The sequence below is a fragment of the Nelumbo nucifera genome, chromosome 1 (genome assembly GCF_055504915.1).
Source record: "Nelumbo nucifera cultivar China Antique chromosome 1, China Antique-T2T, whole genome shotgun sequence".
Lineage (NCBI taxonomy): Eukaryota > Viridiplantae > Streptophyta > Magnoliopsida > Proteales > Nelumbonaceae > Nelumbo > Nelumbo nucifera.
This window is the reverse complement of record NC_142649.1, coordinates 110,630,171-110,702,259: the sequence shown is the minus strand read 5'-3', so window position 1 is coordinate 110,702,259 and position 72,089 is coordinate 110,630,171. Positions and strand designations below refer to the sequence as shown.

The 72,089-nt window shown below is 38.6% G+C and overlaps 2 protein-coding genes and 2 pseudogenes across 3 annotated transcripts; 1 reads left to right on the top strand and 3 right to left on the bottom strand.

The window, feature by feature from the left end:
• The first annotated feature begins 25,274 nt into the window (after positions 1-25,274).
• On the top strand, positions 25,275-32,907 carry LOC148803696 (7-deoxyloganetin glucosyltransferase pseudogene; annotated as a pseudogene).
• Positions 32,908-37,984: 5,077 nt separating this feature from the next.
• On the bottom strand, positions 37,985-39,828 carry LOC104591033 (7-deoxyloganetin glucosyltransferase-like). The gene is made up of 2 exons (XM_088896569.1): positions 39,261-39,828; positions 37,985-39,144 (listed from the first exon to the last, which is right to left on the bottom strand). The coding sequence occupies exons 1-2, from the start codon at positions 39,763-39,765 to the stop codon at positions 38,240-38,242; spliced, it is 1,410 nt and encodes a 469-aa protein (XP_088752695.1). The 5' UTR covers positions 39,766-39,828; the 3' UTR covers positions 37,985-38,239.
• Positions 39,829-50,984: 11,156 nt separating this feature from the next.
• LOC104591032 (uncharacterized) lies at positions 50,985-51,551 on the bottom strand. Its single transcript, XM_010249831.1, has one exon. The coding sequence runs from the start codon at positions 51,549-51,551 to the stop codon at positions 50,985-50,987; it is 567 nt and encodes a 188-aa protein (XP_010248133.1).
• Positions 51,552-52,298: 747 nt separating this feature from the next.
• LOC148803695 (D-glycerate 3-kinase, chloroplastic-like) lies at positions 52,299-68,757 on the bottom strand (annotated as a pseudogene). Its single transcript, XR_016082118.1, has 8 exons — positions 68,461-68,757; positions 68,276-68,355; positions 68,125-68,176; positions 66,121-68,044; positions 65,873-66,031; positions 65,438-65,506; positions 64,477-64,840; positions 52,299-52,843 (listed from the first exon to the last, which is right to left on the bottom strand). The product of XR_016082118.1 is annotated as a D-glycerate 3-kinase, chloroplastic-like (transcript).
• Between the last annotated feature and the right edge of the window lie 3,332 nt (positions 68,758-72,089).

Below are 72,089 nucleotides of genomic sequence, written 5' to 3'. Positions count from 1 at the left end.
GTTGGACCAATAAAACTAGCGAGGAATGGAATCGACGATCTACTCTCTTCAGCGGATGGGGGCTGGAAAGCATGATTATGACTGGTATGCGTTCTGTCCATAATTTGCTCCCTGATGTAATTTGTATGGTTGTTAGTTTTCAGATCACTTTTTGTCATTTACTTGCTTGCTAGCTTTAATAGTCTCCTTCCTATATTGAATAAAATTCTCTCCATCTCTCTGGCTAGCCATGGTGGTCTTCTTTTCGCTAATTGCATTTTCTATTTAGCTAAGTTTTAACCAGTAAGAGACAATGGGAATTCAATTCCTCTTGAAGTCTAGATCCTTAACATGGTAAAATTTGTTAGTGTGAGGTCCGACAATGCTAGGATCTTCTTGCTTGAGAATGTTGTTCGGTGTTTCTCATCATATTATTTGGTCTAGAGAGGCTACCCAGCAATTGTTGATAGCACTATGAGGTTGTCTTATTGCTGCTACCTGGGAATTCATTTGCTTTTATCATTCTAATGGCTTTTTCATTCAGTAAATGATTCTTCAGTAATAAGGAAATTAACTTGTAAAGGAAGATTTGCTGGCCATTTCTACAGCTAATGAAATTAAGATAGGAAAAGTGAACCAATTAGGATACAGTTTACTAAAGTAGGCCTATTGTGGTCAGAATATGAAACATATTTTGAACCATAAGAAAAAGCCTCTTGAAGTTCATAGATCAATAACAGGTAGCATCTCCAAAACAATTCAAGAAATCATGAAAGAGAGCTATAGGTCACTTTGACATTATTGCCATGATCTTAATGATGTTATAGAATGTTTGACCATAGTAAAGTTTACATGGTCTGTTAAGTAAACGCAACATGGAATGAAGATAGGAAATAGCGTGGCTTAGGTAGCTTTTATTTTTCATTTACTTTTCAGTTCACAGTTGGCAAGAAGTTGATAGATATGATTTTAACAGATGTATTAATTTAAAAAAAAAAATCCTTAGATGGAAGAATTTAGTTTTTATTTTCATGAAAAGGTGATTTATATGTCATCAGACTACTATAGACTACCATATATATAGTAGTCTATCCAGTTTTTAGCAGCTATCCGAATCATATGATTGTTACTTTTTCTCTAATGGCATGCTTGTAATTTTCTCATCATTCATTTTTTGAAATGCCTTGTATCTTTTCTTTTTCAACTCTATGAAGCCCCTTATTTCTAGTCAAGTGAGCAAAATTGTTCCACGTAGTGCCTATATAATTATCCCTGCGACTATTAGCATTTCTAGACTAGACCTCAAAATGCCACTATACCTATCAAGATTTGCAAATAAATAATTATCTGATGCAAACCCAAGGAGAAGTAATTTCTAAATTAGAATCCAAATCATGGATGACAGATTATCCTTCCTAAGATTCAAAATATAGTACTGACTTGTAGGTGCCAAGTGCCAACCCACATAAAGTTGCACTGCTACAGTGGTTAAATTTGTAATGTTAAAAGCATATATTCACAAACTTTTCAATCTTATGATCAAGTTATTGCTCCTAGCCCAACAAGCCTGAGTCAATTCTCAACCAAAATGAGTTTGTTCTGCAAGTTCCTTTTGTACTCATCTAGTTGTGGAATCACATTTCTATGAAAGAATCTTCTGTTTTCACAATGGCATAGTATGGAAATGAAACAAACTTATTTTGTTTCTAATTCTTTGAGTTTGAGAATATAATCTTACCACTGACAAGTATGGTTGTGTATATGTTTTTCTTTCCCTTAATAAATAGGTGTAAGTATATTCTTAGATAGATGATGTATAATTAGAAAATTTAACTCAAACTAGCATTTGACGGCTAATGTTTGTTTCCTTCAATTTCCATGAATAGGCTTCTTACCCCTCTTGAGACACCTCTTTTGTCTTCATTAGATACAAGTGAGCCCCCTCCAACCTTATTGGCTCCAAGAAGTAGTTCCTTGGTCAGATCAGTTTCTACAACTAAGACTACAAGGGTACATTTTCCAATTTCTTCTTGTTCATCACCTTCATAACTGTTTCTCCTCCCTCTTGAATGTTTGTGTTGCCTAGGGAAGAACATGAATGCAATTTGGTCATAATCTTTATGTCTGATGGTTATGCACTGCCAATTTGATAAACTAGTGAAGCTTCTTATATGATTTATTGAGTGATGGGACCCCTTAGAGGTCTTCTATATATGGAGGGGAGTGTGACACGTCTGATTGGTTCTAACTGGAGTATTTCCCTCCTAAAATTTTCCACTTAAACTAAACTGTCTTTTGATTCCCTTGTTGATAAGCAAGGTTTTAAGTTGAGGTCTTCAATTAGGCAACTCAACTCGAAGATAGGCCTTCCATTGGATCAGATCTAGTTTAAGTTGTGTTGTTCGAAGATCCCATACTAATACCCATAGAACCAAATGGCAAAATCTTATAATCTTTTCTCCAAACAACCTTTATCACAATCTAATAAAACAAATGAAGATATTCATTTATTGTCAAATGATATTACTTGTTTGCAATGGCTTTTGCATGCCTTTATATTTAAAATTGTCATTTTAAGTCCAATTTGATAAATTTTTACCAAGTTAGTTGATGCTTCCTAGGTCGACACATTTGGCCATAATTGTCATATCTGCCAAAGGCCATTAAGATTTTTTTTGAAGAATAATATAAAAGCCATTGGGAAAAAGAATACATTCACTACCGAAAAATTCATCTATAGAGGTGGCCATAATTGCCTCTAAAAGAGTAAAAAATGCCTCTAAAGGTTATAAGAGGCAATTAGGTAAATGCTTCTAAATGCCTTGTCGCTAAATGTTTTAAAGGCACTTGGTTGAGCATTAGAAAATCTGCCTCTAAATTGGACTTTTAGAGGCACATGCGACTGCCTCGATTGCACTAACGTTAAAGTCATGTATAGAGGCAATTAAAAGTGCCTCTAAAAGTTCAAACAACCTTTGTCATAGTCCCAAAAACAAACCAAGGTATTCCTTTATTGTCAAATGATATTGCTTTTTTTCTATGGCTTTTGCATGCCTTTATATTTAAAATTGTTATTTTAATTCCATCCTAGTAAGTTTTACCAAGTTAGATGATGCTTACCAGGTTGGCACATTTGGCCCTGTCTCTACCAATAGGCCATTAAGATATATTTTTTTTGAAAAATAAAACAAAATTCATTTGAGAAAAGAATACCTTAAGAAGGTGATAAAACATCACCCAAAGAGGAAATGAACCCAAGAGCCCCACAATCATCCCACTGGTCCCATACTAATACCCCTAGAACCGAATGGCAAAATCTGACAATCTTTTCTCCAAACAACCTCTATCAGAGTCTGATAATACAAACCAAGGTATTATTTTATTGTCAAAAGATATTGTTTGTTTCCAAAGGCTTTCGGATGTCTTTATATTAAAAATTGTCATTTTAACTCCATCTTGGTAAATTTTTACCAAGTTAGGTGATGGTTACCAGGTTGGTACATTTGGCACCTTATTTTTCAAGGGGTCATTAAGATTTTTTTTTTTTTGTTGAAGAATAAGATAAAATTCAGTAGGAAAAATAATACATTAGGATGGTGATAATCCATAAAGAATTCCAAAAGCCCAACTTTGATCTCATAGATCCCATACTAATACCCGTAGAACCGAATGGCAAAATCTTATCATCTTTTCTCTAAACAACCTCTATCACAATCCAAAAAACAAACCAAAATATTTCTTTATTGTCACAAGATATTGCTTCTTTTCTATGGCTTTTGCATGCCTTTATATTTAAAATTGTTATTTTAATTCCATCCTGGTAAAGTATTACCAATTTAGATGATGCTTACCAGGTTGGCACATTTGGCCCCGTCTCTGCCAATGGGCCATTAACATATGTTTTTTTTTTAAATAAAACAAAATTCATTTGAAAAAAGAATACCTTAGGAATGTGATAAAGCATCACCCAAAGAGGAAATAAACCCAAGAGCCCCACAATCATCCCACTGGTCCCATACTAATACCCCTAGAACCGAATGGCAAAATCTGATAATATTTTCTCCAAACAACCTCCATCAGAGTTCGATAATACAAACCAAGGTATTATTTTATTGTCAAAAGATATTGTATGTTTCCAATGGCTTTCGGATGTCTTTATATTAAAAATTGTCATTTTAACTCCATCATGGTAAATTTTTACCAAGTTAGGTGATGGTTAACAGGTTGGAACATTTGGCACCTTATTTGCCAAGGGGCCATTAAGATTTGTTTTTTTTTTTGTTGAAGAATAAGATAAAATTCATTAAGATGGTGATAATCCATAAAGAATTCCAAAAGCCCAACTTTGATCTCACAGATCCCATACTAATACCTGTAGAACCGAATGACAATCTTATCATCTTTTCTCTAAACAACCTCTATCACAGTCCAAAAAACAAACCAAAATATTCCTTTATTGTCACAAGATATTGCTTCTTATCTATGGCTTTTGCATGCCTTTATATTTCAAATTGTCATTTTAATTATATCTTAGTAAAGTTTTACCAAGTTAGATGATGGTTACCAGGTTGGCACATTTGGCCCCGTCTCTGCCAATGGGCCATTAAGATATCTTTTTTTTTTGAAAAATAAGATAAAATTCATTTTAAAAAATAATATCTTAGGAAGGTGATAAAGCATCACCCAAAGAGGAAATAAACCTAAGAGCCCCACAATCATCCCACTGGTCCCATACTAATTCCCCTAGAATCAAATGGCAAAATCTAACAATCTTTTCTCCAAACAACCTCTATCACAGTCCGATAACATAAACTAAGGTATTATTTTAATGTCAAATGATATTGGTTGTTTGCAATGGCTTTCAAATGTCTTTATATTAAAAATTGTCATTTTAACTACATCTTGGTAGACTTTTACCAAGTTGTTGATCTGCTAAGTTTGGTTCAATACCAAACAACTTACCTTTCATCTTATGGACTAGTTTCAGATACAATCCATCTACAAACTATCTAGTATCATCTCAAGGATTTTTTTAACATAAGGGTACCATGGTATAGAAGGTGATGGTTAAGTATGAATATGAGTATGATTTTGTAAGCATCTTAGGTGGGATTTGCATAGGCATATTATAGATATGTGATGGTTGAGTATGAGTTTGTAACAACCGAGTATTAGGTTATGAAAGTTAATTTGATATGCTAATGGATATCATTCAATGCAATTCATATACATGCTTGTTTTACTTTATTTTGTGCCATGCTGAATTATGTACTAATTCATTTCTCTGTATTAGTTGTAAAGAAAGATTGGGAACTAATTTCAGTTGCTCATATATTGATGCTAATCAATTTTTATTGGTCACAGGTGGTGGTGCTCTTTGGAATGTATCAAGTGATTTGGAAAGGGAGCTTCAATCTACTTACAAAACTTTGTTCTTCCCGATGGAGGTGTTTTTGGCGTGATTGTTAATTCCACATCAGACTATGATTCAATATTGGCTTGATGGGCTAAAATGCACAGCTCTTGGAATATATTTATATAGATGGATGTGAAGTGTTTAATGGAAAAGTAAGACATGAGACCATGCTCACCCCCTCCTAAATGAACATTTATCAAATAAGGAGGTTATGTAGGTGGATGTGAAGGCTTGATGGGTTGAAATGTCCAAATTCATTCACGTAATGGTCATACATGCCTTAACAACCACCACCTTTGTAAAGATTTATCAAGATGGAATTGGAGGTGTTGGTTAAGTTTATCTAAGAGAACATATTATCTGCAATTGGAACATCTGTTTTGTATGAATTAGCTAATAACAAATGGTGAAATAGTGTCAATTATTATGTGTTTAACCTTTCCTTAATGGCCATTTTCCAAGGATTCCATATTATTGAAATTTACCAGGTTGGCTCATATGACCACAAGTTGCCAAATAGCCATCTAGCAACAGATGTTGATCATTGCATCAACTACCCCCACCCCCCAGTGGCCACAAAGAAGAGTAATTAAATAATTTTGCTAGTAGTGCCCCATCCTGGGACAGTTATCCTAATCCCATTCAATGAAAAGAAAGCTTTGCTAGATGTTGGGGAGGAAGCGGTTGAATTCACCATAGTGGAAACAAAGGAAGGCACTATGGTGATCGAAAACTGGCTCTTAGGGTGCAACTGTTTGACTATATTCCACTTTATTGACCTCTACTGCAATAAGAGTTTGTCATTCGGTTGAACATCTTAGTTTGTTTTATTGGATAGTGATAGAGGTTTTCTGGAGAAAAGATGATAAGAGTTTGTCATTCGGTTCTAGGGGTATTAATATGAGACCAGTGGGATCATTAATGGGCTCTTGGGTTTATTTCCACTTGGTTAATGCCTTATCACCTTCCTAATGAATTTTATCTTATTCTTCAACAAAAAAAAAATCTTAATGGCCCCTTGGTAAATAAGGTGCCAAATGTGCCAACCTAGTAACCATCAACTAACTTGGTAATAAATTACCAAGATGGAGTTAAAATGACAATTTTTAATATAAAGACATCCGAAAGCCATTGGAAACAAACAATATCAGTTGACAATAAAATAATACATTGGTTTGTATTATCGGACTGTGATGGAGGTTGTTTGGAGGAAAGACTATCAGATTTTGTCATTCGGTTCTAGGGGTATTAGTATGAGACCAATGGGATGATTGTGGGGCTCTTGGGTTTATTTCCTCTTTGGGTGATGGTTCTAAAAGTAGCTTGAATTTTAAGGGATCAACCTCTATTTACTAGCATGAACCCTTAAAATTCTTTGTGTCTTCCAGGTTTGTTTTGTTCTCCAGGTTGGGGGAAAAAAACAGTTTTGGAGGAAAACAGTTTTAGCCCATCAATCCAATATTGAATCGTAGTCTGATGTGGAATTAACAATCATGCCATTGTCGAAAATATTACAAGTGAGTAATAACTCTATCGTACAAAAATATTTAACCAACACCATAATAGTCCTTATGACAATTTTTTTGGTATTTATAGTAATTACTATACATATGAATTTAGCAAAATAAATTCAACAAATCATCCCTAGTAGATATGATATGCCTGTCCAAAAAACACTGAAAGTGATCTTTGTTCGCCATTAAGAGAGATCAAAATAAATGCTACATCTGAAAGTATGATATTGCTTTTGCATCCACCTCCATCGGGAAGAACAAAGTTTTGTAGGTAGATTGGAGGTCCCTTTCCAAATCACTTGATACGTTCCAAAGACACCACCTATGACCAATAAAAATTGATTAGCATCAATATATGAGCAGCTAAAACTAGTTCCCAATCTTTCTTTACAACTAATATAGAGAAATGAATTAATACATACTTCAACATGGCACAAAATAAAGTACAACAAGCATGTATATGAAATGCATTGAATGATATCCATTAGCATATCAAATTCCATCTCCATTGCCATTGAGACCTTACACGAAGCAAGTTTTGCACCACCTCTATTCAAGAATTGATTGGTATCGATAGAAAAGCAAATGACAAAAGTTCCAAACCATATTGTTGTAACTCATATACCACAAGTAATACATCATAGATAATTAATATAATTAATACACCATTCCGTTGTAACACACACAACTGTATAGATGGGGTGGATGACCTGAATGAGCTAGTGATGGTTTACTCTAGCTAGACAAGTTAAGTGATGAAATAAACTTCACCAAATGGATGATACTATTTCTAGTATATACTTGCATCTTGCGTTGTAAATATCTACAGAAAATAATCAAGGTCAGTTGGAACAAGTATATATACATAAGGAAATAATGCAGAATTCATAGTGCCAAGTATATCAGCTTGAGATAAAACTAATTGTATAAAATTTCCCCTTTTGTCTGATTAAAACTCAAATAAATTGGCACACCATTCAACAAGAGGAAAAAAATGAATAACAATTACTATGCAACCAAACAACCTCATGTCAATTTCGGTGATACACACCTTCTTAAGCACAACGGTGATGGAGGAAATCAATTTAATTCATTAAAAGCATGCTTAGATATGATGAAACATGATAAGTAAAACACTATTACATTATTGGTAAGATAGGCAATAGGAAGGGATTAAAATAGATATTGGTCACCCAAAGGAAGGAATTGAATTAAGTGACATAACTCAAATATTGATGCTAGGACATTAATTCCAAATGCGGATGATTATATCCACATCTATAAACTTAAGGAAATTGTAAAAGTTTATCAGTTTGGCATTTAAGAAAATTGTGATAACATGATGGAAGTGTATTTGACACTAATATGTGTAGTAGTCCACATTTAATTCATTACCTAACAATATTAAATCAAATTACAAAAGGTAGGGGGGAAGAGATGTACATCTCAATAAATGATTTGTCAACAAGACAAATCATATAAAGATTAGATCAACCTGCAAAAGAAATCAAAATATTTCAATGAATTAAATTGTTTTGAACTTAGATAGGGTAATGTTGGGGGGGGGGAGAAGATGGGACCAGCAACTCTGGTGAGCTTGTTGTTTTAAAGTTGAGAGTGAATACCCATGAGGGATTACAAATGTTGAAAGGGGGGTGGGGGGAGGAGGTGACGGGGGGAAGGACATGTCTCTAAAGGCGATACACTTGAGAGAGATTGTGATAATAAAGAAAAAGGAGAAGCAAGTGATGAAGAAAGTGGAATGAATCTATAAGTACTAATATGGGACTAGTGGGATGATTGTGGGGCTCTTGGGTTTATTTCCTCTTTGGGTGATGCTTTATCACCTTCTTAAGGTAATCTTTTTTCAAATGAATTTTGTTTTATTTTTCAAAAAAAACGTATCTTAATGGCCCATTGGCAGAGACGGGGTCAAATGTGCCAACCTGATAAGCATCATCTAACTTGGTAAAACTTTACCAGGATAGAATTAAAATGACAATTTGAAATATAAAGACATGCAAAAGCCATAGAAAAGAAACAATATCATGTGATAATAAAAGAATATTTTGGTTTGTTTTCTGGACTGTGATAGAGGTTGTTTAGAGAAAAGATGATAAGATTTTGCCTTTCGGTTCTACGGGTATTAGTATGGGATCTGTGAGATCAATGTTGGGCTTTTGGAATTCTCTATGGATTATCACCATCCTAATGTATTCTTTTTCCTAATGAATTTTATCTTATTCTTCAACAAAAAAAAAATCAGATCTTAATGGCCCCTTGGCAAATAAGGTAACAAATGTGCCAACCTGTTAACCATCACCTAACTTGGTAAAAATTTACCAAGATGGAGTTAAAATGACAATTTTTAATATAAAGACATCCGAAAGCCATTGAAAACAACCAATATCATTTGACATTAAAATAATACCTTGGTTTGTGTTATCGGACTGTGATCGAGGTTGTTTGGATAAAAGATTATCAGATTTTGCCATTCGGTTCTAGGGATATTAGTATGGACTAGTGGGATGATTGTGGGCCTCTTGGGTTTATTTTCTCTTTGGGTGATGCTTTATCACCTTCCTAAGGTATTATTTTTTTAAATGAATTTTATCTTATTTTTCAAAAAAAAAAAGATATCTTAATGGCCCATTGGTAGAGACGGGGCCAAATGTGCCAAAATGGTAAGCATCATCTAACTTGGTAAACTTTTCTAGGATAGAATTAAAATGACAATTTGAAATATAAAGGCATGCAAAAGCCATAGAAAAGAAGCAATATCTTGTGACAATAAATGAATATTTTGGTTTGTTTTTTGGACTGTGATAGAGGTTGTTTAGAGAAAAGATGATAAGATTTTGTCATTCGGTTTTACCGGTATTAGTATGGGATCTGTGAGATCAAAGTTGGGCTTTTAGAATTCTTTATGGATTATCACAATCCTAATGAATTTTATCTTTTGCTTCAACAAAAAAGAAAAACAAATCTTAATGGCCCTTTGGCAAATAAGGTGCCAAATGTGCCAACCTGTTAACCTTCACCTAACTTGGTAAAAATTTATGAAGATGGGGTTAAAATGATAATTTTTAATATAAAGACATCCGAAAGCTTTTGGAAACATAGAATATCTTTTGACAATAAAATAATACATTGGTTTGTATTATCGGACTGTGATGGAGGTTGTTTGGAGAAAAGATAATCAGATTTTGCCATTCGGTTCTAGGGGTATTAGTATGGGACCAATGGGATGATTGTGGGGCTCTTAGGTTTATTTCCTCTTTGGGTGATGCTTTATCACTTTCATACGGTATTCTTTTTTCAAATGAATTTTGTTTTATTTTTCAGAAAAAAACATATGTTAATGGCCCATTGGCAGAAATGGGGCCAAATGTGCCAACCTAGTAAGCATCATCTAACTTGATAAAACTTTACCAGGATAGAATTAAAATAAAAATTTGAAATACAAAGGCATGCAAAAGCCATAGAAAAGAAGCAATATCTTGTGACAATAAAGAAATATTTCGGTTTGTTTTTTGGACTGTGATAGAGGTTGTTTAGAGAAAAGATGATAAGATTTTGTCATTCGGTTGTACGGGTATTAGTATTGGATCTGTGAGATCAAAGTTGGGCTTTTGGAATTCTTTATGGATTATCACCATCCTAATGTATTATTTTTCTTAATGAATTTATCTTATTCTTCAACAAAAAAAAAAATCTTAATGGTCCCTTGGCAAATAAGGTGCCAAATGTGCCAACCTGGTAACCATCACCTAACTTGGTAAAAATTTACCAAGATGGAGTTAAAATGACAATTTTTAATATAAAGACATCTGAAAACCTTTGGAAACAAACAATATCTTTTGATAATAAAATAATACCTTTATTTGTATTATCGGACTGTGATGGAGGTTGTTTGGAGAAAAGATTATCAGATTTTTCCATTTGGTTCTAGGGGTATTAGTATGGGACCAGTGGGATGATTGTGGGGCTCTTGGGTTTATTTCCTCTTTGGGTGATGCTTTATCACCTTCCTAAGGTATTCTTTTTTCAAATGAATTTTGTTTTATTTTTCAAAAAAAAAACATATCTTAATGGCCCATTGGCAAAGACGGGGCCAAATGTGCCAACTTGGTAAGCATCATCTAACTTGGTAAAACTTTACCAGGATAGAATTAAAATGACAATTTGAAATACAAAGGCATGTAAAAGCCATAGAAAAAAAGCAATATCATTTGACAATAAAGGAATATCTTGGTTTGTTTTTTGGACTGTGATAGGTGTTGTTTGGAGAAGAGATACGACTTTATTAACTCCAAAATTTGTATTAGCTATAGATAATCATTGTTTTGCATGGTCCTATTTATCTAATCCCATATGAGTCTAAGCACAACGAGGAATTTTTGCAAGCATATAATTGATGCTTACTAGATTTTGGTGGATGATTCATTTTGGTTGACCACCAATTTGAGAAGATTTTGTGTAATTCTAGGTTTGTTGTGTCCTCCAGGTTGATGGTTCTAAAAGTTGCTTGACTTTTAAGGGATCAACCTCCATTTACTAGCATGAACCCTTAAAATTCTTTGTGTCTTCCAGGTTTGTTGTGTCCTCCAGATTGGGGGAAAAAACAGTTTTGGAGGAAAACAAAACCGATCAAGTGACCAGTTCCCGGTTTTTCCAGTCCGACTGTCCGATTCGGTTTGGTTTTGAAAACAGTTGTTCAAAATGAATCATTCTTGTAGTTGGTTAATTTGATCAATTGGATTGATTTTTTGTGTAAATTAAAATTCTTCAATGTATAGAATTATATATTATAAACTGAACACTTTTGGATCAGTGTAAATAGAACCATGGATGATGCTTTACCATCTAAAGGTTTCAAAAATAGTTGAACTAGGACAAAATACAAGGAACATAGTTCAATAAGTAAATAGAAGGAATTATCCTAACCTTCTTATGGAACAAATTAACATCACAACCACTGTAAATGGAGCTCAATTCTACAATTGCAGATATGATTTCTGCTCTAACCTCAATTGGGTGAATTCATGAATATAAATAAATTTCTCAACGATCTCTTTACCGATGATTCAGTTCTCTATTAAACAAATAATCAAGTTAAAAGCTATCTGTGGTTATAAATATTGAGGAACCAAATACCTCAGCTTCAGGAGACATAGTAGTTTTGTCTTGGGCGTAATCGACGATTGCCAAAGACCCTTTTTTCATTCCCTGACCATCCGAAAGATTGGCATGTTGTGGAGGTGGAACCTGCTGCAACGGTGAGGGTGGAAGTGATGTTTGGGGCTGCTGCGGCGTCCATGCTGCAGTCCTATCGCTTTGGGGGATCGAATTATCATTGGGAAGGGAAGCTTCATACTAAGGAGTAGCAGCGGCTTCAGGGGCAGATGCAGAAACAACCGTGTCTTCTTTGTTTTCTACATCTTCTCCTTCTTCTTCTTCGTCGAGATCCTCCATGTCCTCATCTTCGTCATTGTACATGGACAATAGAGCGATACCTTTGGACGCCTTCTTCTTGGAAGCCATGGAAACTAGGGTTTTGTTCCTCAAAAACTTAATTTAATGGAGAAAGAAGGAAACTTTGGAGTTGTCCTCTGCTAATGCTTGTCTGAGAAGACGAAGGTTAAAGATGGAAAGGAGTGCCGCTGGGGAGACTGAGGGGGAGCGGGGGAGGAGAAAATGAGGGTGAGAAAGAGGTGCGACGTTGGGGAGGAGAACTTGTAGTTGTAGTTGCAGAAACAGTCGAAGAGAAGAGAGTTGAAAGTGTGAGAGAACGAAAGTTGCAGTTGGAGAAGCAGTTGAAGAGAAGAGAGTTGAGAGTGTGAGAGTGTGAGAGAACGAAAGAGAGAATAGGGAGGGCGGGAGAAAACAATGGTCGTGGGCCCTAATAGGGTCATTTTAGTCTTTGCAATCTAAGGGTAAATTTCAAAATAAAATTTTAAATAAATGTTATTGTGACATGTAATCCGAGTTGGATTGCCACCTCACAAGAAAAGCATAGGTAGAAGTGTGATGCTTACATGGCGTGGGAATCGGTCTTATAATTTCAAAAATTGAATTTGAGAGCCATTGTAAATTCTGTATGAGCTGGCCTGGTGTTCAGATTTCTGCAATGGGCCTGCTCGTACTTTTCCCTTGATATATTGGTGGGTCATCAATATAATATATATTGGATGATACGGCCTGATACATTGCAAAATTTTAATTCTAAACAATTTAAAAAATGGCATTTGGACAGTAATCAAACCTAGAAGATCCGAAGGAATTCCAAAGTTTTCTCTCTCTTCCCTTTTGCTTTGAACTAAAAAAGCCTGTTTGGATCAAAGGATCAGGGTGTCATCCAACGGCAAATCAAATATTATTAAATTTTTGAAAGCATGACATCATCATTTTCGATTAAATTTTCAACATAAACCGGGGAAGTTAAAGCAAATGTTAGAAAAGATAGTGGAGATTAAAGCAATTTGCTCAAAAAATAAAAAATAAGGGCTTGGGGACTTTCTCTTTAAAAAGGTTAACAACGTAATATCTTCTTGTGCGATAAAACTATTTCTCTTTTTCAAAAAAAAAAAAATTATTGACTAGTCCTCCCAAATTTTAAACCATTTTAAGTCGTCCATGTCCTTTCTTTAATTTTACTATATTGGCCAAAGTATTGCTGCCTCTCCATGCCCAAACCAAAGCTTATATTGTATAGCGTCCTTTAATCCATGCATCACTAACGTCCATGCAATAGCCTTTCTTGGTAAGGATGACTAACAATGGGTCCACATAGATGAGATGCGTGGCGGATATTGTCCGGGTTTACTAGTGGAAGATGGTCATAACAATCTATGAAGATGACACCTATGGCAGCGATTCAGAGATGGTCGTTCTTCTCTCCAATGCCCTCCAAGCAGTAGGCTCGGAGATTGAATATCGAATGGCTCTCCCACGTTACCAGTGTCCTTGATTCCGTTAACTCTTCTGCCATCTTCTCCAGGTAAGGAGTTTTGGGAATCAAGACCCATTTCTCAGACAGTAGCCCGTCGTTCAAAGAATTTTACAGTGAATTCAAAAAAAAATTTCCGTTAACTCTCCGAGCACACGATACCATCTCTACAGCAACACAGGCAATGATGGAGAAATCAACTTGTAATAGTTGTACTTCAAGAGTGTTATTAGAGAAAATCCTATCAACCGATTTCAATGGTTTAAGTGGAGAAATTCGATTCACAGATGGAGAATTATCAATCTTGCCAAATTTTCAAATAGTAAATGTGTTTGGAAAGAGTTACAAAGAGCTCGACTTCTGGTTGTCTGACATTGGTTTCTTTGAGAACCTCGGAGAGAAAAGTGGTGGTGGTCGTACTCTTAGAACCATGGAAGGCTTGATTTGTCCCGTAAATTGGCCAGGAGGACTACAACGAGCTCCACTAGGTTGGGGATTTCCTTCTAACGGTGAACTGATGAGAATCACTATGATGAACTTGTTGAACAGGTTTATTACCAGGTGATGAATCCATCTCTGAAAATAATGTTATATGAGTTTGTGCATTGATATCTTCCTATTGCAAGAGGAAGAAGATGAACAGTATTTTTATCCTTAATTGATATTACTTTTAAAAAGTTGTCATTATGAGATATAATCATTTTTTTTTCTTTTTATTTTTATGTGCCTTACGAGGACTATACAATGGGATAACCCATCCCCCTATAAGTCATAATCCCCTTTTTCCAATCTAGGTGGATGGATCCCAAATCTTCACCACAACCATACCTTATCAACTCATTCATCAGTTGACACCTTCAATCAAATAAAGCGTTGTCTACTATTCAAATAAATATCTTTTACAATTTCCTTTGGACATTTAGTACAAGTTCATCCCACATTCAGCTTTTCTTTCTTTTCAAAGAGATGTGGCCTTATCATTCACAATGAAAAAGTAGTACCTAATTCATAAAAGGAGTGAAAGATTTTATTTATATAATTTTTATTTTTTGATGGCCAGCAAAAAAGGGTGTTTGACTATGATGTTAAGACAAGAAAAACCATGATAGTGGAAAAACCAATAGCCAATCAACCAATATCATAAAAGTGGTGCCAATAAATCTTTATCAAAACTCACAGGGTTCTGATATGTTAAAATTAAGGATGATCATTGGTCGGGCCAGGCCGGGACTGATTCCAAGCCTAAGTCTCTTATATAAAATTTTGGGCTAATTTTTTAAATCATTTCTACTGTTTAGCTAATTGATAAAGTATATCCACCTCTATTGTTTCTGACAATTGATTAGTCTTACCCCTGTTATTAGCATCTTTAATATTTTGTCAAAATTTGTACAAATGTGACACCACGTGATTGTTTACATTTTTTTAAAACTCAATATTACCCTCGTCCCCTTTGTCTTGACACAATGGCAAAACACCAAAACCCATTCGTCCTTTGACCTCTTTCTCTCTCTATCTCTTCCATCTATATTTCTCTTTCTTCCTCCTCATTCTTCTTCCACCTTCGGTGAATAAGGTGAAGAGAACTTTGATGGCCTCCATTAAGTAGTGAAGAGAACTTTCTAGTGAGAAATAGTTAGAATACATTTACTCGGCATAGTTTAACGTCTTCTTCGTTTTCTACGGCCGTTAGGCGTGTCCTGTCTTCTTCATCGAACATCAGTTCTCCTCCGGTACTTTCAGAGATGAGAGAACACATTCTAAGACATTAACGAGAAATTTCAATTGAATGATTTTGAAATGAATACACAAATAAATAGACAAAAAACTAAAAACATATTGATCTTTGCTTGCCTAAAAATACCTTAAGGACAACGTTCAGGGGCTTTCTTCTTTGATTGATGATTTTGTACATTTTTGAAGGGGAGGAGAGATCCATCCTATGGACGCCCAAAGATTGCGGAATAAGGGGCGAATTTCAAAAAATTTTCTCTCCCTTCAACTGGGAATCGTATTCCCTATTTAGAAAATCGTATTTTCAAGGATCAATCTTGAACCATAAACTGAACCAGATCTGAACCAAAAATAATGGGAGAGGATTATACCTGATACAGAGAAGTAATATCTCCCAATGGAGGTGTTCACGCCCAAGGAAGGATCCAAAGACTGCTCCCACTGAAGATGGCGTAGTGCAGGGTGGAGCAGAATCAGCAACGTTCTTCAAAAGAACTTGACCCTTCATAAGGATCAACTGGACGACTTGAGTACAGCTCCAACCAATCTTTTCACAAAAGATTGAACTCAAGATTCAATCTTGATTGCTCCCTAGAACTGGAGATCGAACTGAAGGAATGGCAATAGCAGGAATGTGGCGGCAGGAGAGAATTCGCAGTATATAGAAATCTCTCAATCTCTCTTTCTTCAAAGAGAAGAATGCTGTTGATCTTGTTGTATTTATTAGGCTGCCGCCCCCTTCCCCTTTTATAATCTTAAAGGGATCAGCTCCTAATCAGATTAGGAGCTGCTAATCCAAATCATATTTGGGTTAGAAGTCCCTAAGGGATAACCCTTATCTTATCTGCAGATCAGATCAGCTGTCTCCTAATCTAATTAGGAGGTTTCCAGATCTAAATCTCATTTAGATCTTGGACTCTCTGAGTGGATAGGGTCTAAGCCCAATCCTTTCAGCTGACCCTCTTAAGAATTCGCCCCCTTTAAATGACTGATCAAATCAGCCAGTTCGAAATGGGCTTAAGGCCCATTTAAGGTTATGTACTCAAAAGGCTTCCAAATTGCTGCCCAGTTGGGCTTCCTTGTATGGCGTGGGACCCAAGCATTGATCTACACATCAGCCACATGAGTTCGGCCCAGCCTTTGTTACAAGGCCTGGCCGAATACACTATTAATGACAGTGCGCCCCCTGAAACCCATCAAATGGGCTCTATGGGCCCAACACTTACACTAAGTGGTCCCTGGGCCAAGCCACCTTGTAACACCCAGGGACTGTGGGCAGATGCAAGATTAGCCCATCAGGTATTATCCTCAATGGTCTTACACTTAACCTCTCAGCCCAGAATGATCATACACTGCCCGATAAGAGAGGACCTCTCCCTCGGCTGCAAGGAACAGTGTTGCACTCTCCACTTATATGGATCCCGGGAATTAAAACCTTCTTGCAAACAATTTAGAAACCATACATATATACTTTTATATCTTATATAAAATATATTTTGCAAAACAAATCTTAACGGTTGAAATCGGCTGCCGGCAGTCTTGGTTTCCATCAGGGAGAGTGCATCCCCGATCATTACCTTTGTCCGACAAAGGGGTTGATCCTCTCACTATGATCACCCACTCAGATGAATTCTCGAACTGTCCCAACATACCCAGGTTTTGAGCCCCGCTAAGGATCTCACTGATTGGTACATCAAAGACAGCCCAATCCGACACCTAGTGCAGTATCATAATCGAGTCTACGGGTCGGGTGTAACTTTCCAGTTTTGCCCATCAATCTCCAAGGTCCAGGGCAATACTGGAAATCTGGTCCAGTTCATAGATTCAATGAATCCTACACTATATGTGCCTAGGGTCTCACCCTGGCAGCTGAGACAAGCCACCCCAACCGACGTGGTGGCACTACAGTGTCAGCCTTGTCAGGATAGGTCTCCCCAGGCCGATCCACTGGCTGTGAACATTCTAAACTAACACGAGTCTCATTAAGTGTCCAGTTTAAGGGTATTACACAGAAACATACCAAGGGAACATGAATCAAATATGTATCTTTATTCATTTACAATAAACTCATAAAGTACATCATTCTGATTGAAGCTAAGGGCATACAAAACTGTCTAACAGCTCCCACTTGCACTTAGGTCCAATCAGATACTAGCTGGAGTCCCATGCTTTCCACGTGTTTCTCAAACACTTTCTGTGATAGTGGCTTTGTCAATGGGCCTGCTACATTTTCCGCTGACGCTACCTTCTGAATCAGGACGTCCCCTCTACCAACAATCTCCCGCAGTACGTGGTACTTCCTCTCGATGTGCTTCGACTTCGAGTGGGCTCGTGGCTCCTTAGCCTGAGCAATGGCTCCATTGTTGTCACACAACAATGGGATGGGTGATGTGCTGGACGGAACAACTCCCAACTCGTGAACGAACTTCTTCATCCACACAGCTTCTTTGGCAGCCTCACTTGCGGCAATGTATTCGGCCTCGGTCGTGGAGTCTGCAGTGGACCCCTGTTTGCTGCTTTTCCAGCAAACAGCACACGATCCTATCGTGAAAACATATCCAGATGTAGACTTTCTATCATCTGGGTCTGACTGGAAATCGGCATCTGTAAACCCCTGGATCTGTAGTGAGCTACCGTCGAACACCAGACAAAACTCTTTTGTCCTTCGAAGGTACTTAAGTATGTTTTTCACAGCAGTCCAATGCTCCTGCCCTGGGTTGGCCTGAAATCTGCTTACTACACTCACTGCCTGAGCTATGTCAGGACGAGTGCACAGCATGGCATACATGATGCTCCCTACGGCTGAGGCATAAGGAACGTCTTTCATGCCATCAATCTCCTCAGAAGTCTTGGGAGACATCTTCTTGGAGAGAGTGACTCCGTGCCTGAAAAGAACATTTCCTTTCTTGGAGTTTTCCATGCTGTATCTTTTGACTATTTTGTCAATGTAAGCAGATTGGGATAATCCTATTATCCGCTTCGATCTATCTCTATAGAGTCGAAGACCCAGTATATAGGAGGCTTTTCCAAGATCTTTCATGGAGAATTGCTGCGAAAGCCATACTTTCCCCGTAGTTAACATTCCCACATCATTCCCAATGAGTAGAATGTCATCTACATACAGAACCAAGAAGGTAACCTTATCCCCACTATACTTCCTGTAGACACAGGGTTCATCCGGATTCTGCTCGAAGTCTAACGATTTGACAGCAGAGTTAAAACGGATGTTCCAACTTCTAGAAGCTTGCTTAAGCCCATAAATGGATCTGTTAAGTTTACATACCATGTTTTCCTGACCTGCAGCAATGAAGCCTTGCGGCTGCTGCATATAGATATCTTCAGTAAGATCTCCATTCAGGAATGCAGTTTTGACATCCATCTGCCAAATCTCATAATCATGGTATGCTGCTACAGCTAGCAGGATCCTAATGGATTTAAGCATGGCCACAGGCAAAAAGGTTTCCTCATAATCGATGCCCTCTTTCTGAGTGTACCCTTTCGCCACCAGACGAGCCTTGAAGGTCTCAACTTTACCATCAGGGCCCTTCTTCCTCTTGTAAATCCATTTGCAACCGATTGCCTTTACCCCGGAGGGCGGATCTACTAGAGTCCAGACTCCATTGGTCTCCATTGAGTCCATCTCCGCTCTCATGGCCTCCACCCACTTCTAGGATTCTATGTCCAACATAGCTTCCGCGTAAGTCACGGGATCCTCCTCACTAGTCAAAGTTTCCACCAGGTAACTATCCTGGTCATAACCATAACGGACTGGTGGCCTGGATGCCCGAGTGGATCTTCTAAGTTGGTCACTACCTGGAACTTGTGGGACATCTCCCACTGCTCCTGAGCTCTCCTCATCAAGAACAACTTCCTGACGATGGGTGTCCATGATATAGTCGGTTTCCAAGAATTGCGCATTTCGACTGCAGAACACTTTCTGCTCACTTGGGTCATAGAAAAGGTAACCTACAGAGCCTTTTGGGTAGCCTACAAATAGGCAACGGCTGGTCTTAGATTCCAACTTGTCTGCACTCGTTCTTTTGACGTGTGCTGGACAACCCCAAATCTTCAAGTGTCTGACACTTGGTTTCTTTCCGGTCCAAAGTTCATATGGAGTATTCGGAACCGATTTGGTTGGAACCCGATTCAGCACGTAAATCGTAGTCTCTAATGCGTAACCCCAAAAGGATGTGGGTAACTCTGAGTGTATGAGAAGCGACCGGACCATATCTAATAAGGTCCTATTCCTCCTCTCTGAAACACCGTTAAGTTGTGGTGTAGTAGGAGGAGCTAATTGTGATACTATTCCATTGTCCTTTAAGTAGTCCCTGAATTCGTCAAAGAGATATTTGCCACCTCGATCGGATCGAAGGGCTTTAATTTCTCTCCCTAACTGTTTCTCGACCTCTTGTCTAAACTCTTTGAACTTTTGAAAGGATTCAAACTTGTGTCTCATTAGGTACACGTAACCATATCGTGAAAAATCATCTGTGAAGGTGATGAAATACACGTGTTGATTTCGTGTCCTAACACTCAGGGGACCACATACATCAGTATGTATTAGGTCAAGTGTGCCTGCACATCTTTCAGGCTTACCGTCAAATGGCCGTTTCGTCATCTTGCCTTGTAGGCAAGGCTCACAGGTGGGAAGATCTTCTATAGCTAGAAAATCCAAAGGACCATCCTTTACCAACCTTGTGATTCGGTCAACACCGATGTGGCCAAGTCGGTAATGCCACAGACACGTGTGATTAACTGTATCACGGGCTCTCTTCTTGGGGTTTTCAACCGACGTAGTTTCGGTTATGTTAGTTTCTAGAGAAGGATGTAGAACATAGAGACCGTTCTCCAGTTCCCCGTATGCGATGAATCTGTTGTTTCTTTTAATAGCAATCGTATTACTAAAGAAGACAGAATAACCATCTGCACACAGTTTTGAGACAGAAATCAAATTTCTTCTTAAATTTTGTATATAAAGACAATCTTTTAGTACAATTTTTCCTTCTCTAAAATATAATTCCACGGTTCCTATGGCCGCGGCTGCAATAGTTGCAGTAGTCCCCAAGTAGAGTGTGACTTCTCCTTCACTCAGCCTTCTGCTTACCTTGAACCCTTGCAGTGAGTTACACGCATGAGTTGAAGCCCCGGAGTCAATACACCAGGATGCAGAAGCTACCAATAAATTGGTTTCTATAACACAAGTTTCGAAGTTACCTTTCTTGGATTCCAGGTAGGCAGGACAATTCCTTTTCCAGTGGCCGGTCTTCTTGCAGAAGTGACAGGCATCCGATGCTTTGTCTTTCTTCTGCTTCTTTCTTTTAGTGGCTTTCTTCCGAGGCTTCTTTGCCTTCCTCTTTCTCTTGCCTGTCTTGCCAGCTTCAACAAGCATGGCTACAGGCTCATCCTTTTTAATCAGTTCTTCAGCTCTTTGCAACATATTGCTGAGCTCTTGTAAGCTGACATTCAGCTTGTTCATGTTATAGTTTATGATGAACGGATTAAAGGAAGGAGGCAAAGAGTTAAGGATAGCATCTATCTGGGTTGCAAGGTCCAGCCCGGATCCAAGAGCCTCCAGTTCATTGATGTATCCCATCATCCGAAGACAATGGTCGTGAACTTGTTGGCCCTTGGACATTTGTGTGGTCATGAACTGTTTCAAGACCTTTTGTCGAGTAGAACGATTCTGCTCTTCATACATCGTCCTAAGACTGTCCAATATGTCCTTGGCAAGTTCGATCTGATCGAACTGCCTCTGTATCGGATTGTCCAGCGAGGCAATGATGTAACACCGGGCAAGGGAGTTTTTCTCCTCCCATTCTTGATAGTCTCTCCTTCGGGCCTCAGAAGCCCTATCTCCCGGACGCTCCGGGGCAGGATTCTTTGCCACTTTATCAAGTTTTTCAGAAGCAAGGACCAGCGTAAGGTTTCTATACCAGTCAGCATAGTTTGGGCCCTTCAACTTGTTGTCATCAAGTAGCTTTGCAAAGGATCCGTTTGCCATTTTCTGATAAAAGAGCAAACATCACTCCACGACCTAATTTGATTCATGTTCATTTCATAGATATGGATTTTAATCTACGATCCATTTCCATTTATTCATCTCTAAGATTTCCCTCCTTTCTCAGTGACGGAGACTACGGGTTGTCTCTGGAATTGTGGGAAATCACATAGGGTGCATGAGGCCAACTGTTTCAGCTGCATAACCCCACCACCTTTCTGTGAAGGATCATATCCACTCATCATATGAGTTTTCCCTTTGGCCTCTGTCAGACAAGGTTCAGAGCCGTTTTCAGGTAAACCTTTCTATCCAGTGAGTGCTTACCCATCATGTTCGTGAACGCCAAGGTACCGTGAGAGAGTTCCCATTTTCTGGTGAAGCCCCTCCCACATCGGTCTATGACGCCCCTATCATCTTATGAAACACTTAGACAAGCCCAACAGCAAATTGATAGCCCATTTTCTAGTGCGTTTCCTCATTACTGAAGGACCCATCTTCGTGCTAATGATGGAAGGCCTTTAGAGAGTTCATCATATGAATCTCCCTATCACATGCACTCATATTATCTGGAGGGAACTGATAATTACGCCCTAGTTTTATCTTTAGGTCAAACCAAAGTGGCTCCCACTGACTTTCATAAAGCCAGATTTTGGGGGGCCTAAATCAGCTAGGGTTCCGCACGAGGCCTCATGATGAGGTGTGGGGGCCCACCACTGAGGGAGGTCATCCAATGACCAAAAGGGACACCATGGCAATGATGTGCATTCAGCCATGGTGTGCGAAAGAGCCACTGTCGATTGAGCATGGGCCAAGTACTTATGGCCCATGTACGTAGCACATCACACATCCACACATCTTATGTAGGGATAAATTGATCCAATCAATTAATTATCTGTAAAGCCCATTTGCAGCCCATTTTAAATCCATAATATTAACCATTAATATTATTCAGGTATATGGGCCTAACGGTTCAACCCATATAGCTTTATGTGTTAAGTGGGCTATTAGCAGTTTTAACTATTTAAAACTGGGCCTTTACAGGTTGGGCCGAATTAACCATTTAATTAAACATCAATCCTCAGGCCCATTAGTGGGAAAATTAGGGCTGACTTTCAGCCTTGATTAAACCCTAGATTTGGTCCAAACAGTTTGAACCAATCTTGGTTCGAATGGGTCTAGGGTTTGATTTCTAATTAAATCTTTAATTCAAGAAAATAATCTGAAATTAATTACTGATAAAAGAAAAACAACAATCAGTCAAACAGGGCTGTTCGTACAATCCATCCTGCAAAACAGAGGTTAGATCACAGAATGCAGTTTCATAAACTGCAAATCGCAGATAGCGATTCTCCCATCTGCGAAATCTTCTTCTCTGCGATTTCTCCCTTTCTGCGCCGCCATCTTCGATCCAAAATAAAATAAAATAGAAATCCTATTTCTATTAATTATTACATCAGATCGAATGCCTATACATTGAGTCTAAAAATAAAAAAAAATATTTACAGACCAAATGTAATAAATAAATCAGGAAACTGCAAATCTTGCAGGTTCCCTGCGCAAACCAAGATTTCGATCTCCTCTTGTACGAACAGCCCATAAATCAAGAAAATCATAAAGAACAATTCTAAATAATAATCAGATTTATATAAAATTAATTTCAGATTATTCGCCCATTAATTTTGGGAAAAAATTCCCAAAACCCATATCTGCGCAAATCGGGTAGAACACCTTCTGCCCATTTGCGCAGGTTCAGATCTGAAACAAATTGGTTCAAGATTTGAACCATGGCTCTGATACCACTCAAGGGGAGGAGAGATCCATCCTATGGACACCCAAAGATTGCGGAATAAGGGGCAAATTTCCAAAATTTTTCTCTCCCTTCAACTGGGAATCGTATTCCCTATTTAGAAAATCGTATTTTCAAGGATCAATCTTGAACCATAAACTGAACCAGATCTGAACCAAAAATAATGGGAGAGGATTATACCTGATACAGAGAAGTAATATCTCCCAATGGAGGTGTTCACGCCCAAGGAAGGATCCAAAGACTGCTCCCACTGAAGATGGCGCAGTGCAGGGTGGAGCAGAATCAGCAACGTTCTTCAAAAGAACTTGACCCTTCGTAAGGATCAACTGGACGACTTGAGTACAGCTCCAACCAATCTTTTCACAAAAGATTGAAATCAAGATCCAATCTTGATTGCTCCCTAGAACTGGAGATCGAACTGAAGGAATGGCAATAGCAGGAAGGTGGCGGCAGGAGAGAATTCGCAGTATATAGAAATCTCTCAATCTCTCTTTCTTCAAAGAGAAGAATGCTGTTGATCTTGTTGTATTTATTAGGCTGCCGCCCCCTTCCCCTTTTATAACCTTAAAGGGATCAGCTCCTAATCAGATTAGGAGCTGCTAATCCAAATCATATTTGGGTTAGAAGTCCCTAAGGGATAACCCTTATCTTATCTGCAGATCAGATCAGCTGTCTCCTAATCTAATTAGGAGGTTTCCAGATCTAAATCTCATTTAGATCTTGGACTCTCTGAGTGGATAGGGTCTAAGCTCAATCCTTTCAGCTGACCCTCTTAAGAATTCGCCCCCTTTAAATGACTGATCAAATCAGCCCAGTTCGAAATGGGCTTAAGGCCCATTTAAGATTATGTACTTAAAAGGCTTCCTAATATAAAATATATTTTGCAAAACAAATCTCAACGGTTGAAATCGGCTGCCGGCAGTCTTGGTTTCCATCAGTGAGAGTGCATCCCCGATCATTACCTTTGTCCGACAAAAGGGCTGATCCTGTCACTATGATCACCCACTCAGATGAATTCTCGGACTGTCCCAACATACCCAGGTTTTGACCCCCGCTAAGGATCTCACTGATTGGTACATCAAAGACAGCCCAATCCGACACCTAGTGCAGTATCATAATCGAGTCTAGGGGTCGGGTGTAACTTTCCAGTTTTGCCCATCAATCTCCAAGGTCCAGGGCAATACTGGAAATCTGGTCCAGTTCATAGATTCAATGAAACCCTGGCAGCTGAGACAAGCCACCCCAACCGACTTGGTGGCACTACAGTGTCAGCCTTGTCAGGATAGGTCTCCCCAGACCGACCCACTGGCTGTGAACATTCTAAACTAACACGAGTCTCATTAACTGTCCAGTTTAAGGGTATTACACAGAAACATACTAAGGGAACATGAATCAAATATGTATCTTTATTCATTTACAATAAACTCATAAAGTACATCATTTTGATTGAAGCTAAGGGCATACAAAACTGTCTAACAGTTTCGGTATCTGTTTATATTTTCTCACTCATTTCCAGCAAAGCCATTATTAATTTCAAACCCAAATCTCTGGCCCTCGCAATCTATAAGTCCGCTTTTCTTTATCTCACATATAATCAAGGCGGTTTTCATTCTCTCTGATTCTTGGAGAAGAGTTGGTTCAAGCTACTACTTTCATATTGCTCTGCTAAATTCGTGGTAGATCTATTATTTCCTTTATATGGGTTTTGGAATATCCAATCCATAATTTTTGTGATCAGAAAATCATTTCTGAGTTCGAAGCTTGTTGGACGATCTCAGAGAGATGCCAGTGGTTGGAGGAGTAGGGTTTTCAGACTAGCTGGAATACCGGAAGTAAGGAACTTCCGACGTTGTTGGTATTTGCAGATCAGCTGAAAAATGCCTCACATGCATCCAACGCTCTTGGCCTGGTGGTTTTCTGGCGTGGTTTCTCGACAGGATGAAGATGAAGAAAGAACGCTTTCTCGTCTCTTCATCGAAGGTTTTGGGGAAACTTTGGTGATCTTCTGCCGCAGGCCTCGATTCATATCTCTGTTGACTCCAAGAATAGAATATGGATGTGTGAGGTTTGTGAACAAACTTCGACAATCGTCACCTACGAAGCCGATGTGGCTTCTCTCCATCGTGTTTATGAAGATTTGGGCATGTTTGGACTACAAATTCAAGGTCTGGATAGTAATGCCACTTGCTTCAAGAGTGGTCAAATTTGAGAACATGGGTAAGAATTTACGGAGGAGATACTGTGTCGAAGGGTTAAAGAAGATGAACAGTATCATTTCAACTAGATGCAGTGAGGAAGAGAGAGAGGGAGAGAGAATGACATAAATGCAAAACAGACATTTTCATCCCTTCCATTACGATTTAATGATGGTAATTGTCTGAAACAGTTGGGATAAGATAAGACAATATTAAACAGTAGAGATATAATTAGTCAATTAGTTAAATCAAAAGGTAGTTTAAGAAATTTATTCTAAAATTTTTTTTATATAATGTTTGATATTATATAGCAAGTAAAAGACATAAAGTAGATTTTTTACCTTTTCTTTTCATGTGCAAGACCAAAAATATAAAAAAAAAAGACAAATTAAAAAGTGTGGAGTAACTTTTGCAACCTATCGGAGGAGTGGCAATACTACCCCCTTATTGACAAATAAAAAGAGAAAAACAAAAGCCGTTATTGGCATGCAACTTTATGAGTTATGACCCCAGCCGTTATTGACAAGGTATGACTCCGACACTAAAATGCTTTTTCAATTGGCTGAGAAATCAATACAATCACCATCTCACACCCACCCCTGGCATTATAATTGGTTGGATTATAATAAATATCCAGACTCTTTTTTATTTCTTAGTAAGGAAATATATTCATTAATTGTGAAAATTATGATCTACCCGACTACGTTACAAATTTCTACTTATTTGTTTTTTAATTTATTTTCTTAAGATCCTATTCATCATATATATATGTATACCCTTTTTATTGTGTCAGATTCTCCTAATTGTAATAAATTTGGAAGGTGAAGGAATTAATAATCTGACCCTCATTCATTAAGCCATCCAGAACAACAAGAGTAACCAATTGGACACCCAATACTAGACTCAGACCTTAAAGAATTTCACACAACCAATTAAGGGTGTAAAAGATCGAATTTGTTAGGCAATATCCGAATTCGAATGTGATTAAGAAATTCGATATCCGACGGATATTGAAATTTGATATTTGAATTCAAACTCAATTAAATATTTGAATATTCAATTCGATTTGAATTCGACTAATTAATTATTTTAGGTAATTAATAAATATATACAATAAATATTTTATTTATATAAAGTATATAAATATATAAATTATTTATATAATTTAATTATTATATATATAAATTATATAAAATATTTAAAAATTTTATATATTATATATAAGAATTAAATAATCGATTGAATTCAGATATTTATCAAATCGAATCAGGTCATATTTGAATTCAGCCGATTAGATATTCAAATTGTCCGAATTCGATTCAATTATGTTGAATCTTGAATTCGAAATCGGATTTTCAAATACCATTGACAACCCTACAACCAATTAGAAGGGACTCTAAGCAACACTGATCTTAGAGACTTTTGGCGGCCAAATAATGGTCCATTTCATTACAAGACCTACCCAATTGTAACTAGGGGTGCTCTGTGGTGCACTTTTTGGAATCAAATTGGTAGTATCAGTTTTTGGAAAACTGGTAATCGGAACTGAACCGAAGCCAGTCAGTTAATCGGTTTTTGGAAAATTGGTTGACTGGTTTGGTTAACTGTCGGTTTGGTTCATCGATTTTTCAGTTTTTTAGTTATAGCAATATAAATTATAAAAATATATAATAAAAAATTATAAATATATATAAAATATTATATTAGTTAACCAAAACCAAGCCGATATCTTCAGTTTTTTAAAAACATCGAACCAAAACCAAATCGACCGATTCGGTTAACCAATTTTTTTATTTGATTTAGATTGATTTTTTAGGATGATTTGATTTTTTGATTTTTTGCTCACCCCTACTTATAACAAAACTGAATAAATAAGTCTTCATTAATACATCTTATATTTTGTAGCAAAAATAAAGTCTTTTGGACGTACGCTACAATAGAGAACACACAGTACAGTAAACAATCACTCCTCTAAAACAAAATTCACACATTTACCAAACTGCCTAAAAAGCAGGCACCGCTAATTAACGCCACACACAGCATGAAAAAGAAGAGGGAGCTAGCCGGCCGCCAGCTACCATCCACACTCATCAAAAACAGACCAATTCGCCTCTTCCAATTTGTGAAGAAACAGAAATTAACAAGGGACAAAAGCAAATTGTTAGCCTGGCAGTGAGACAGTAGTGATTAGAACCAAGTTGGAAGAGGGTGAGCAATTGATGAAAACTATATATAAGGATCCAATAATGAAAGCTAGCAATATTATTGTGAATTGGGTAATGTTATTTGGAACCTGACGTGGGATGGATATTCCCCAAAGTTGAGCCCACACAATGTTAACATGCCATACCTTCATTAAGAGGGTCCGGATGTAGTAGGCACATTAGGTAAGTATAATAAGTGAGCGCATAATAGCTGTGTGATACATGTCCTTGTTAATGTGTGTTTCATTTAAATGTTTTTGTTCTATTAGACAGAAATTATCCATTATTTTATTATTTTTGTCAAAATAATTAAAAATAAAAAACAATAAAATAAAAAAATGTAAATAAATTCCAACTCCCAACATGTTTAGATTTTTTATTATTTTTATTTTTAATTATTTTAACAAAAATAATAAAATAATAGATAATTTTTGTCGAACAAAAACGTTTGAATGAAAGACGCATTAACTGAAACATGTGCCACACAACTATTACATACTCACTCATTATGCTTACCTAACGTGCCTACTACATCTAGACCCTCATTAAAATGCCAGACCAAGAACCGCCTGCTATAATAATGCCACCGTCCGGTAGTTGTAAAATTTTGAATTGTGGAAATTCCTACGTCACCCCAACCATTATCAGCTGACTCGTTTGTATATTAATTGGTTTGTTTTAATATTTATGCAGAATCAAATCCCAGAAGCAGTACTTTGAGAACAAGTTATTAATGATGTATAAAACCGAATACCAAAAAATGAATAATATGCAATTTAATTGGTCTCTAAGAAGGGGAGGGACCCATTAATTGATCCATGGAAGCGCATTGACTAACACAAATATCTGGTATATATATGATAATGGGACGCCAATCCATTATTATAGGTCAGGCAGACCAATATCACAATTGCATCATCACCGCCATTTCATTTAATCCATCAGCTACTACTCTCCCGCACGTACCATTCATTCGTATTCCACTTTTTTTATTATTAGTTGAGTTTTTTCTCTTTCTTTCTGTGTTCTCTGAGTCTTCACGAGTACAAAACCAGCACTATGTATATGTATGGATCTTTAGGTTATCATGTATAATTAGCGAGATTGATTGTTACGTTGTTCAAGCGTGCTAGGAAAACAGTTAATTAAAAGATTTATCAAGAAGGCTTTCCTAATAAAAACATAAGAGATTTAACATTCATGATTTTGTTAAGTTCTGCCTACCTACCTACATTTATTAGTACATGTGAAATTTGAATTTCTCAATTCTACAAACTTATCCATCATTAAAAATAATAAAAAAAATCAACAAACTTATAGTCTTTGTGCATGCACCAACTAGTTTTTATATTTATAATATATAATATATAATATTAAAAATCAACAAACTTAATAATATATAATATATTATATAATATTAAAATTAGTAGTGAAAAAAGAATTATACTTATTATAATATATAGAATATTATATAATAATATATTATAAATAATATAAATTAATAAAATATAAAATATCTGTCCAGATCCGACTTTGGGTTTTATATATATAAGGTTGGGTTCAAGCTCAACATATAGGCCCAATGGTCCAGTCGAGCCCGGCCCATGACAGGTCTAATCACCTACAAACCAAGCATTGCCTAAATGAGAAAAGAAATGCAAAATGTCCTCTTGCACATTAGAAATTAGTTTTATTATATGACTTTTCATACCCAAACAAAAAATAAAAAATTCTATCATCTAAGGAAATGTTCGAAAATATGGTTGTTTTTTTTTCTGTTTTGAAAAGAAAAACAACTGATAACAATATAGTTTTGCTGATGTATTGGTTGTCTTTTTCAATAACGAAAGTAAATTTAGCAATTTATTTAATCTTCAATAATTCTTAGTATCATATATACATCAATTGTTTAATACACTAGAATTTATGTTTTTAGGGAAAATCTATAATAAGGAAAAGATATGATATGGAAAGAGTTTTGATAAATGGCACCTGATTCGCTATTATGTTTATGATTTTAATCTATTGGCCAGTTGTTTTTTCAATATCATATCTTTTCCATATCATAGTTGAACCCTTTTAACATATGGAAATGCAAGTTCACATCTGCACCCCACAGGACATCTCCACCTTGTATTGGGAACATCTCCCGATAATATCTTATTATCTCCCATACTTATTATCAGTAGATATTTCCAATACAAGGTGGGGATATGCTGTGGGGCATGGTGGGGCTCCCCCTTATAGGGCGCAGATGTGAACTCATGAAGTGATTGCCGACACCTAGTTCTAGTGAGATATATATTTTTTTAGTTCCATTTTCTTTGCCGACCCATAAATATAGTTAGGACTTAGGACAACACAAGGTTTGAATGATGGCGATGACTTCTAAAAAAATTGATTCTTTATTTAAGTGGGTTTCATTGTTGTCGTTGGGTTTCATTTTAGCTCAGTGAACCAAAAGTATAAAATGTAAATGGATCGAGATTTTTACTGAGATCTTTTGTTTTTTTGTCATACTATAGCTTGTGAAGTAACAATACTTCATAGGACGAGAACTAATCGAATAAAATGTATTTGCATATTTACTTAAAGCATAAAGGGAGATTTGCACAGAGAACAGAAGTAGGGGTGTCAACAGAACGTTTTTGGGTTGGATTCTGTCCAAATCAAAATCTATTTGGATGGATTGGACGGACCAACAAAACATATTGAATTTGGATGGACTGGACAGACCAATATGACATATTGGATAGGACCTGGTCCATACATAATGAATTTATATTGAATTGAGCCAATATCTGATCTATTGATAGAAGATAAAAACATAGGTGTCAATGGATCAGGTTTGAGTTGAAACTAATCTAAATTAACAGATATTTGAACAGATTAAAGTCTCTGAACCGGTGCAAAATGGTCTAAAATATTCATTAGACTAGATTGGACAAGGTCCATTTGTAATGGACTCACATTGGACTGGACCGGATTAATTGGACCAAATCCAATCCAATTGACACCCCTTGGACAAAAGTACACGAAAATTTTATTTTTAGAAAACATAGGGAATATTTCAATGATAATTCACTCAAAACACAACAAACAAACGAACCCTCACGGGAGAAAAGCAAAATAACAAATATTCAAATAAAAAGAAACAGATTCACTATATTAAAAAAAAAAACTATACAAATTGTTTAATGCAAGACTACATACAAAGTCACAAACATACACACATAACTTCAAACTACACTACTACACACTCACACACAATACATAACGAAGATTTTGGTTTAAACAAAATTTATGATGTTTGAATGAATAATCTACGTGGGCCCTTTTAATTCAATTGTTAAGCGGTGTTGAAAGTCCGTTCTGTAAACCGATAAAAGAAGTCAGTTTAGAGAAATCGGTGACGACTACGTATCATAAAAAGCCAAGGCCCAACGCCTCGTAAGTTGTAACTTAGCATTTCCAAGATTGTTCTTCCACACACACATACAGACTGATGAGTGTTGGGTTCTCTTGGAGTGGTCGAGAAGCAGAAGCTTCACGCAGTTTGTATCCCATACCCAGCACAGGGCCACATCAACCCTATGTTCAAGCTTGCAAACATCCTCCATTACAGAGGTTTCCACATAACCTTCGTTCACACGGAATACAATTACCGTCGCTTGGTCAAGTCAAGGGGCCTTGATTCTGTAAAGGGACGACCTGGTTTCAGGTTCGAAACCATCCCTGACGGTCTTCCACCCTCTGATGATATTGATGCCACCCAAGACATCCCATCTCTCTGTATCTCAACTAGTAAAACCTGCTTAGTGCCATTTCGCAATCTCCTTTCCAAACTCAATGATTCTTCGTCGTCCAACATTCCTCCGGTTACTTGCATCATCTCTGATGGGGTCATGAGTTTCACTCTCGCTGCTGCTCAAGAACTCGATATCCCTGAAGTTCTGTTCTGGACCACCTCCCTTTATTTAAACTTGATATATCTATATTGAGCTAACTGCATCTATAATAATTTGCAGACACCAACTACTTAATAAATGGGTATTTGGGCACCATCATCGATTGGATTCCTGGATTGATCAAGGATATTCGTTTGAGGGATCTTCCAAGCTTCGTTAGGACCACTGATCCCGACGATATCTTGCTCAACTTTTTAAAGGAAGAAGCAGAGAGAGCTAATAAAGCTCAGGCTATCATTCTTAACACCTTTGATGTCCTTGAGCTTGATGCCTTAGATGCACTGTCATCCATGTTTCCTCGTATTTACACCATAGGCCCACTCCATTTGCTCCACAATCAGATCATGGAGGATGGGTTAAAGTCTGTTGGGTCCAATCTATGGAAAGAACGACTGGACTGTCTGGAGTGGCTTGATTCCAAGAAACCCAACTCAGTTGTGTACGTGAATTTTGGCAGTATCACAGTTATGACGTCTCAACAACTTGTGGAGTTTGCTTGGGGACTCGCTAACAGCAATCACACCTTCTTGTGCGTAATTCGAGTTGATCTCGTGGCCGGTGACTCCGTGCTTCTGCCTCCCGAATTCGTAACAGATACCGAGGAAAGGGGACTCATAGTGAGCTGGTGCCCACAAGAACAAGTCCTAAATCACCCTTCTATTGGAGCCTTTTTAACGCACTGTGGCTGGAATTCGACAATCGAAAGCATCTGTGGTGGAGTGCCTATGATCTGCTGGCCATTCTTCGCAGAACAACAAACCAATTGTCGTTATGTATGTACTGAATGGGGAATGGGCTTTGAAATTGATAGCAACGTCAGGAGAGAGCACGTTACGGATATTATCAAACAGTTAATGGAAGGGGAGAAGGGTAAAGAGATTAAAAATAAAGCCATGGAGTGGAAAAAGAGAGCAGAAGAAGCCACCAATCTAGGTGGATCGTCTCAGTTGAATTTGGATAAAATGATCAACGAGGTGCTGCTCTGCCAATAAGAATTTCAGCCATTTCTGTTGCTTCTACACTTCAATCAGTGTACTTTTTTCCAATAAATAAAAGCAAAAAAATAAAAGGGTTTCTAGCATATAAGGGCAACTTTTGAGGTTTAATATCAATAAAATAATATATTTAAAAAAAAATTCAAAACTAGGTTAACTTTTTAAAAATAATATCAATAAAGGACAAAAATACTATTCATCTTCTTATTCTTGTCATTTGTTCACCAGAGCTGCCGTCCTCCGCCGTCCACTGCCACTTGCCGCTCCACCCACCTCCTTCTCTGCCTCCGGCAACATTGCCAGAGGTGGCCAGAGGTAGAGGTGGCAACGACGGCACTGGTGGTCATTCCTCTGCCCGCCGCCGCCACCACCTCTGCCTCTACCCATCTCCAGCAACATTGCTGGAGGCGGAGGCGGAGGTGGTGGCATTGGACAGAGAAACCACCAACACTGCCACCGCCACTTTTGCCTCCACCTCCAGCAACGTTGCCGGAAGCAGAGGCGGCGGTGGGCGGTGGCGGGTGGTGGCGGGTGGCAGCTCTGGTGAACAAATGGCAAGAAGAAGATGATGGACAGTGCTTTTGCCCTTCATTGATATTATTTTTAAAAAGTTAACCTGTTTTTTAAATTTTTTTAAATATATTACTTTTATTGATATTAAACCCCAAAAATTGCCCTTATATGCTATTAACCCAAAAAAAAGTGGACATTCCAAGCTAACGCTGTTTCTTGTTTAAAATATGGAAAGAAACTTAAAAAATGAAAAAAAAGGTAGAATTATTCAAGAGCTATTCTACTCAGCCTGAATTGGGAAATTGGCAACCTTACTTGAATGAGTGTGATTTGCTAGATCTTAATTGGTAGAAGTTTTTGTGTTGACTTTCTGAGCAATTGCAATTTCTTCGGTGGCTTGGGCTGACAAAATGTTTTTGTTCTGTTCATTGTCAACAGGAAAGGGGCTTTACATAAGTTATGCATCAGAGGATACCACACGAATCATAAACTCGTGCTACTCTGTGAGCTCAATTAGGTATAGATCCATTGGTTTCAACTACACAAACGTCTAGAAATTAGGAGAATAAATAACCACCTGGATAGCTGTCAATAAAAACCCATACTTTGGATTGTGTAGCGTAGTAATATACAGCATGCTAGGAGCTAACATATATATTGTCTTGTTAGTTGTTACATGAAACGGAGAGATTCTACGTGCAAATTAACTTAATTCTTTCAACAAAAACAAAAAGTGATATCCTATTATCTCCCGATAAATGGGTGTTGCAGGAATCAAGTTAAACCACAGCCATAAGCAACCACCTACCCCACTGCAAGGCGGGCTGGATTAGATCAGGTTGAGGCCATTCCTAACTCAACCCTAAGTTTTAAACCCCCAACTCAACCTTCAACTATATCAACTCAATCCTACCATTAATTCTAATTAAATTATTTTAATTCTAATCCAATTCAACCCAATTCAAAGTTAATTTCGGGTTAGATTGGGCCCAATCCAACCTTCCCATCCCTTAAAATCTTTATAGAATTTTTCAACTTTAAATCTTAAGTCAACTTTCATTATATATATTAATGCTATGTTTCATTAGTATTTATCTGTTGATATTTTTTTATTCTTTTGATATAAAAGTCAGAAAAACAAGTGTTAGAAATGACTATAGTTTATTATGAATTATGACTCATCATAGATTTTTTATGGGCGGCAAATAACAAAGAGGAGATGAAGAATAAAATTTTCAAAAAACATAAAATAATGTTGTTAAGGCTCTGTTTGGAAGGAGTACAAATGCAAATATGTAGAGTGCAAAACCTTATGTTTTGTATTATTTTGTATGTATTTGCATTGTACATATTTGCATTTGTACTCTTTCCAAACTGAGCCTAAGATTTTAGTCTTTTTAATTAGGATTAAGTGAAATGATTATCTTAAAAGAAATACATGATACTATGTGGTGGGGGTTATACAAATATCATACATCTAAACAAATCAATGTATGTTATATATTACATATAACATATATTTATAAATGACATATATTATAGACTCGGGTTCGGATTAAGTCCGATTTCCTAAGGGGTCAATCCTAACCCAACCCGAAGTAAAATCGAGTTCATGAATTTCAACCCTAACCCTAATCCGAACATCAATCCGACCCAACCCAATCCAACTTTTTGGATTGAATTTGGGGCAACCCAGTCCAGATTGCAGCCTTAGTTGAGAAGCCTCATGCGGTTTGTATCCCCTACCCAATACCCATTAAAACGGCCACATAGCAAAGCTCACTCCTTCATTATTACATTACCTTTGTTTATACTGAATACAGTCACGCCACTTGGTCAAGTCTAAGGGCCCTGATTCTGTAAAGGGGTTACCCGGTTTCAGGTTCGAAACCATATCCATGACGGTCTTTCTACCCTCTGAATTCTAATATCGACGACTCAAAGACCTCTCATCCCTCCACAAGCTGTTGAGTCATCGTAATGGTATGCTGCCAAAATTCACGTACGCAACCAAACTGGGGTTCTTGGAATCCAACAACTCCAAACATCGATCTTGGTTGTTCCTACAATAAATTGGGCCCAATAGACTTTAACCCATCCGAGATCTGATTGTGAAGCAATGGAAGTGGACCTACATATGGATGAACTTTTACATCTCGAGGGATGGGTTAAAAGTTTATTAGGTCCAATGAATGGCAATAAGAATAGCAATCAGGATGTCTAGAGTGGTTCGATTTTAGGGATGGTAATTTTTCCCATTTCCCCAACCCCCGTAGGGATAGGGATGATTTTCCTCCGCGGGGATGGGGATGGGAAAATTTTCATCCCCGCTGATGGGGCGGAGATGGGAAGAGCACTCCCCGTCCCATAGGATCCCTACTAATATATGTATGCATACATTATATATGTATATATGTACATATACATCTATATATTAATATTTTAAAAAATATGGTTGAATCTTTTCTAATAGGATTGTAAATTTTAATTATATTTTTTTGAATAAAATAAAAAACAAAAACAAAATGATTAACGTTATAAAAAATCACAAGGAATGGAGATCCCCGCGAGGATGAGAATCCCTGTGGGGATGGGGATGGGGATAACCTTGTCCCCGTTAACGGGGACAGGGACAAAGATGGGGATAGGGATTTTCACAGGGAAACTCAGTTGTGCATGTAAATTTTGGCAACATCACCGTCATGATGCCTCAACAACTTGTGGACTTTGCTTGGGGGCTCATTAACAAAGTTTTAAACATTCTTGTGTTGTGGGTAATTCAATCTCTGCTGAATACTATATATTAAAATATTTTGATAAGATCATAACATTTAGTGGTGGCTACGAGCTGAGCTCTTCACAAGCTATTCAAGCTCGCAGCTTGGTTTCAACTGAGCTTCGAGCCAAGTTCAAGCCCAATTTACAAGCTCGATTAATAAACAAACCGAGCTCGAGCCTAATAGAGCTCAGCTCGCAAGTCGAGTTCGAATATATATATATATATATATATATATTGTATATATATAGTTATAGTTATAGAAAATAATATATAATAAAATATTATAATTCTTAATTTTTTTAAATATCAAATCAAAAATATTTTTATATATAAGTTTTATTTTTATAACACATTTTTTCTCAAATTGAGCTCGAGCCGAGCCGAGCTGAGCTCGAGTTTACGAGTTTTGACTCAAATCAAGCTCAAGCCTTGTACTACCTTAGCAAGCCAAGCTCAAGCCTCGTACTATTCGGCTCGGCTCGGCTTGAACCCACCCCTAATAATATTTTCTTTTCATAAAAAAATATTCACTAAAAAACAAAATAAATAACAAACTACAAGGAAACAAATGAGAACACGGACAACGAACTTACTTGGGGATGGCAATTTCTACCATACCCTATGGGTACCCCCCCCTATCCTCCCTGACGGGGTGGATATTTTTGCTTGAAGGATGGGTTTTGGGGTGGGATGGGTTTTAGGATTCTACAACCTGTATAGGTACGGGTATAGTATGGTATTAGGCTAAACCCAACCCTCCCGGACCCGTATATTGTTGGAAAGCATATAAACTTTATGTACCAAGTATTGAAATTAATAATATTTTGAATTTTATGTAAAAGATAATTGATTAATTAAAATATGTGTTTTCTACATGTCTAAATCAAATAATTGGAAATTTTGTTATTTATTTGTGTTATTTTACTTATTTATTGCTTATATATGACAATAAATAATAGGAAATTAGATATGGGTTGTAAATCAAACCCACTCCTACCCTTGAATGCAAGGAGGATAGGGTCGGGAAGGGCTTTGCATTTTCATGTGCGGATATGGTTTGCATTCTCAAAATCCAACCCGCTATTGGTTTTGGGGCAAATATGAATTGAGGGAACGGGATTTGCTCCTCACACATGGGCACCTCACAGGCACATCCACCGTGCATTGGGAACATCTCCCTTGAATAATAACTTTTAAGTACAGAAGATGTTCCCAATGCATGGTAGGATGTGCGTGTGAGGTCGGTTTGAGGCACCATGTGTGAGGAGCAGATCCGATCTCTGAATTGAGAGGCTTAGGGAGATGGGTAGAATCTAGAATTATAAAATCATCCCCAAATCCATCCCATTGCCATCCCTAAACCTACTACAAAACAAATATTTTAAATTTCTATACATCCATGACACATGCCCTTAGGCACAAGGGAGTTGCTTAGCTTTTTCAGAGGGTTTTCAACCTGGTTCTTCCAATTTTGTGAGGATGAGTACCTAAGACCTTGCATTCGCATTGGCTCTGAGCTCAAAATGAGGTCCTCTTGTCAAAAAAAGAATGAAGAATGGGACTGGATGGTGGTAGTGTGCCACCGCGTGCTTACAACAAAGGCAATCAATCATAAGGGTCTCAAGAGCATGCTGATTTAGGCTGGTTAGAAAAGGCTCTGCCGATCGTTCTCTAACGAGCAAGGTTTAGCTGAATGCTTTAGTAGTTCGGTAGGCTGTGGAACCAATGATAAGGTTTCACGTCAATATTAAACTGAGGGCCTGTTTGTTTGATCTGAAGTCTGACATCTGAAAGTGCAATAATTACATTAAGAGGTATATATTGGTATTGGTGAACTTTTCTTTCCACTAAACTCAACTCTGAATGGAGAGAATGTTGTTCTCGATTCTAAATTTAGAAAATTATCAAATATACATTTTAACATATATGAGAGTTTTTCTGTCTTTGGGGATATTATTGAAAAATAAAAAGTTGTATGATTGCACTTTAAGAAATAAGAGATAAAAAAACAACAGGCCTTTAAAGTCACATCAGTATTAATTTGAATTCTATTTATATATACGAAGCTACATCAAACTATCAGGTTTGGAGACTTTGGACAAACAAACTCAATACAAGATGAAAATTCCAAGAAGCCGATGATTGAAGTTTAATTTGCAGCTGTAACATCAAGTATTAATTTCCTCAATTAATCTATCCAATTGGAAAAAAGATGACCCCCTGGCTTTGCAGCAGTTTCTGCTCTCTTCTTCCACTCCATGGTCTTGCTCCTCAACATTTTCCCCCTCTCCCCTTCCATCAATTCCCTCACAAACTCCTCCACTTGCTCTCTCTTGACGTCGGTGCTGATCTCCATACCGATCCCCCATTTGGTGCGTGCATACAGGCAGTTAGTCTGCTGGTCGGCGAAGAAAGGCCAACAGATCATGGGAACTCCCTCACATATACTTTCCAGTGTGGAATTCCATCCACAGTGCGTTAAAAAGCCACCAACCGAAGGATGACCCAAGACTTGCTCTTGTGGGCACCAATCCACAAGCAAACCTCTCCCTCTGATTACCTCAACGAAGTCATTTGACTTGATTTCTGATCCACCATCCACAAGATCAGGTCGAATCACCCATAAGAAAGGATACCCGGTATTAGCAAGCCCCCAAGCAAACTCCCTCAGCTGTTGAGGTGTCATAGTGACTAGGCTCCCAAAGTTCACGTACACAACTGATTTGGGCTTCCATTTCTCTAACCATTCCAGGCATCCCATCTCCTCTTTCCACAGATTTGATTCAATCGACTTCAATTTTGCATCGGATATTTGCTGCCGACAGAGCATTGATAATGGACCAATGGTGTAAAGCTGGGGAAACTTGGATCTAATGACGTCTATGACCTCTTGCTCTAGATCATCAAATGTGTTGAGAATAAGTCCTCTAGCTTTCCTAGCATTAGTCACTTGTTCGAAATTGTAGTTGAACATGGTGTCATAGCGATCCGTTGTCCTAAGGAACGTAGGTAGATCCCTTAGTCGAATTCCACTCATAGCAGGTATAAAATCGATGGGAGTGTCCAGGTACCCATTACTTAAGCAACTCTCATCTACAATAAGAGCATAAATATAAGTAACTCCGTGAAAGGTGAAACTTTTTTAATTCATATCCATGATTGAAATGAAAAGGATCAAGGACTAGAAAAAAAGTATGCTGTATATATACCTTTCAGTGGGAAGTAGCCTCTTTCCATGAGCTGCTCATAATATAAGTAACACAAGAAACCACATGCGCTTGGTGTAAAGAAGACTAACTCAGGAATGCCCAAGTCTTGAGCAACCTGTAAAGTGAAGCTCATGACCCCATCTGATATGATACAGGTGACAGGAGGCATATCTGGTGAGCTATTGAGCATCCTTACTAGATTGTGGAATGGAACTACACAATTCCTTGGCATCGATCTACATAGTGCCGGAAGATCTAGTATGCCTCGCTTGTTGTCCGGTGGCAATCCGTCAGGGATGCTCTCGAATCTGAAGTCGTTCAATCCTTTGACAGATTCTGGGCCTCTCGAACTCACCAGGCGCTGATAGTTGAACTCCGTGTGGACAAAGGTGATATGGAAGCCTCTAAAATGGAGGAGTTTTGCCAGTTTGAGCATAGGGTTTATGTGGCCTTGAGCCGGCAACGGAACACAAACAGCATGGGGCTTGACCTTTACTGGCTTCATTTGGCACTTGTAAATGGAAGTGCCGGACGGGGCCGGGACACTTATTTGCTTGTGAAGACTCACTTGGGCCGTTGAATTCAAGCTTTGATTTATAGCACAGATGACAGAACACAGGAAAATGGGGCACTAACAGATATCCGAATCCAACTATTAGAATCTATTTTTTTTTTATTCTATTTTGATAAAAAAATAGAAACAACACTATCAAGACGCACTAACACGTGAAACTACACTACAACCATATATTAGTCTCATATATAACATAAAGAACCTTCAAACTGTCTAATTCTTTTTTTAACTCCACGGCTTTTTATTGGTCAAATATGTGGTTGGGTGTCTTGTTGGGGCAGGTTCCATATTAGATGGCTTGAGGCAATCCTATCATCGATCGTCCACAGCGACCTCATAATGGATATGTGGTCCCAATATTGAGGTAGCCTCCGTCACAATTTCTGTTTTCCCTATCCATCTCTGCCCCCATCGCCATTTTCCACCGAACAAATATGGGACTTGGTATATGGAATCATAATCTCTTTCGAATCCTCTATTTTGCTCGCAAGAGTTATTGTCCCAAATTCCCTTCTCCATCCATCCTTTTTTTTCTCCAAAACACACACTCAGAATGCTAACGTCCAAAAAACTGTAGCTAAAACACAGGATATAACCACCGACAATTTGATGTCCGTGTCAAAAAGTTAAACTTTAATTACGGATAATTTGTCCGTGGCTAAAAGATATTTGTAGCCACGGTTATAATGCATCCATGGCTATAAGTTATAAAGGCAAAATATGAGCTTTAGTTACAGATAAATTGTCCGTGGTTAAAAGGTGAGCTTTACCTACAACAATTTGTCCATAGTTAAAAATTATTTTATCTGTGGCTAAAAATTATTTATAGCCACGGTTATAATGTATTGTGGCTATAAGTTACAAAAGCAGAAAATGAGCTTTAATTACGGACAATTTGTTCGTAATTAAAAGTTATTCTGTCCGTGGCAAAAAGATATATATAACCACGGCTATAATGTATCTGCGGGTATAAGTTACAAAGGTAGAAGTTGAGCTAGCTAGGGACAATTTGTCCATGGTTAAAAGTTATTCTGCCCATGGTTAAAAGATATTTATAACCACGGCGTGGCTATAAGTTATAAAAGCAAAAGTTGATCTTTAGCCACGTGCGTGGTTAAAAGTTATTCTGTCCTTGGCTAAAGAGCTATTTATCACTATCGCCACGGATAACTATAATTCCATGGCTATAATTACGAAGTTAATCATCTTTGGCTAGAATCGTTTTATTCCTAGCTCATAAATAATAATCATATAATATTCATTTAAAATATTTATTATTTATTAATTACTTTTTTATAGTAAATCAATAATTAAGAATTTATTAAAGTAAATGAAAATAATTAACAAATTATTAGCTCATTACTATTGCATAACAATCATAATTAATGATTTCTATTTAATAATAATTAAACTAGAAAATAAATTATTAATAATTTCACAAGTACATTAATAAAAAGAAAATAATTTCTAAAATATAAATAAATAAGTATTAATTATTATTTGATTAATTAAAACTAATCATCAAAAATTAATTTAATTATTTAAGTAAATTAATAATTAATATAAAATGATAAAGTAAATATGAAAACCACTAATAGTAAATTAATTAATTACCTATAAATGAAAATAATATTGACAATTACACTAAATTATTTAAATTTGTAAATAAATTATTAATAAAGTAATAGTTATACAGTATAGATAAATAATTATTAATTATTACATTAATAATTAAATAATAACTAATAATTTATTTAATAAATTATTGCAACCACTTTACCAATTTTTTTGCCTCAAAGTGCAATTTTTAACTTTTTTATTTGTGAAAGATGAAAAACTAAAATAAAATATAAATAAATCAATACATATTCTACATATTTTATAACAACATTATTTATTCTATTTATAATAAAACATATGACACTAACCAATGTTTAAAAAGTTGGACGAGACCAACTTGTCAGCTTATTGTTAAACCATGACTCAACCCTTAACCAATTCGATCATACACCTAACCCTATTTACTCCAAGAAAAAAGCCAAAACCATCCACCAAACTGGTCTAACCCAATAACTAATGAATTGGCCTTGGGTAACTTTTTTTCTAACTATGTCTTTTAAAGTATTGAAGGCACCTTACCCTGCTATTTTTGTCATAAAACAAGGGTGAACATTTAAGCGACTTGGAAAATTTCACTCTTGGACCTAGATTTTGTGTTTAAGCCCTAGTCGAGGCTCGGGCCCTCATTAGAGCCCCAAATTTTAGGGTTGAGCATAGGCCTAACACTTTAAACCCGCCTTGGGCTTAACTTGACCCACATATATTTAACTATATGTATGTTATAGATAATATATATGTTATTTTATATTACATAGAAATAGGGCATTCAATGGGTCAGGTTCGACCTGACGAACCCAATGTTCATTAACTGATTAGGTTGGTTATGGTTCTAGGAATCAGAACCGATGAGTTGACTCTGGTTCTGGGTATATTGTCTCGATTATTATCATTTTGGAATTGGTTCCACCTAGTCCTGAAGTGATTCAAACCCAACCCAACCAAATAGTCAGATTTCTTCTCTTCTCCCCTCTTAGTGAAACCTTTTTTGTGTTACGACATTATCTTATTCAGGTCATAGTGACCAAAATCTAATGTTCAGCCTATAACACTGATGACCAACCATCCCCATTGGCTTTTATTCACTAATGACATAGAGACAACAAACACACTACAACCAAAGGCATGGGTCATGGCATATTTGATGTTTCATTTTCCATCTCAAAAAGCAAATGTCATGCCACAAGCAATGAAAGATAGGGGTACTCAAATATGGTTACCAAAATGAAAAACAAATCGTGCCAAAAAAAATAAGCAAATTTAATTTGATTTATTTGATACTTGGTTTGATGGTGGCTTAGTTGGTAGGATCTCTAGTCATTGTAGCAAAGACCTAGGATCAAATTCCATTGCCACTAGGGTTGGGGGATATGGTACCTCCCATTGTGTAGCCCCTGGAAGCATATATATATATATATGTATGTATGTATATACAATGATTTGTTTAGGTGCATGATAGTTGATGATGTGCATTTTGGCAGCTCCCGGCTGGCTGGTGACTCAAATGCCTAGCTAAATAATCCCTACCTATAATGTGGGTTAGACGCCTAGCTGAATGGTTCCTTCCAGGAAGGTGGCTTCGTTGCCTAGCTGAATGGTGACGAGCTGGGAGGTGGCTCTGATGCCTAGCTAGATGGTGATGAATTGTAGATGTGGCTCTGATGCCTAGCTGAATGGTGACGAGCTAGAGAGGTGGCTCTAATGCCTAGCTGGAGAGGTGACTCTAATGCCTGGCTGTATGGTGATGAGTTGGAGAGGTGGCTCTGATGCTTAGATGAATGGTGATGAGCTGGAGAGGTTGCTCTGATGCCTAACTGAATAGTGACGAGTTGGAGAGGTGACTCTGATGCCTGGCTATATGGTGAAGAGTTGGGGGTGGCTCTGACACCTAGCTGGATGGTGACGAGTTGGAGAGGTAGCTCTGATGCCTAGCTGAATGGTGATGAGCTGGGTAGGTGGCTCTGATGCCTAGCTAGATGGTGAGGAGTTGGAGAGGTGACTCTAATGCCAAGCTGAATGGTGAAGAGCTGGAGAGGTGGCTCTAATGCCTGGCTGAATGGTGACGAGCTGGAGAGGTGGCTCTAATGCTTGGCTATATGGTGACAAGCTAGAGAGGTGGCTATGATGCGACCTGCAAGGAAGCACTGTTAGAGTGCTCGGGTTGCTTTACCCGGGGTGGGCACTCCGATGCTTAAGTCAGCGAATGTAGAGATTTTGTGAGAGAGCTGAAAGTAAGAGAGCTAGAGAGCTACGAGAACTAAATTGCGCATGTCCCTTCTGATGTTGGAGGTTAGGCCTTTATATAGGCATTGTTTGGCGTGGGCCTCACGTAACGCGTCCGGGATCTCCGAGAAGACGTGCCTAACTGCTCCGAAGTCCTTAGAGGTAGTTGTGCACATAGGCCAATCTTTGTGCCTTACTCGGTTTGCTCCAAAACATTCGGTGTGAGAGTTGACTTCCAAGAGACTCGGGAGTGATGGGATGCAAGCAGAATTCGTTGGCGAGCATGTCTTGCAAGTTGCCACTTGGACCTCAATCAGGTCAGCAAGCCCTCGACGGAGGTTGCTCCTCAAGCAGAATTCGTTGTAAGTTCTATAATTTACTTTCTATTGGGATTTTATAGCTGTTATCACTTTAATATGTTTAATTTTTTACTTTTCTATTTTTTTGCTTTAGATTTAATTTTATATTTTTCTATTGGGATCTTACTACTCCCTTCCCTTTCTTCTATTGTGGTGGTCTTCCATGAAAGGAGGATCTATCATTACTAACAAAAGGAGTAGATCTAGAAACCCAACCCTGTTGATTGGCAATTAAAACATGAGCTTCAGCAATGACTTCAAACCTCAATCAAAAATCTTGTTTGCAAGTTGCTGGAAGGTAGGTAAAGCGTTTTTAAATCCAAAGGGCATGATTTTATAATAATGCAACCCTAATTCAATTACAAATGAAATCTTGTCCTGGTCGGCTAATCCCATTTGAATTTGATTGTAGCCGGAATAGGCTTCCATGAAGCTTAGTAACTCGTGCTCCAAAGTTGTATCTACCAGGCGATCAATTCTAGGAAGGGGGAGCAGTCATTTGGGCAGGCTTTGTTGAGGTCGGTGTAGTCGACACACATGTGCCACTTGTCATTGCATTCTTCACGAGCATAGGATTTGCTACCCAACCCGGGTATTGGACCTCTTTAACAAAGTCTGTTGTGAGGAGCTTCCCAACTACCTCATCTACTATCCTCCACCTCTCTAGGAAGAGGTTTCTTTTCCTTTACTTGATTGGCCTAACTAAAGGGTCCAAATTAAGCTTATGAGTAATGATACTAGAGTCAATGCTGGGCATTTCTACTTTTGACCATGCAAAAACATCTAATGTGATCGAAATGGTTCGTTTAGGCGAGTGCTGATGTGGAGAGTCTTCGTGGGCTCGGTATCAGAGTGTTAGACAGTTTTGTATGCCCTTAGCTTCAATCAGAATGATGTACTTTATAAGTTTATTGTAAATGAATAAAGATACATATTTGATTCATGTTCCTTTGGTATGTTTCTGTGTAATACCCTTAAACTAGACACTTAATGAGACTCGTGTTAGTTTAGAATGTTCACAGCCAGTGGGTCGGTCTAGGGAGACCTATCCTGACAAGGCTGACACTGTGGTGCCACCAAGTCGGTTGGGGTGGCCTGTCTCAGCTGCCAGGGTTACACCACTTACAGCCTCTTATGGTGAAAATTTAATTGGGTACAAATTCTCACTAACTCAACAAGAGGTTGTAACTTAAGCGGTGTAACCTTTTGTCCTTCATTGTTTCAACATACAAATATGTAGTGAGTTATTGTGCTTCCAATGGAATTGTCACATCGGGTACTAATTTAACAATAAATTTCTTAAATTATTCCTACTATTTAGTTAATTAATAAATTGTATTCTTATTGTTTAACTATTTCTTGCACCACCCCTATTGATTTTGACAATTTACTAACATTATCATTACCGTCGTGAATATCCATTAATATTCCATCAAAACTCATATGCACCTGACACCATATGACGTATAATACTTTTAAAACCTAATTTTACCCTTTATCCCTCTCCCTTTTTTTTCTCCCTTGTCAATGATCATTCCAAGAACTAGACCTGTTCATGGGCCGGGCCGGGCCGGGCTCGGGCCGTGCTTTGACTCTTTATTAACAGAAAACTGTTAGGCCCAAGCCCGAGCCCGGCCCGACCAATGGGCCTATAACTTGGGCCCGAGCTCGGCCCTGATAAAAAACTCGAAGCCCGACCTAATAAAAGAAATTCAAAATTTTCGCTATTCAAATGGACATTTTTTATTCTAATTTAGATGTTTTTTCCCCTATTTAAATGAACAATGAGCCTACAAGTGAATCAATGACCTTCTCAAATCAAAAAATTTATTCAAATAGACATCACATTGGGTTTTTACTTAGGTTTAACTAAAGGTTGGGCCGGGTTTACTTAGGTTTAACTATAGGTCGGGCCGGGCCGGGCTCGGGCCGGGCTATTTTGGCAAAGCCCTAGCCCGACTCGAATTTTATGCGGGCTGGGCTTTTTGGCCCGAGGTTAAGCCCGTGGGCCAAAAAGCCTGTTCAAGCCCGTCCGGGGGTCGGGCCGGGCCGGGCCAGCCCGTCGGGCCACCTGGCCCATGAACAGGTCTACCAAGAACCACCCACACCACCCCCAACGCAGTTTCCGGATTCAGCTACTGTAGCAAGTTATTCTATTCCTAGTGGGTAAGCGGCCATTTCTGTGGAGGGTTATTGGAAACCACTTGAATCAAACATTCTCCTTCTCCCCCGTTAATTCTGACAAATCTCCGAGCGAACCTCTCTCATCAGACCCCTTAGATTATCTTAGTTTAATACAAGGTAATGATTGATTCCCTCTGGAATAGAGAATGGAACTGGAATGGACCATTAATGCATTTAGAACTACACTTAGCAAGTGCACTAGCCGATCAAGTAATATACTTATGAGTAAAGTATCGTTCCCACGAGGATTAATCCAATAACTACTAGTCCTAAATCTGCCTCATGTTATCTAATAATCCGAAAAATCAATGAATTACTTCATAATTAGCTAACTATTTTAGGTATTATCGAATTAAACCACCCGAATCAAATAGAGAAAGCAATTCACGAAAATGATTGCAAAATCAATTCAGTGGTTATCTCATTAAACTATCCAACCGAAGTTGATTTCAGTTATGGGTTGGTGATTTTCTTCTTGTTATGAACAACCTCTTTCAAGCACATGCCAATCTATCTACGAGTAACAACCCTTATATCTCTATCAAGAATTTAATTACTGTAGATGCATTAAGGACAAGGAAATCGAATGATATCAGTTCTTGCTGAATGAATGCCAAACGAATCATGTAAATTATCTCTAAGATACATTCAATTCGTTTTCTTGATCAGTTGGTCTGATTACCTAAACCCTTTCTCAAGCAATATAGGTAGTCCAAGAAACAAGAGCAGATCGGTCGAATTTACTCTTACTATTGAAAACCCTAATCAAGAAATCCCAATACTGAATAACTATCAATCGGATTAGCTTAAAAGATCAATCACAGATCTGGAATAACATCAATCATGGTTCGCATGGTAGAAAGAATGAAAGATTCAAACAAAAGAAAACCCTAGTTGAACCTAGGTTACCGAAATCGCTGAATTAAAGAAGAAGACAACCTAAAACTTCTGCATGAATTCTCGATCTCCTCTCCAATTCTCCTTCGGCAGCCTTGTGATCTTTCTCACAGCACTTCTTCCTTTGTTCCTGTAACAAGAAATTGAACCCTAATTTCTTCTTTCTCGTTTTTTTTTATACTCTTTCTTGCAGCTTTAGAGTCCTACTCCCCTTCGAACTCTGCTAAAATCAGCTGCCTCCTGGAGCCTCTCAATAAGCTGCAGCTGTGCCTTTATTCTCCTAGGCCGAAGTGCTCCTTTGTAGCAATATCACTATGTCTTCATGCTCTATTAACCCCAAACTGTTCTAAACTCTTGTTTTCCTGAAATTCAGCTCAATTAGGGCAAGAACCATTAAGATTTATCATAAAAACCATGTATGAGACAATAAAAACAATGTATAGCATGCACACACATCAAATACCCCCACACTTAACCTTTTGCTTGTCCTCAAGCAAAGATAATGATCATAAACTGCCCATTCCCCCAAATTACTCCTATCTATCATATGAATTCTAGGATGAGAATGCGTTAAGTGATCGGAAATCATACATAAGTATTCTAATTCATCCCCTTGACAAACCACTCTTACCACATACACAAAAACGAAGGACGGGAAGAACATGAGATTCTTCATGCTCCAGCACTCAATTCCATTTAGTATATAGTAGCTCCTTGACCGCCCTGACTAACCATCACCTTGAGCTTGATCTTAACTCCTGTCAATGCACTAAATTGAATATCCAACTATAATTTTTCCCTCTTGAACCTCAGCCGTCACCGAAAGAATATATATTTTGAATGTGAGTGCATTTTATGCTCCATCTCACAAAGGTCACAGCTAGAGGCAGATAGACATTACTCATATTCTGAGTTGCTAGTTTTACTATTCAACTTGAAATAGCGGAGTTGGGACTGAACTCATATCATGAACCGCTAGTTTTACTATTCAATTCATGACAGCGGAGTAGTTCGAACTTTGTCCAAGGACAATTTTTGCTTCCTTATTGTCCTCTTTTCCTCAACTATCAAAATTTATTCATGCATTAACAGTTCATGATGTTCACCAAATGCTCGAGTGTTCATTAAAACTTCAATCAAGTACAACTATACACATGAATAGAATTAGTGTTGGCCATGATGAAAATCCTATTCGACTTCCTAATCCTCATATATTGTGATAAAATTGAATAAGTCATAGAAACAAATTATAACACTTACAAGTAATTTTCCTCAAACTTCATCATATTCTCTCTTGTGAATTCACTTTATAGACAACAATTAATTTCGAGGAGCTTACCAGTTTATGCGGCCTATCAATGCATTTATGTATACGGGTGCATAACTATAGCCTCCCCCACACATGTCATAAACATTGTCCTCAATGTTCATATTGATAGAGCGCGAAGATGGTTTAGCAATGTAGAGAGTAGGAATTCAAGAATCTGAGGGGGTTGAGAGAATTTTCCTAAACAACTTTTAGAAATTTGAAGTGACTTCTTTCTCATGGACCATCTAGCTGCTAAGGATAAAAAAGAACTAGGAGGAGAGAATGAAGAGCAACTAGGAGTGGTGGGTGTCGAATCCTACCAAAGATAAATGTTTTGCTCAAATTAAATATTTTTGTAGATAGTGATGAGCAAGGTCATCTCCACAAAGATTGGGTGGATTTATATCCAAGAGAAAATAAAATAGGGGGGTTGTTATAAAAGCAAGGAAAATAAATAAAATAAAATAAAGCAAGGATCAAATCGATGGGAGATAGCTTCTGGTTGAAGGGACAAGTTCAACCTTGATTCTTATCATTGATCATCGATGCAAGGATAAATTCATATGTTTATGAATAAATTGGTTATAGCCATTAACAAACTCTAACAGCCAGCCTCTACTCGTATTTCTCGGCAACTGAAACAAGCTCTTTGATTGCTTCTCTTATTAATAGACAGTCCTAAACAGGCTCTTAGGATTTAATCTATTAATAGCATTAAGAGGGGAGAGACCCAATTCTAGTCAACGATCTCACAAGCTCGGACCGTTTAAACCAGATCATATATCCTCCTAACATAAATTGAAAACTTGTCCATAATCAATTTATGTTAGTTGTCACCATGATTAGACCTACCAATCATATACGAAATTGGAAGTTCAATCGGCCATAGATTATTCTCATTGAATGAGCAAGGGATCCTTCTTGCTTAGTCAATAAAAATAATCCTCACAGGAAATCGGAGAAAACATATCAATACCCATAAGCAATGAACTAAAATAAAAATCAATTAGATCTCACAATGTTTAAGAATCAAAGCTTCCCTAACCTTTCAACCAGAAATCAAAAGCTTACACACACTTCATGTAGAAATTATAGCTTCCAGATGATGGGGGGCGTATTCTGCTTCTTTTCTCCCTTCTTGCTGAATTCTTGTTTCCAAGATTTGATGATGCCTGGGTGCTAGTCGGCCCCCCTTTATATAGCCTTAGGAGGGAGCAGTTTTCAGCTCTTCTTAGGAGTTCTCTTTCTCAAAAATAGAAAGTCCTATTTCCTAATTCAGATCTAATCTTATCATTATCTCTAAATAGAAACTCTTAACTAAGTTGGACTCTAACTCTTTTCTTTCTTTAAGATTACAATAAAAATCAGATCTGATTAAGACTCTTAGTCGAATTCTATTAGGAATGATGAGTGGGCCCTGCTACTGCATGCTGAATTGGGTTGGTCTTCTCCAGCGAACTGGGGCTTCTCTGCGAGTTTTCTTAGACTTCGGGCCCGATTTTGACTTCGATGCAGTCCGAATCTATCAAAACTCAAAACATGAAATTTGTAAAGTTTTTATCTTTCTAATGCATCTTGAATCATCTCAATTGGAGTCTGGATGGGAGAGTTATGCCAAAATTACCACGCAACGCCGAAACTGTGCAAAATTACCCGATTAGCCTTGTTTTTCACCTAACGCCTCCTTTCATGCCCTAAATCGAAATACAAGAATAGTGAGTCCAATTAGGCACTAAATGAGTATAAAAGATTGAATATTAAGGGATAAAAATATGATAATTTTCATTCTCATCAAATCCCCCCACACTTAGACCTTGCCTGTCCTCAGGCAAGACAAAATTCAAGCAAGATAAGCAAACTATTCTACCAGACTTTAAACTCAATCTTCCTTCATCTTTTTTCCACAAATATCCTAGGTCGGTTATTGCGAACTGCTAAGTCAATACAACCAAGTTATACATGACTCATCCATCAACCAATCCAATTTTTGCTACTACAAACCAGGTAATAAACTAGGGAAAACATTTTTATTTCCTCTCTCTTTTATTTTCTTTTTCTCTTCTTGGTGGAAGTGAGTGCATTTTATGCTCCATCTCATTTTTAGGATTATTTGGTCAGTAGGTGCATTTTATGCTCCATCCTACTGTTTGAATTGCTGGCTAGTAAGTGCATTTTATGCTCCATCCTACTATTGAATTACTTGGCTGGTAGGTGCATTTTATGCTCCATCCTACCAAAAATATTCACCCTATTTACTTAAACCTGAATTTAGGACTAGCTTAACAGGAAATGGTTTCAGATAGGTCGTGTACTTCTTAATTGTACATCATTACTAAGTTCACAAGAATTTTCCTAGAATATTGTTTCAATTGAATTCAAAAGAGTTGAGTTTTTTTTTTTTTTTTTGAACTAAAATAAAAAAATACTACTTATCAGATCCTATACTCCCCCCCACACTTAATCCAAGTATTGTTAGAAAGAAATAGCAATTTAGCAATATAGAGATAAGGGGAACTTCCCTGAACTTTGTTGCAGCAAAAGGTGGGTGAGGGGGTCATGCATCATTTTGCATATTTTGGGCTTTCAAGAGCTACCTCTTCCACATCGTACACTTGAAATCCTTCATAGAAGGGTTTTAAGCGGTGACCATTTACCTTGAACTTCTTGGTTGTGGTTGGACTTTGAATTTCAACTGCTCCATGAGGTAGGATATTAGTGACGATGAAAGGTCCAGCCCATCGAGATCGCAACTTACCAAGGAAATGTTTAAGTCTAGAATGGAAGAGGAGGACCTTCTGACCAACTAAGAAATCTTTCCTTGAAATCATTCTGTCATGAAAGACTCTTGCCTTTTCCTTATAAATTTGGGAGCTCTCATAAGCATCATTGCGGATCTCTTCAAGCTCTTGTAGCTGCAACTTTCTTTGTTTTCCCGCTTCATCCATGCGCATGTTGCATTGCTTTACTGCCCAGTATGCTTTATGGTCCAATTCAACAGGGAGATGACATGGCTTACCAAATATTAGGCGACAAGGGGACATACCTATAGGAGTTTTGTAAGTTGTGCGATAAGCCCATAGTGCATCATCGAGTCTCAAACTCCAATCCTTACTTTTTGGATTAACCATTTTCTCAAGTATGGACTTGATCTCCCTGTTGGATACCTCAGCTTGTCCACTTGTTTGGGGGTGGTATGCAGTGGAAGCCCGATGGGTGATGTTGTATTTCTTGAATAAAGCCTCTACCACCCAGTTGAAAAAATGAGTGCCTCGGTCGCTTATTATAACTCTTGGCATGTTGAACTTGACCCACATATATTTAACTATATGTATATTATAGATAATATATATGTTATTTTATATTACATAGAAATACGACATTCAATGGGTCAGGTTTGACCTAACGAACCCAATGTTCATTAACTAATTAGGTTGGTTATGGTTCTAGGAATCAGAACTGATGAGTTGACTCTAGTTCTGAGTATATTGTCTCAATTATTATCGGTTTGGAACTGGTTCCACCTAGTCTTGAACCGATTCAAAGCCAACCCAACCCAATAGTCAGATTTCTTCTCTTCTCCCCTCTTAGTGAAACCTTTTTTGTGTTACGACATTATCTTATTCAGGTCATAGTGACCAAAATCTAATGTTCAGCCTATAACACCAATGACCAACCATCCCCATTGACCTTTATTCAATAATGACATAGAAACAACAAGCACACTACAACCAAAGGCATGGGTCATGGCATATTTGATGTTTCATTTTCCATCTCAAAAAGCAAATGTCATGCCACAAGCAATGAAAGATAGGGGTACTCAAATTTGGTTACCAAAATGAAAAACAAATCGAGCCAAACTAAATAAGCAAACCACATATTGATAACTTTTGACGACGGTTGTAAACATCGTCAAAAGCCGTCAATATTTTTTCCCTGCGCTACCTACAAACGTCACCAAAAGTTCTTTGTTTTTTTTCCTATTTTGCTCATTTTTGTAGCTATCCAAATTAATTTAAATCACCTGCTTTACACCTAATTAATCATGTTTATCCATATAACTTTCTATTTGACAATATAAACATATATTAAAATATTATAAAAAACTTTAATACTTGCAATTAAACATTTATGTTTAAACAAAAAAGAAGATAAAATAACATCCAAAATGAAGGGATTTCCCGTTTGCATTCGTATTCTCCTCCCTACTTGTTACATATGCACAAGAAGACCCTCTACCAAATGCTGGTTCAATGTCTTACAAAAGACAACAATTTTCGCTAAAAGATTTGAAAGTATAAACATAATTTTTCTTGGTTGATATAAAATTAAATTTGGCTTATCTTACTAGGTTTGATGATAGAACAGCATGATGGGAATCAAAATCTCTAAGTGGAACATAAATGTTTTCCGACCCATGGCTCTGCACAGAAAAACAGTGTATTCAAACATTCTTATCAATTAAATATTATGAACATAGGGTTCAAATAAAGAGGGTAAGAATAGATAGTTGAGATCATCAATTAAATCATGCTGGTTTTTTGCTCCAAATAATAATTCACATATAAAAAGCAAGAATAGTAGATTGGTGAACTACCATAGAACTATGTGAGCATTTCTATAATTGACAAAACAGTGATTTTAGGTCCCAGATTGGTGAACTACCATAAAACTGTGAGATTCTATACAAAGCTGGAAGTGATGTTGTATCCCAACACTGAAACTAGTGGTTTTCTGAATTGCTGGATCAATGTGGTTCTCACTTCCACTAAAACATGAAATGCAAAATTTACAGCTCAATCCAACTTAATTCATGATATTGGGTACCATAAAATTCTCGTACAGAAACATGTCTTATGGTACTGATGCTTTGTGGGGTTGTGAAGCTTGACCTGACCCGACCCATTTCCATCCATCCCAAGTCCCCAACTGAATCTGGAACAGATTTTGGAAGGAGAAGTGGGCCAAGAAGGTTGGAGAAAGAAAGGGAAGGGTGGGGATTTATTTTCCTAGGACTGGTTTATTGAACGAGGGTGCTTTGTGAGGGAGACTGGTTTGATGTAAACTGTTTAATACAAAAGGAAATTCAAATTCGTTGAGTGGGACAGTTAATTGCGGAAGAAATTCAAATTCCTCCCCAAATTTGTCTCTTTTGTAGTATTTTCTTGATTGGACAGGTGAGATGAGATTATGAGAAGCAGCTAGCAAACACTATGGGATTTTTTTTGAAATGTGGCGTGGACTTTTCTCTCTTTCTCTCTCTCTTAGATATCTTTGTTGGGTGGAGGACCCCATTAGAGGGCAGAGATTGAGACATGCGTGGGCTAGGACTACCTTGGTCCCCCACCCACATGAAAGGCTTGACTTGACACGGTATACAGATATAAACAGTTAAGCAAGATTGTCAATGTGAGGGTGTGTTTGGCTGCAGGGATACGCCTGCTAGCTAGCATGAGTAAGGGAAATATATGATGGGATGTTTGACTGTTTATGCATGGCAGTATCTAGCATGCAGTTGAAGCCTCTAAAACAACAGTAATAAAATTAATTAGAAAAGGGAATATCAAGGAAATAGTTTTCTCTTAATAGAGGAAAAGAATAAAAAATATAAAAGAAAAACAACCTTCTTACTATGAAATGAGCTAGATACAAGCCTATAACTATTATATAACTACTTAGCTCACTTGAGGTTTGCTAGATAGAAGAAACCTTCATAGCAAATAAGATTTGAATCTAAAACTGTGATAGAATTTTGGAAAAATAAAAACAAATATGATAATCCTACCAAACTATTTGAATCCAGCCACAAAATGATGAATACAGAAAGGAAGAAAACCGAAATTCAGGAGACAATTTGTAAACCAAACAAATAAAAGAGAGTAGCAAAGAAAATTATGAGGGAGAATGACGGTTCAGCCCAGGGTTTTTGACATTTTGAATGTTTATAGCTCTGCAGTGGAAATCAGAAATCTGCATTGGGCCTTTCCGTACTTTTCCGAAATTATAATGGCACATAGAAAAACATATTGTAATTATTTACATAGATAATCCTAGGAAAATTTCCTAGTTATCTCATGTTGGATTTCTATTGGTTTTTCTCCTCACCCCAACTGGATAAATAATGTTCGCTTGGTTTGTCTCAAGACCTGCGATGCAAGTTCCATTTGCATTGGTACAAAAGCATGGAAGTGCACTAATCAATTTAAGTGCAAATTCTGATTTATGTTTGATTCAACTTCTACCTTATAATAATCTATTCATTTTGCAGTATAATATGGTTATAAGCAGTCATTCACAGAAATCAAAAGAAAAAAAATTCTTCCCATGAGCTCATTAGGACCCATTAAAAGGCTTCATTCATGCTCCTCTAAGTAGTAGTAGTAGTAGTAATCTCTTCTCTAACATGTAATTGGTAGTTTGTGCAATTCAATTTTTTCTTAGGTCCACAAGAAACTGAAGGGATGAGAGATCCATCCTATGGACGCCCAAAAGATTGCGGAATAAGGGGCGAATTTCAAAAATTTTATCTCTCCCTTCAACTGGGAATCGTATTCCCTATTTAGAAAATCATATTTTCAATGATCAATCTTGAACCATAAACTGAACCAGATTTGAACCAAAAGGAGTGGGAGAGGATTATACCTGATACGGAGAAATACTATCTCCCAACGGAGGTGTTCACGCCCAAGGAAAGATTCAAAATCTGCTCCCACTGAAGATGGCGCAGTGAAGGATGGAGCAGAATCAGCAATGTTCTTCAAAAGAACTTGACCCTTCGCAAGAATCAACTGGACGGCTTGTGAGTACAGCTCCAACCATTCTTTTCCCAAAAGATTGAGATCAAGATCAAATCTTGATTGCTCCCAAGAACTGGAGATCGAACTGAAGGAATGGCAATGGCAGGAAGGTGGCGGCAGGAGAGAATTCACAGTATGCAGGAAATCTCTCAATCTCTCTTTCTTTAAGAGAAGAATGCTGTTGATGATGTAAAAGGCTGCCGCCCCCTTCCCCTTTTATAATCTCAAAGGGATCAGCTCCTAATCAGATTAGGAGTTGCTAATCCAAATCATATTTGGGTTAGAAGTCCCTTAGTGATAAGGGATAATCCTTATCTTATCTGCAAATCAGATCAGCTGTCTCCTAATCTAATTAGGAGGTTTCCAGATCTAAATCTTATTTAGATCTTGGACTCTCTGAGTGGATAGGGTCTAAGCCCAATCCTTTGAGCTGACCCACTTTAGAATTCGCCCCCTTTAAATGACTGATCAAATCAGCCCAGTTCGAAATGGGCTTAAGGCCCATTAAGGTTATGTACTCAAAAAGCTTCCAAATTGCTGCCCAGTTGGGCTTCCTTGTATGGCGTGGGACCCAAGCATTGATCTACACATCAGCCACATGGGTTCGGCCCAGCCTTTGTTACAAGGCCTGGCCGAATACACTATTAATGACAGTGCACCCCCTGAAACCCATCAAATGGGCTCTATGGGCCCAACACTTACACTAAGTGGTCCCTGGGCCAAGCCACCTTGTAACACCCAGGGACTGTGGGCAGATGCAAGATTAGCCCATCAGGTATTATCCTCAATGGTCTTACACTTGACCTCTCAGCCCATAATGATCATACACTGCCCGACAAGAGAGGACCTCTCCCCCGGCTGCAAGGAACAGTGTTGCACTCTCCACTTATATGGATCCCGGGAATTAAAACCTTCTTGCAAACAATTTAGAAACCATAATATATATACTTTTATATCTGATATAAAATATATTTTGCAAAAACAAATCTCAACGGTTGAAATCGGCTGCCGGCAGTCTTGGTTTCCATCAGTGAGAGTGCATCCCCGATCATTACCTTTGTCCGACAAAGGGGCTGATCCTGTCACTATGATCACCCACTCAGATGAATTCTCGGACTGTCCCAACATACCCAGGTTTTGACCCCCGCTAAGGATCTCACTGATTGGTACATCAAAGACAGCCCAATCCGACACCTAGTGCATTATCATAATCGAGTCTAGGGGTCGGGTGTTACTTTCCAGTTTTGCCCATCAATCTCCAAGGTCCAGGGCAATACTGGAAATCTGGTCCAGTTCATAGGTTCAATGAATCCTACACTGTATGTGCCTAGGGTCTCACCCTGGCAGCTGAGACAGGCCACCCCAACCGACTTGGTGGCACTACAGTGTCAGCCTTGTCAGGATAGGTCTCCCCAGACCGACCCACTGGCTGTGAACATTCTAAACTAACACGAGTCTCATTAAGTGTCCAGTTTAAGGGTATTACACAGAAACATACCAAGGGAACATGAATCAAATATGTATCTTTATTTATTTACAATAAACTCATAAAGTACATCATTCTGATTGAAGCTAAGGGCATACAAAACTGTCTAACAGCTCCCACTTGCACTTAGGTCCAATCTGGTTCTAGCCGGAGTCCCATGCTTTCCACGTGTTTCTCAAACACTTTCTGTGATAGTGGCTTTGTCAATGGGTCTGCTACATTTTCCGCTGACGCTACCTTCTGAATCAGGATGTCCCCTCTACCAACAATCTCCCGCAGTACGTGGTACTTCCTCTCGATGTGCTTCGACTTCGAGTGGGCTCGTGGCTCCTTAGCCTGAGCAATGGCTCCATTGTTGTCACACAACAATGGGATGGGTAATGTGCTGGATGGAACTACTCCCAACTCGTGAATGAACTTCTTCATCCACACGGCTTCTTTGGCAGCCTCACTTGCGGCAATGTACTCGGCCTCGGTCGTGGAGTCTGCAGTGGACCCCTGTTTGCTGCTTTTCCAGCAAACAGCACACGATCCTATCGTGAAAACATATCCAGATGTAGACTTTCTATTATCTGGGTCTGACTGGAAATCGGCATCTGTAAACCCTTGGATCTGTAGTGAGCTACCGTCGAATACTAGACAAAACTCTTTTGTCCTTCGAAGGTACTTAAGTATGTTTTTCACAGTAGTCCAATGCTCCTGCCCTGGGTTGGCCTGAAATCTGCTTACTACACTCACTGCCTAAGCTTTGTCAAGACGAGTGCACAGCATGGCATACATGATGCTCCCTACGGCTGAGGCATAAGGAACGTTTTTCATGCCATCTATCTCCTCAGGAGTCTTAGGAGACATCTTCTTGGAGAGAGTGACTCCGTGCCTGAAAGGAACGTTTCCTTTCTTGGAGTTTTCCATGCTGTATCTCTTGACTATTTTGTCAATGTAAGCAGATTGGGATAATCCTATTATCCGCTTCGATCTATCTCTATAGAGTCGAAGACCCGGTATATAGGAGGCTTCTCCAAGATCTTTCATGGAGAGTTGCTGTGAAAGCCATACTTTCACCGTAGTTAACATTCCTACATCATTCCCAATGAGTAGAATGTCATCTACATACAGAACCAAGAAGGTAACCTTATCCCCACTGTACTTCCTGTAGACACAGGGTTCATCCGGATTCTGCTCGAAATCAAACGTTTTGACAGCAGAGTTAAAACGGATGTTCCAACTTCTAGAAGCTTGCTTAAGTCCATATATGGATCTGTTAAGTTTACATACCATGGTTTCCTGACCTGCAGCAACGAAGCCTTAAGGCTGCTGCATATAGATATCTTCAGCAAGATCTCCATTCAGGAATGCAGTTTTGACATCCATCTGCCAAATCTCATAATCATGGTATGCTGCTACAGCTAGCAGGATCCTAATGGATTTAAGCATGGCCACAGGCGAAAAGGTTTCCTCATAATCGATGCCCTCTTTTCTGAGTGTACCCTTTCGCCACCAGACGAGCCTTGAAGGTCTCAACTTTACCATCGGGGCCCTTCTTCCTCTTGTAAATCCATTTGCAACCGATTGCCTTTACCCCGGAGGGCGGATCTACTAGAGTCCAGACTCCATTGGTCTCCATTGAGTCCATCTCTGCCCTCATGGCCTCCACCCACTTCTGGGAATCTATGTCCAACATAGCTTCCGCGTAAGTTACGGGATCCTCCTCACTAGTCAAGGTTTCCACCAGGTAACTATCCTGGTCATAACCATAACGGACTGGTGGCCTGGATGCCCGAGTTGATCTTCTAAGTTGGTCACTACCTGGAACTTGTGGGACATCTCCCACTGCTCCTGAGCTCTCCTCATCAAGAACAACTTCCTGACGATGGGTGTCCAGGATATAGTCGGTTTCCAAGAATTGTGCATTTCGACTGCAGAACACTTTCTGCTCACTTGGGTCATAGAAAAGGTAACCTACAGAGCCTTTTGGGTAGCCTACAAATAGGCAACGACTGGTCTTAGATTCCAATTTGTCTGCACTTGTTCTTTTAACGTGTGCTGGACAACCCCAAATCTTCAAGTGTCTGACACTTCGTTTCTTTTCGGTCCAAAGTTCATATGGAGTATTCGGAACCGATTTGGTTGGAACCCGATTCAGCACGTAAATCGCAGTCTCTAATGCGTAACCCCAAAAGGATGTGGGTAACTCTGAGTGTATGAGAAGCGACTGGACCATATCTAATAAGGTCCTATTCCTCCTCTCTGAAACACCGTTAAGTTGTGGTGTAGCAGGAGGAGCTAATTGTGATACTATCCCATTGTCCTTTAAGTAGTCCCTGAATTCGTCAGAGAGATATTCGCCACCTCGATCGGATCGAAGGGCTTTAATTTCTCTCCCTAACTATTTCTCGACCTCTTGTCTAAACTCTTTGAACTTTTCAAAGGATTCAGACTTGTGTCTCATTAGGTACACGTAACCATATCGTGAAAAATCATCTGTGAAGGTGATGAAATACACGTGTTGATTTCGTGTCCTAACACTCAGGGGACCACATACATCAGTATGTATTAGGTCAAGTGTGCCTGTACATCTTTCAGGCTTACCGTTAAATGGCTGTTTCGTCATCTTGCCTTGTAGGCAAGGCTCACAAGTGGGAAGATCTTCTACAGTTAGAAAATCTAAAGGACCATCCTTTACCAATCTTGTGATTCAGTCAACACCGATGTGGCCAAGTCGGTAATGCCACAGACACGTGGGATTAACTGTATCGCGGGCTCTTTTCTTGGGGATTTCAGCCGACGTAGTTTCGGTTATGTTAGTTTCTAGAGAAGGATGTAGAACATAGAGACCGTTCTCCAGTTCCCTGTATGCGATGAATCTGTTGTTTCTTTTAATAGTAATCGTATTACTAAAGAAGATAGAATAACCATCTGCACACAGTTTTGAGACAGAAATCAAATTTCTTCTTAAATTTTGTACATAAAGGCAATCTTTGAGTACAATTATTCCTTCTCTGAAACATAATTCCACGGTTCCTATGGCCGCGGCTGCAACAGTTGCAGCAGTCCCCAAGTAAAGTGTTACTTCTCCTTCACTCAGCCTTCTGCTTACCTTGAACCCCTGCAGTGAGTTGAAGCCCCGGAGTCAATACACCAGGACGCAAAAGCTACCAACAAATTGGTTTCTATAACACAAGTTTCGAAGTTACCTTTCTTGGATTCCAGGTAGGTAGGACAATTCCTTTTCCAGTGGCCGGTCTTCTTGCAAAAATGACAGGCATCTGATGCCTTGTCCTTCCTCTGTTTCTTGGGTTTGGCAGCCTTTTTCTGGGGCTTTCTCTTTGCCTTCCTTTTATTGCCCGATTTGCCAGTTTCAACAAGCATGGCAATGGGCTCATCCTTTTTAATCAATTCTTCGGCCCTCTGCAACATATTGCTGAGTTCTTGCAAGCTGACGTTCAGCTTGTTCATGTTGTAGTTCATGATGAATGGATTAAAGGATGGAGGCAGAGAGTTGAGAATAGCATCGATCTGAGTCACCAGATCCAGCCCGGATCCAAGAGCCTCTAGTTCGTTGATATAGCCCATCATCCGGAGACAATGGTCGTGAACTTGTTGGCCCTTGGTCATCTACACGGTCATGAACTGTTTCAAGACCTTCTGCCAAGTAGAACGATTCTGCTCTTCGTACATTGTCCTAAGACTGTCCAATACGTATTTAGCAAGTTCGATCTGATTGAACTGCCTCTGAATTGGATTGTCCAAGGAGGCAATGATATAGCAGCGGGCAAGGGAGTTTTTCTCCTCCCATTCTTGGTATTCTCTTCTTCGGGCCTCAGAAGCCCTATCTCCCGGACGGTCCGGGGCAGGATTCTTGGCTACCTTGACCAATCTCTCAGAGGTCAAGACCAACAAAAGGTTCCTGTACCAGTCAGCACAGTTTGGGCCTTTCAACTTGTTATCATCAAGTAGCTTTGCAAATGATCCGTTTTCCATTTTCTGATAAAAGAGCAAACATCAGTCCACGACCTAATTTGATTCATGTTCATTTCATAGATATGGATTTTAATCTACGATCCATTTCCATTTATTCGTCTCTGAGATTTCCCTCCTTTCTCAGTGACGGAGACTATGGGTTGTCTCTGGAAATGTGGGAAATCACATAGGGTGCATGAGGCCAACTGTTTCAGCTGCATAACCCCACCACCTTTCTGTGAAGGATCATATCCACTCATCATATGAGTTTTCCCTTTGGCCTCTGTCAGACAAGGTTCAGAGCCGTTTTCAGGTAAACCTTTCTGTCCAGTGAGTGCTTACCCATCATGTTCGTGAACGCCAAGGTACCGTGAGAGAGTTCCCATTTTCTAGTGAAGCCCCTCCCACATCGGTCTATGACGCCGCTATCATCTTATGAAACACTTAGACAAGCCCAACAGCAAATGGATAGCCCATTTTCTGGTGCGTTTCCTCATTACTGAAGGACCCATCCATGTGCTAATGATGGAAGGCCTTTAGAGAGTTCATCATATGAATCTCCCTATCACGTGCACTCATATTATCTGAAGGGAACAGATAATTACGCCCTAGTTTTATCTTTAGGTTAAACCAAAGTTGCTCCCACTGACTTTCATAAAGCCAGATTTTGGTGGGCCTAAATCGGCTAGGGTTCCGCACGAGGCCTCATGATGAGGTGTGGGGCCCACCACTAAGGGAGGTCATCCAATGACCTAAAGGGACACCATGGCAATGATGTGCATTCAGCCATGGTGTGCGAAAAAGCCACTGTCGATTGAGCATGGGCCAAGTACTTATGGCCCATGTACGTAGCACATCACACATCCATACATCACTTACAGGGATAAATTGATCCAATCAATTAATCATCTGTAAAGCCCATTTGAAGCCCATTTTAAATCCATAATATTAACCATTAACATTATCTAGGTATATGGGCCGAACGGTTCAACCCATATAGCTTTAAGGGTTAAGTGGGCTTTTAGCAGTTTTAACTGTTTAAAACTGGGCCTTTACAGGTTGGGCCGAATTAACCATTCAATTAAATATCAATCCTTAGGCCCATTAGTGGGAAAATTAGGGCTGACTTTCAGCCTTGATTAAACCCTAGATTTGGTCCAAACAGTTTGAACCAATCTTGGTTCGAATGGGTCTAGGGTTTGATTTTTTTAATTAAATCTTTAATTCAAGAAAATAATCTGAAATTAATTACTGATAAAAGAAAAACAACAATCAGTCAATCAGGGCTGTTCGTACAATCCATCCTACAAAACAGAGGTTAGATCATAGAATGCAGTTTCACAAACTGCAAATCGCAGATAGCGATTCTCCCATCTGCAAAATTTTCTTCTCGGCGATTTCTCCCTTTCTGCGCCGCCATCTTCGATCCAAAATAAAATAAAATAGAAATCCTATTTCTATTAATTATTACATCAGATCGAATGCCTATACATTGAGTCTAAAAATAAAAAAAAATTATTTACAGACCAAATGTAATAAATAAATCAGGAAACTGCAAATCTTGCAGGTTCCCTGCGCAAACCAAGATTTCGATCTCCTCTTGTACGAACAGCCCATAAATCAAGAAAATCATAAAGAACAATTCTAAATAATAATCAGATTTATATAAAATTAATTTCAGATTATTCGCCCATTAATTTTGGGAACAAAATTTCCCAAAACCCATATCTGCGCAAATCGGGTAGAACACCTTCTGCCCATTTGCGCAGGTTCAGATCTGAAACAAATTGGTTCAAGATTTGAACCTGGCTCTGATACCACTGAAGGGATGAGAGATCCATCCTATGGACGCCCAAAAGATTGTGGAATAAGGGGCGAATTTCAAAAGTTTTATCTCTCCCTTCAACTGGGAATCGTATTCCCTATTTAGAAAATCATATTTTCAATGATCAATCTTGAACCATAAACTGAACCGGATCTGAACCAAAAGGAGTGGGAGAGGATTATACCTGATACGGAGAAATACTATCTCCCAACGGAGGTGTTCACGCCCAAGGAAGGATCCAAAATCTGCTCCCACTGAGGATGGCACAGTGAAGGATGGAGCAGAATCAGCAATGTTCTTCAAAAGAACTTGACCCTTCGCAAGAATCAACTGGACGGCTTGTGAGTACAGCTCCAACCAATCTTTTCCCAAAAGATTGAGATCAAGATCAAATCTTGATTGCTCCCAAGAACTGGAGATCGAACTGAAGGAATGGCAATGGCAGGAAGGTGGCGGCAGGAGAGAATTCACAGTATGCAGGAAATCTCTCAATCTCTCTTTCTTTAAGAGAAGAATGCTGTTGATGATGTAAAAGGCTGCCGCCCCCTTCCCCTTTTATAATCTCAAAGGGATCAGCTCCTAATCAGATTAGGAGTTGCTAATCCAAATCATATTTGGGTTAGAAGTCCCTTAGTGATAAGGGATAATCCTTATCTTATCTGCAAATCAGATCAGCTGTCTCCTAATCTAATTAGGAGGTTTCCAGATCTAAATCTTATTTAGATCTTGGACTCTCTGAGTGGATAGGGTCTAAGCCCAATCCTTTGAGCTGACCCACTTCAGAATTCGCCCCCTTTAAATGACTGATCAAATCAGCCCAGTTCGAAATGGGCTTAAGGCCCATTAAGGTTATGTACTCAAAAAGCTTCCAAATTGCTGCCCAGTTGGGCTTCCTTGTATGGCGTGGGACCCAAGCATTGATCTACACATCAGCCACATGGGTTCGGCCCAGCCTTTGTTACAAGGCCTGGCCGAATACACTGTTAATGACAGTGCACCCCCTGAAACCCATCAAATGGGCTCTATGGGCCCAACACTTACACTAAGTGGTCCCTGGGCCAAGCCACCTTGTAACACCCAGGGACTATGGGCAGATGCAAGATTAGCCCATCAGGTATTATCCTCAATGGTCTTACACTTGACCTCTCAGCCCATAATGATCATACACTGCCCGACAAGAGAGGACCTCTCCCCCGGCTGCAAGGAACAGTGTTGCACTCTCCACTTATATGGATCCCGGGAATTAAAACCTTCTTGCAAACAATTTAGAAACCATAATATATATACTTTTATATCTGATATAAAATATATTTTGCAAAAACAAATCTCAACGGTTGAAATCGGCTGCCGGCAGTCTTGGTTTCCATCAGTGAGAGTGCATCCCCGATCATTACCTTTGTCCGACAAAGGGGCTGATCCTATCACTATGATCACCCACTCAGATGAATTCTCGGACTGTCCCAACATACCCAGGTTTTGACCCCCGCTAAGGATCTCACTGATTGGTACATCAAAGACAGCCCAATCCGACACCTAGTGCAGTATCATAATCGAGTCTAGGGGTCGGGTGTTACTTTCCAGTTTTGCCCATCAATCTCCAAGGTCCAGGGCAATACTGGAAATCTGGTCCAGTTCATAGGTTCAATGAATCCTACACTGTATGTGCCTAGGGTCTCACCCTGGCAGCTGAGACAGGCCACCCCAACCGACTTGGTGGCACTACAGTGTCAGCCTTGTCAGGATAGGTCTCCCCAGACCGACCCACTGGCTTTGAACATTCTAAACTAACACGAGTCTCATTAAGTGTCCAGTTTAAGGGTATTACACAGAAACATACCAAGGGAACATGAATCAAATATGTATCTTTATTTATTTACAATAAACTCATAAAGTACATCATTCTGATTGAAGCTAAGGGCATACAAAACTGTCTAACAGAAACAAGATAAATATCTGGGAAATGTCTATCGTTTTTGTGATAGCCATACCTGAACTATGTTGAGTGTGGGGAATGGATCAGGCATAGGCATGCCATATTATTGTGCCATCCGCTCCATGAAGGATTGCAAATGTAGCACGTGTGAATTCAGGTTCACCATGTCCGATTGAAGATTGTCCACCTTTGCCCAAAGTTGTTGGTTCTCTTGCTCCAACTGTGTCGTGTATGTGGTGGCAGTTGTACTTTGAGAGGTGCTTTCGGACCTTGCAGTATTAATGTTCATGGATAACACATATACCTGCAATCGCCACTCAGACACAACTTGGGTCCTTGACCTTGATTACCATCCATGACTTAACAAACTTGTCCCATGCATCATAATAAGCCTCAAGGTCTTCGTTAACAACCACTAGCTGCACACAACTAAAACCATCTTAGATCCAAAATCTTCAAACCTATATACAAAATGAGAGCCTTAGAAATAAAACATTAGGCTGAGTTTGGATGGAATACAAATGAAAATATATGCAGTGCAAATACATACAAAATACAAGGTTTTGCACTCTATATATTTGTATTTGTACTCCTCCAAACTCAGCCATAATTGAAACAAACAAATTGACCAGTCCAAACATGTGGATCGATGGCCTTGACTACTTCCCTTTCAAGGGGTTTAAAATTAAGCATCCAACCTTCAAACAAAATAGCCTAAACCATCCAAAGGGCAAAACAATAATGAGACAGAATGGAAAATTATTGATTCAGTAAGCTTTCTATTGGATAAGCTTCAGGAGTTGTGTTTTTTAAAGCCCCAATTCTAAGGTTTGTGTTTTGGGGCTTAAAATTGTTTTGGGACTTTAGTTTAGATTATGTTTTTTTTTAAAGGCATACTTACTGAACACTTAAAACACTTTTTGTCACATTTTGGTTTCCCACAGCCCAAAACTCAAATGTGAAGCTTATCCAAACATAACCTTTAATAATCAAAAAACTGAAGATCACTATCTTACTGCTAGTGGCCCTTCAACCTCTGGCCATGTTGAAGGATCAGATCTGTCACCTCTTCCACCAAACGCAGACTGTATAGAGAGATGTATACCCTATCAATATATAATCTTAAACTCATAAAGAATCTTCAAAAATAAAGAAAAGGGCTGATGATAATTTTCTGCTTGCTTTGTTGTAACGTGGAAGCTTCATCCTCATGCCTGGATGGCTTACAACCCATTGTTACAGACAGGATACCATGTTTTTATAAAGAAAGGAAAACTCCATTATTTGGAACATGAATAAATCAATGCTTTCTTAGTTCGGGAAGGGTGCAAATACAAATATGTATAGTGTCAATTTTGCATTGTACAGTATCTATTTGTATTTGCACTCTTTCCAAACTGAGCCATAGAAATCATCAAAGGCAGTAATGCAGACTGTTGAGACATACATACTTTCTTTTGTCAATCTGCACAGGTCCATCAGTCTTTCAATAGAGAGATGAAGATCATGGCCGAAGGGAGTGAGAGATCCATCAGATGGATGCCCAAAACTTGCAGAATAGGGTGGGCGAATTTCAAAAATTTTCTCCCTTCAATTAGGAATCGTATTCCCTATTTTAGAAAAATCATATTTTTCAATGATCAATCTTGAACCATAAATCGAACCAGATTTGAAACGAAATAGTAGGAGAGGGATATACCTGATATAGAGAAATAGTATCTCTCAATGGAGGTGTTCATGCCCAAAGAATATCACTAAAGACTGCTCCCACTGAAGATGACACAGTGGATGGAGGAGCAGAATCAGCAGGGTCCGTCCCACGAACCAAACTCTTCAGGAAGAATCCAATGGAGGCAGTGAACACAACTTCCTATCAGCCTTTCTCCAAAGACTGATATCAAGAACACTTCTTGATCTTCTCCCACCAAGGAGATCGAACTAGCAGTGAGGCGGCAACTGGAGGAGAACGCAAGAGCAGGAGATGGCACAGATATCTTCTTTCTTGGTTGTTTGAGATTTGATCTCTAGATGCTTGGATGATATGGATTGTTCGCCCCCTCCAGTCTTTACAAGCTTAAAGAGATCAGCTCCTGATCCTATCAGGAGTTTCCTAATTCAGATCATTATCTGAATTTGGACTCTCTTTAAGTGATAAGGATAAGACCCTTATCTTATTTGTAGATTATATCAGCCTTCTCTTGATCTTATCAGGAGGTTTCCAGATCTAAATTCAGATCTGGTCTCTTTGAGTGGATAGAGTGGGACTTTATCCTATCAACTAATTTAATCCCAAATCCGCCCCCTCTATTTAACTAATTAAAACAAGCCAGTTCGAAATGGGCTTTAAGCCCAATAAGTCTGTGTGTTCAAACTGCTTCCAAACTGCTACCTAGTTGGGCTTCCTTGTATGGCGTGGGACCCAAGCATTGATCTACACATCAGCCACATAGGTTCGGCCCAGCCTTTGTTACAAGGCCTGGCCGAATATACTGTTGTGGACAATGCACCCCCTGAAACCCATCACATGGGCCTCTATTGGGCCCAACACTTACATTAAGTGGTCCCTGGGCCAAGCCACCTTATAAAAACCCAAGGACTGTGGGCAGATGCAAGATTAGTCCATCAGGTATTACCCCTAGTGGCCTTACACTTAACCTCTTAGCCATAATGATCAAACACTGCCCGACAAGAGAGGACCTCTCCCTCGACTGCAAGGAACAGTGTTGCACTCTCTGCTTATGTGGATCCCGAGAATTAAAACCTTTTGCAAACATTTTAGAAACCGTAATATATATATATATACTTTTATATCTCATATAAAATATATTTTGCAAAACAAATCTCTACGATTAAAATCGGTTGTCGACAGTCTTGGATTCCATCAGAGAGAGTGCATCCCCGATCATTACCTTTGTCCAACAAAGGGGCTGATCCTGTCACTATGATCACCTACTCAGATGAATTCTCAAACTGTCCCAACATACCCCCGCTAAGGATCTCACTGATTGGCATATCAAAGACAGTCCAATCCGACACCTAGTGCAGTATCATAATCGAGTCTAGGGGTCAAGTGTAACTTTCCAGTTTTACCCATCAATCTCCAAGGTCCAGGGCAACATTGGAAATCTGGTCCGGTTCAAAGAATTAATTAATTCTACGCTGCATGTGCCTTGGGTCTCACCCTGGCAGCTGAGACAGGTCACCCCAACCGACTTGGTGGCACATCAGTGTCAGCCTTGTCAGGATAGGTCTCCCCAGACCGACCCACCAGCTATGAACATTCTAAACTAACACGAGTCTCATTAAGTGTTCAGTTTAAGGGTATAACACAGAAACAAACCACAAGAACATGAATCAAATATGCATTTTATTCATTTACAATAAATGTCAAAAGTACATCATTCTGATTGAAGCTAAAGGCATACAAAGACTGTCTAACAATGGCTTCTAGCATTCCTCCGAAGCTGATGAAGGCAGAAATTGACAAAAATTGAAAGAACAAATCCCTTATATCTACTTTTAACAAGTTAAGGAGAAGAATATTAAAATATCAAACGGAAGGCATTAATTTCAATTGCTACCTCTAAAAGTGCATTTCCAGGATTTTCTTATCGCAGTTCAGCCTACAATAAAATCAAACCATAAACAAAATTTTGAGTTGAAGAAGGGGAAAATACTTAAATGAACTACAAATGATCATTACTTGATCCTCAGCTATCAAATAGAAATCATCCATTGATATTGTTGCAGAATTCCTAAGATTAATTATAGCTTCAGAAACTCCATATTTTTCATATAGTCTTCACTCTAAAAAGGAAATTTTATATAAAATATTGCACTAGTTTGCAACCAACCTTCCAGTGCATCGTAAAAGATAATCTAGAGCAAAAATAAGTGTAGTCTTCCCACTTCCTTGTGGAGCAGCGAAACCAATCTGTACCACAAACAGAAATTATCTATATGAGCTGCTTATGCAAACACACTTATGGACAGTGATCAGGGAATAAGGAAAACGATATGTCCAAAAGGATATCTATACCACTAAAAGAGTGATATCTTCTGCAACCTTGAACATTGACCTATGATGGAAAATTTGATCTTCACACCAGAAGAACACCGGTATATACAAGTGATAAAATCTGGCTTTTTGAGGGATTGATAGGTTAAGTTCATTGAATTAAAATAATTTGCAGAGGTAAAGCCCACATTTTAACCACTTATGAAAAGTCTGCAATTTTTTTGGGGTCAAACCCAGTTTCTCTACAAGAGGACCTGAGCATGCAAACTCGTAAAGTTCCTACATAGAGGAAACAACCGTTGGTGTTGCAGGAGACGTTGAATTTAATTAGCCCTGCCTCCAGCTGTTGTTGATGATGGTGTCAAAAAATATGGAATTGTCCTGCATCGGTGAACATCCTTGGGCTAGAAAAAAAAAAAAAAAAAAAAAAAACAAAAACAGATACCAGCAAAAACCTCCAGAATGTATTAGTAGTTTAGTACAATTTTCTTTTGGGTATTACAAAAAGAAATTTGGCAAATGCATATATTATAACCACTCAAACTCTTCCTGGAATATGTCTACTCTCATGCATACTGTAATTTATTTCTCATAGTTCAGAAATACAAAGTAATTAAGTTACAACACTTGGAGCAGTTACCAAACTAATCCATTTCCACGAACCCCAATAAAGAAAAATAGAAAACAACCAAAAAAAAAGGCAGAGTGGATGGAAGAAAACATTGAAATTTTAAATGAATGATTGGATTAGAGAGATGCAAAGGAATTAGTTAAAATGATCAGTTAAAAGACCCTCTTAGATTAAAGGAACTGACCTATCAATAAAATCTATAGAACTTTTAGTTTCCTTCAGATCTGATAATCTATTATAATTTTTGTTTTTACTTTTCTATCTTCGAGTTTCCTTCATGGGGTTATGGACTTGTGGGTTTGGGCAGGAGACCTATCTGTGAAGGGCCGCTATATAGAGTTAATGTTTCTATTTTCTAATCTCTGGGAATGGAGGAGAAACAGAATTCATTTTGCATTCCACTCCCACAAGGTAAACAGTCTTCTACTCCATGATCGACTGCAACATCAATTAAGCAAAAAGAGAAGTTCCCTTACCAAGAGCAATGCATCCTAAAGCAATATTCTTCCACAAGCAAAAAGAGAAGCTCCAACATCAATTAAGCAAAAAGAGAAGCTCCCAAAAAAAGATCGCAGAAAAATAAATGTACATATGCACACCACTAATTTCTAGGTTTGATGAATCAGCAGAAATAAAACAGAGGAAAAATTTTTTAAAAAATAAAAGATTTTCCACTAGAAGATTTTTCAGTAAATAATCAGTAGAAATTTCTACGTTTGATGAATATTTCCAATAGAAGATTTTCCATGAAAAACAAAGAGGAAAAATAAACAAAATAAAAATTACCTGAACTCAAATCGTAATTAGAAAATGGGGTTGAAGCAGCCCCAAAATGATTTACAGCATATGAGGAGTGGAGGGAAAGAGAAAAGATGAAAGAACGACGCGGGTGAAGTAGGAGGGAGAGAGAGAAGAAGAGGGACCGAGAGAGGGAGAAGCAGAAAGCACAACGCGGGAAGTAGAATGAAATCTTAGTGAATGGGTTTGCGCGGGTTTAGAATTTGGGAATGACTGCAAGTGTTGCAGCTGCGACAATAGGAACCGTAGAATTAGTTTTTAAAGGAGTCCTTGTACTTAAAGATTGTCTTTATGTACAGAACTTGAGAAGGAATTTAATTTCTGTTTCAAAATTGTGTGCTGATGGATATACTGTTTACTTTAGTAATATGATTACTGTTAAACGGAATAATAAATTCATCGCATGCGGAGAACTAGAGAACGGTCTCTATGTTCTGCATCCTTCTTTGGAAACTAACTTAACCGAAACTACGTCGGTCGAAAATCCCAAGAAAAGGAATCGTAATACAGTAAGTCCCACGTGCCTCTGGCATTACCGACTTGGCCATATCGGTATTGACCGAATCACAAGGCTGGTAAAGGATGGTCCTTTGGATTTTCTAACCGTAGAAAATCTTCCCACTTGTGAACCTTGCCTCCAAGGTAAGATGACTAAGCGGCCATTTGACGGTAAGCCTGAAAGATCTGCAGGCACACTTGACCTAATACATACTGATGTATGTGGTCCCCTAAGTTTTAGGACACGGAATCAACACGTGTACTTCATCACCTTTACAGATGATTTTTCACGATATGGTTACGTGTACCTAATGAGACATAAGTCTGAATCATTTGAAAAGTTCAAAGAATTCAGACAGGAAGTCGAGAAACAGTTAGGGAGAGAAATTAAGGCCCTTCGATCAGATCGAGGTGGCGAGTATCTCTCTGACGAATTCAGGGACTACTTAAAGGCCAATGGGATAGTGTCACAACTAGCTCCTCCTGCTACACCTCAACTCAACGGTGTTTCAGAGAGGAGGAATAGGACCTTGTTGGACATGGTCCGGTCACTTCTCGTACGCTCAGAACTACCCACATCCTTTTTGGGATACGCATTAGAAACTGCTATCTACGTGCTGAATCGGGTTCCAACCAAATCAGTTCCGAAAACTCCATATGAGCTTTGGACCGGAAGGAAGCCAAGTGTAAGACACTTGAAGATTTGGGGTTGTCTTGCACACGTTAAAAGAACAAGTGCGGACAAGTTGGAATCTAAAACCAGCCGTTGCCTATTTATAGGCTACCCAAAGGATTCGGTGGGTTATCTATTCTATGACCCAAGTGAGCAGAAAGTGTTCTGCAGTCGAAACGCCCAATTCTTAGAAACTGATTACATCCTGGACACCCATCGTCAGGAAATAGTTCTTGATGGGGAGAGCTCAGGAGCAGTGGGAGATGTCCCACAAGTTCCAGGTAATGACCAACCTAGAAGGTCCACCCGGGTATCCAGACCACCAGTCCGATATGGTTATGACCAGGATAGTTACTTGGTGGAAGCCTTGACTAGTGAAGAGGATCCCGTGACTTACGCGGAAGCTATGTTAGACATAGACTCCCAGAAGTGGGTGGAGGCCATGAGAGCTGAAATGGACTCAATGGAGACCAATGGAGTCTGGACTCTGGTGGATCCGCCCTCCGGGGTAAAAGCAATTGGTTGCAAATGGATCTACAAGAGGAAGAAGGGCCCCGATGGCAGGATTGAGACCTTTAAAGCTCGTTTGGTGGCGAAAGGGTATACTCAGAAAGAAGGCATCGACTATGAGGAAACCTTTTCGCCGGTGGCCATGCTTAAATCCATTAGGATCCTGCTAGCTGTAGCAGCGTACCATGATTACGAGATTTGGCAAATGGATGTCAAAACAGCGTTCCTGAATGGAGATCTTAGTGAAGATATCTACATGCAGCAGCCGCAAGGCTTCATTGCTGCTGGTCAGGAACACATGGTATGTAAACTTAATAGATCCATATATGGACTTAAGCAGGCTTCTAGGAGTTGGAACATCCGTTTTGATTCTGCAGTCAAAATGTTTGACTTTGAGCAGAATCCGGATGAGCCCTGTGTTTACAAGAAATCCAGTGGGGATAAGATCACCTTTTTGGTCTTGTATGTGGATGATATCCTACTCATTGGGAATGATGTAGGAATGTTGTCTTCGGTCAAGGTATGGCTATCACAGCAGTT

Coding starts and splice junctions, on each gene's coding strand:
- LOC104591032 (XM_010249831.1), bottom strand. CDS start 51,551: ATGGTTAATCCAAAAAGTAAGGATTGGAGTTTGAGACTCGATGATGCA.
- LOC104591033 (XM_088896569.1), bottom strand. CDS start 39,765: ATGAAGCCAGTAAAGGTCAAGCCCCATGCTGTTTGTGTTCCGTTGCCG. Junction 39,145..39,260: donor AGGCTACTTCCCACTGAAAG/GTATATATACAG, acceptor CTCTTATTGTAG/ATGAGAGTTGCTTAAGTAAT.